Source organism: Lactuca sativa, chromosome 3 (genome assembly GCF_002870075.4).
Source record: "Lactuca sativa cultivar Salinas chromosome 3, Lsat_Salinas_v11, whole genome shotgun sequence".
NCBI classification, from domain to species: domain Eukaryota; kingdom Viridiplantae; phylum Streptophyta; class Magnoliopsida; order Asterales; family Asteraceae; genus Lactuca; species Lactuca sativa.
Window position 1 is genome coordinate 237,022,611 of NC_056625.2, and position 72,089 is coordinate 237,094,699.

The 72,089-nt window shown below is 35.1% G+C and overlaps 2 protein-coding genes across 2 annotated transcripts; one reads left to right on the plus strand and one right to left on the minus strand.

Moving 5' to 3' along the window:
- Positions 1-29,808: 29,808 nt before the first annotated feature.
- LOC111902441 (uncharacterized) lies at positions 29,809-36,440 on the minus strand. The gene is made up of 5 exons (XM_042900720.2): positions 36,156-36,440; positions 34,291-34,338; positions 34,074-34,134; positions 32,722-32,830; positions 29,809-29,974 (listed from the first exon to the last, which is right to left on the minus strand). Exons 1-5 carry the CDS (start codon positions 36,438-36,440, stop codon positions 29,941-29,943), a joined length of 537 nt encoding a protein of 178 aa, XP_042756654.2. The 3' UTR covers positions 29,809-29,940.
- A 1,568-nt stretch (positions 36,441-38,008) lies between these two features.
- On the plus strand, positions 38,009-55,814 carry LOC111902442 (putative receptor-like protein kinase At5g39000). Its single transcript, XM_023898271.3, has 4 exons — positions 38,009-38,162; positions 39,210-39,400; positions 52,654-53,565; positions 53,708-55,814. Exons 2-4 carry the CDS (start codon positions 39,212-39,214, stop codon positions 53,720-53,722), a joined length of 1,116 nt encoding a protein of 371 aa, XP_023754039.1. The 5' UTR covers positions 38,009-38,162; positions 39,210-39,211; the 3' UTR covers positions 53,723-55,814.
- The last annotated feature ends 16,275 nt before the right edge of the window (positions 55,815-72,089 follow it).

A 72,089-nucleotide genomic window follows, 5' to 3' on the forward strand; every position in this document is an offset into this window, starting at 1 on the left:
GGCTAGTATGTTTCTATCCTTTATCTTATTTATTATACCTGTTTTATTCTTATGTGTTTGTACGTATGTTAGGTACGTTCTTAGTGAACTCCTTACCTGCGGTGGTATTATTTGACTCAAGGTCGAGTCGGTCTTTTGTCTCTCGATCTTTTAGCAGGGAGTTCGGTTTGCCCTTAGAAGAGCTAGAGTGTCCATTACAAGTCTCCATCCCCAATGAACACGAGATTTCTGCTTCTTTAGTCTATCGGATTGTGTTCTGGAGATCTTCGGGGTATCCTTCCCGATTAACTTGATTCTGATTCCCATGGGGGATGTGTGTGTGATAGTGGGTATGGATTGGCTAAGTTGTTTCGATGTCATGATCGACAGCGAGGGTCAGCGTGTAGTAGTTTGAACCCTAAGTGGGGGAGACTTTGTTATCTATGGAGAGGGCACCAAGTTTGGTTCAAAGTTCTGTTCATCCGCCAGGGCTCGACAGTATATTCAGCATGGGTGTGTAGATTAACTGGCATATTGTTGGATAAGGTGTCTAAGTCCATAACTATTTCGGGCTTGTACTTGACCCGACCCGGCATGGTCCATTTGGGTTGCATGGCACCATGCAATTGGATAGACTAAATGAGAGAAATAACACTTGGAGATTATTAATATATTATAAGTTCTAATATATTAATAATATTATTTGATTAGTTGATCAAAGAATTAATTTGGAATTAATTAAGTGATCAAAGGATAACTAATTAAATATATGGGTTGATTGTGTAAATCATCCATATCTTGTATAGTGGGCTAAGAGGCTCCATGGATTATCAAGTTGGGTTCTACCCATAGGATGCTCCATGGATGCTCCATGGGAGTTACAAACCCATGGGTCATGGAAATGAAGAGTCATGACACATTAGGGTTTACATGGTGTAACCCTAGATGTGTCAACACTATATAAGAAGCATATTCTCCACCAAAAATCGGCACTACTAAGGAAACAAGAGGGCTTGGCCGATTTTGAGAAGTGTGTGTTATCTCAAGAGTCTTTCCAAGAGCATTTGGTGTTGTGTGAAGCATTTGAGGCATCACACTTGGGGTGCTAGGCTCACAAGGTTTCAAGGAACACAAACAACAACAAGGTAAGTTATTCTATCTATGATTCAAGTTAAAATTGTTCCCCATGTATGCTAGATAGGAATATAATCTTGGAATTCAACTTTGCATGATAATTAGACAAACATAGATCCAAGGTTATTAGGGTTGCATGTACACTTAGGAAGTGTTAGAATGCTCAAAACCCATCAGTGGTATCAGAGCCTAGGCTTGTTTGTTTGTTATTTGTGCTTAAAAGTTGAAGAAAGTCGAAAATCTTGCTGTTTGACTGATGGACTCGGCGAGTCCATGGGGAGGACTCGACGAGTTCACGTGTATCTTCAACCTACTCGGCGAGTAGGTTTATGCACTCGGCGAGTAGGGTCGACAGAGTGCAGAATTTCGACTTGTGTTGCTGGAAATGGATTAGAATCATTACCCTAAAATGTTTTGGTACTTGAAAAATTATTTTAGAAGGTGTAATGTCTTTTCTAACTCATTTACAACAACTAGTTATCAAAATTACAAAGATTAAATGTGATTTTGATTCTTGAAAGTGTTCATATTCATGTTCTTGTTCTTATGATGTTTAGATGATCATAGGAATTATTTGTAACCTATGTGGTAGATTAATTCATGATCATAATGTGTTTTAATGGAGTCCATAACTTGTCCTCAAGTTATGGAAAACCAAAAGTCTCTTGGATTAAAAAAACCATTAAAAGAACACAAGAGTTAGAAAAATGAAAAGTCCTCATTTTATTACTCTATTAAACTCATAAGTTACAAGAAATGAAAAGTTTTGAAAGTTTACAAAACTTGCCCTCAAGTTTTGGAACAAGTAAAGTTAAGTTAAAACTTTAGTTCCAACCCCTAGAATTTTAAAAGTTAAAATTCAACCCTTATACTTATATTATTATGATTTAATAATTATATATATATGTATAAGAACAAAGTCGTCTTACCGCTAGTACGCCTCATTCACGAAGCCGGTCTATAAGGTGGGTATAAGGTTGTTGCCTATAAAATGGTGACTTAATGGGTGTCCACTCTCACCCACCGCTTGCTTGATCGGTGGAGGGTCGTTAGCCGAACGGGTAAGACAAGGACTTATTAATTCTCATTCAAAGTATGATGAATATTATAAAGTAACTAAATGTTTTATTAAATTCCCTATCTTAGTTACTTTAGGAAAAATGTGAATAAGGTGCTATTCCATGAAATTACACTTTACACTTTGATTAAGTCGTTGGTGGAGCGTGTGTGGTTAACCGGCACACTAACTTGGACTTAACAAGGTAGGTAAAGGGTGACTTAGGGTTTATTATAGTATCGATGGAGCGTGTGTGGTTAACCGGCACATCGATTGAGTAATAAACTTTAAGGGTACCAAGTGATTTGCATGGTTACTTCACACCTCGTTTTGTGATCCTCGGTATCCCAGTCACAAAACTTGGAGGGCACACTCGAGATTGAAACATGCCTTTGAAAAGTTCATTGAATCTCAAAGAATCTAGGAATTTCTAAGAACCATTCAAAAAACCTAATAGTAAAATATTGCGGTTTTCGTGGTGGAAATTGGTGAATCGTCATTCACCTACCTTTCAAATATGATATAGCTTAGATTACGGCATACCTCTTCTAAGTTATATTATATTGTGATTGGATCCTAGCCTTAATATTACATTTGGGTGTTTTATTAAGGACTCTCTTATATCTAAACTAATCTTGTCCTAATTCCTTCAGATGTCTTTCAACAATGCTTCTGGCTCTAATCCTAATGGCTCCTTTTCCCTTATGAACTTGTGTGGGAAAGTCACCTTTGATGGATCCAACTTCAATGAGTGGATCAGAAACATCAGGATGATTACCCGCTACGAGGACAAAGAATATGTCCTTGACAAGGAGCTTAAGGAGATTAATGAGTCCACTGCAACTCCTCAGGAGATCGCTGAATTTCGGGCACATGAAAGGGATGCTACGAAAGTGGCTTGCATCATGACGGCCACGATGACAGCGGAACTCCAAAAGTCTTATGAAGATTTCTACCCTTATGACATGCACCAAGATTTGATGGAAAGATACCATCAAAGTGCAAGACAAGAGAGGTATGAGATCATCTGCTCCATGATAACAACCATGATGAAGGACGGGGAATCCGTCACGAGCCACATGCAGAAAATGCAAAGGTATGTGGATCGTTTGCTGAAGCTTAATGTGAACTTCCCGGAGGATCTTGCAATAGATATTATTTTGCATTCCTTACCATCGTGCTATGATCAATTCCGCATGACATATCACATGAACAAGGAAGAAGTCACCCTCAGCAAACTTCAGGGACTTCTCAAGACCGCAGAAACAGGTCTTAAGGGGAAGTCGGTTGCTATCACTCCTACTCAAAACTCTACTCCGGTTTTGGCAATCGGGAAAAGTCGAGGGAGGAAGAGAAAGAGCTCTTCTAAGGGTACCAAGGTTCGGACCCTTGATGGCTCTTCTTCAAGTGGAACCAAGAAAGGTTTCGTTACTCCTTCTTCTGACCCAAAAGAGGCTGAATGCTTCTATTGCCATGAAAAAGCTCATTGGAAGCGGAACTGCCCAAAATACCAGCAAGATGTGAAGGATGGGAAAGTTAAACCCAACCACGCAGGTATTTACACTATCATTTCTAATAACTCACCCCATTCTAATTCTTGGGTCCTTGATACCGGGTGTGGTATTCACATTTGTTGTGACTTGCAGGGACTAAGAAGAAGTGAGGATGTGGAGCAAGGAAGGATAAACTTGATCATGGGGAATAGGAAAGCTATACCTGTTACCAAGATTGGAGTTTATACTTTATCGCTAAGTAGTGGGTTTAGTTTAGATTTGAATAAGTGTTGTTATTCGCCAGGAATGGCAAGAAATATTATTTCCTTTCATGCTTTGTACAAACAAGGGTTTACCTTTTCATTTAATAATGAAGTTGGTTCTATAGAAGTTTTCTATAATAATGTCTTTTATTTTAAAGCATTACCTTGTGATGGTGTGTATGAAGCTGTATCTGTTGTAGATAACTTGGGAAATAATGTTTTGTGTATTGATTCTACTAATAATAACCTGGATAAAGCATCTTTATGGCATTGTCGTCTTGGACATATAAGCAAGAAACGCATAGGCCAACTCCAAAAGGATGGAGTCTTGGAGTCGTTTGACCTAAAGTCAGATGATAGTTGCGAATCATGCTTACTTGGAAAAATGACAAAGTCACCCTTCACAGGTTCATGTGAGAGGGGTGAAGGTTTGTTGGACCTTATACACACGGATGTGTGTGGACCATTCAAACATGCCACAAGGGATGCTAATCGTTATTATTTGACTTTTACTGATGATTATAGTAGATATGGATATGTCTACTTGATCAAGCATAAGTCAGAGACTTTCGAGAGGTTTAAGGAATTTAAACAGGAAGTCGAGAATCAATTGGGCAGGAACATTAAGATGCTTCGATCCGATCGTGGTGGTGAGTATCTTAGTTCAGAGTTCCTCGACTATCTAAGGGAATGTGGGATAGTCTCACAATTGACACCTCCCAGGACACCACAGTTGAATGGTGTGGCTGAGAGGCGTAATCGAACCTTGTTGGATATGGTTCGTTCCATGATGAGTCGAGCTACGCTACCAATCTCATTCTGGGGGTATGCCTTAGAGACTGCCGCCCATATCCTCAATCTAGTCCCTACAAAGAAAGTTGCCAAAACTCCTCACGAGATGTGGACTGGTAAAGTACCTAAACTAGACCACATTAAGATTTGGGGTTGCGAGGCTTTCGTGAGACGCGAGACTCATGATAAGCTCGAACCTCGAAGCGAGAGGTGTATTTTCATCGGCTACCCACAGCATTCCTTTGGTTACCTCTTCTACAGACCTAGTGACAATGTGGTCTTTGTAGCAAGAAGAGGAGTCTTTCGAGAAAGAGAGTTTATAAGCCAAGGAGACAGTGGGAGGCAAATTGATCTTGAAGAAATTCAAGAATCAAGCGGTGAAGGAACTTCAAACTCTAGCCCTCAACTTGAGGAGGAAACTCCTGTTGAGCCAATTGACAAATCTGTACCTCTGAGACGTTCCACGAGAGTTAGGAGTGCACCTGAGCATTACTATGGATTCCATATTACTGCAGAAGGTGAGACACTTATTAGTGATGAGACACTAGTAAGTCAAGATGACCCTAACAGCTACGAGGAAGCCATGGCAGGCCCCGAGTCTGCTAAATGGAAAGAGGCTATGGATAGCGAGATACAATCCATGCATGACAATCAAGTTTGGAACTTGGTTGAAAATGTACCAGGTCGTAAGACAGTAGGGTGCAAATGGGTCTTCAAGAAGAAGACCGACATGGATGGTAAAGTACACACTTATAAGGCTAGACTGGTTGCAAAGGGCTTCTCTCAAATTCCTGGAGTGGACTATGATGAGACCTTTTCTCCGGTAGCCAAGATTAAGTCTATTCGGGTTCTGTTAGCCATAGCTGCGTTTCATGATTATGAAATATGGCAGATGGATGTCAAAACCGCTTTCCTTAATGGGAAGTTGGCTGAAGATGTTTACATGAGTCAGCCAGAGGGTTTTGTCAGCAACGAGTACCCTAATAGAGTGTGTAAGCTTGAGAAATCCATTTATGGATTGAAGCAAGCACCTCGCAGATGGAATCTTTGCTTTGATGAAAAGGTCAAGGAATTTGGCTTTTCTAGGAGTGAAGATGAATCTTGTGTGTATGTCAAGGCTAGTGGGAGTATAGTTAGCTTTTTGGTACTGTATGTGGATGACATACTACTCATAGGAAACGACATTCCAACCCTGCAGGAAGTAAAGTCTGTTGGATTAATGTCTAAGTCCATAACTATATTTGGTATGTACTTGACCCGACCCGGCATGGTCCATTTGGGTTGCACTTCACCGACACAATTTATATGGATAATCTTTTGAGAATAGTATGTTTATGATTAATATTAATATATTATAAGTTCTAATATATTAATATGGAATCATATTATTTAATTAGTATTGATCAAGAATTAATTTATAATTAATTAAGTGATCAAAAGGAACTAATTAAATATGGACTCTTATATATATGAAATGGGCCAAGTTCATTTAGGTTGGGCTAAGCTTTCATGGATAGTCCATGGAGTGTTTAACCCATGGATCCTAGGAAATGAAAGGTCATGGGTATTAGGGTTTAACCCTAATCCTCCACACTATATAAAGATGTCCTTGGTTGGTGAAATTGGCACTAGTGTGGATACACTAAAGAAGGGCTAGCCAATTTCACTAGAGAGAACCAAGTAATCATATTCTCTAAAGTATTCCAAGGTGTCTTGGTGATTTGTGATTCCACTTGAGGCTTCCACACTATTGGGGCTAAGCTCTTAAAGCTTGAAGACATCAAGCTACATCAAGAGGTATGTATTCTATCTTGTTACATTCATAGTTTTTGTATGCTAGATTAGGATAATACCTTGGATGTTCTTATTTGCATGTATAATAGAGAAAACATAGATCCAAGGTATTTAGGGTTGCATGTACACTTAGGAAGTGTTAGAATGCTCAAAACCCAACAGTGGTATCAGAGCCACGGGTTGTTTTCTGTTATATTGATGCAAATATTTTATTTTCAAAGTTGAAAAAAAAAGAAAAAAAAAACATGAAGTTTGTCAAATTTTAGGATAATTATTTGTTCTTGTGAAAAACTAATTATTTATAAAATTTGAATAATTTGCTTTATGAGTTGAATAAGGTCGAATTTAATAAAAGATAAAATAATATGATTATTTTATTAGTTTTAAAAGTTTGATCTAAAAAGTTTTATTTTTTTGAAACCTCCATAAGTTATGGATTTGAAAAGGTTTTAAAAAAAAAAAAATGATTTAAAGTTTTTTTTTTTGGAGTTACAAAATTTGGTGTTAATGTTTTAAAGGATTCCATAACTTAAGAATAAGTTATGGATCACCAAAAGTTTTTTGTTATCTTGTTTTATGAGTGAATTTAGATTAATGATGAAAATTATGTGATAGTTGGTTTTAATCCAAATTAATCTAAAAGAAGTTCATAAAATGTGTTTATGTAACTTAAAAATCACATTTATGAATCTTAAAACTCATAAAGTTGGCAATGGTTACAAAATGAAGAGTCTTGTGTCATTGAATAATTTTTTTTTATGACTCCATAACTTGTCCTCAAGTTATGGAAGTTCAAGAGTCACTTCATTAAAGAAAAATATGTAACCATAATTAAATCCATAAGTTATAAAATAAAGAAAAGTTAATTCTTTTATTAGTTTAAAGTCTTCCATAACTTGTCCTCAAGTTATGGAACTTGAAGAGTTTTTGGATTAAAACTACTTTAAACACATAAGTTATGGAATTAATTAGTTTTGAATAGTTTCAAAACTTGCCCTCAAGTTTTGGAATTTGTAAAGTTTTCACTTATGAATACTTTAATTCCAAGTTAGCCCTTAGAATTTTAAAAGTTAAAATTCAACCCTTATACTTTATAATATTATAAGTTAATAATATATATATGTATAAGAGTAAAGTCAGTCTTACCGTTAGTACGCCTCATTCACGAAGCCGGTCTATAAGGTGGGTATAAGGTTGTTGCCTATAAAATGGCAACTTAATGGGTGTCCACTCTCACCCACCGCTTGCTTGACTGGTGGAGGGTCGTTAGCCGAACGGGTTTGACAGGACTATAATTCTCCCTTCATTAAAAGTATTAATGAAAAATACTAAGTAACTAAACTCTTAATAATACCCAATCTTAGTTACTTAGGAAAAATGTGAATAAGGTGCTAATCCATGAAATTACACTTTACACTTTGTCTAAGTCGTTAGTGGAGCGTGTGTGGTTAACCGGCACACTAACTTGGACTTAACAAGGTAGGTAAAGGGTGACTTAATATTTATCATAGTATCGATGGAGCGTGTGTGGTTAACCGGCACATCGATTGAGGGGTAATTTATTAAGGGTACCAAGTGATTTGCATGGTTACTTCACACCTTGTTTTGTGATCCTCGGCATCCCAGTCACAAAACCTGAAGGGCACACTCGAGATTGAAACATGCCTTTGAAAAGTTCAATGAATCTCAAAGATCTAGGAGTTTCAAAACCAATTAAAACCTAATAATTCATTTCATTTATCTTGGTGGAAATTGGTGAATCGTCATTCACCTACCTTCAAATATTTTATAGCTTGGATTACGGCATACCTCTCCTAAGTTATAAAATAGTTTGTTGGGTCCTAGCCTTAATATTTCATATTGGGTGTCATATTAAGGACTTTAAATCAACTATCTTGAATATCTCCCAAAAGATGTCTGGTTTAGACACCTATGATCTTCCCAAATCTCTTGAAACAAGGTTTCCTAATGAAGATGATGTCCTATGGATATCATACTTCTTCACCTCTTCAAATTATTCTCCCTAACCCACAAGTTCTTGAAAAGTTTAAGGTCACTCAGGCCCTATTGGCAAGGCAAGGTCTAGGTGTGGTCACATCTTGGAGATGTTGTCACATATTGACAAGCCGGGAGAGTTGGGTGTCAAAGTCTTGAGAAAGTTGGTGGTTCAATCACTTTCTAAGTCACATAGTGAGTTCCTTTGGGACACCTATGAAACAGACTATGACAAGACCCTTAATGATCTTATCTATTTGCTAAGATCAACTTCCTAAATCTTTATGGACATTGACAATGATGACATTGGATATCTAGTAAAGCTCTCTCTTCCCAGTGGAAAGGGATCGGCCATAGTCAACTCGGTTGACCAAATGATAAAGAGAAAAGCTAAGTCTGTGATAGTCCCGTGTAACTTTATCAAAGGGTCCATATGTTTATATTGCCAAAGAAAGGGGCATTGGTTGCGAAGCTGCCAAAATTTACCTAAGGATGTTAAAGTCAATAAGTTTGACTCTACTTCAGGTAAAGTCCACTATCTAACTCTGTTAAGTTTCTATTCTGAGATTCTTGATACATGATGTGACTGGGTCACATGGTGATGTTTTAAGAATGAAAGAAAAATGAAGAAACTTAAAGAAAGAATATGTTGAATCTGATGGCGTAGATGGATTTCTATCGCGTAGTTTGAAGATCGGATTCTTGAGCTACTTCTTAGGAGTTATGAGATATTGCTTAAGGAATAGATAACAACAAGTTTTCATATGGATTGTAAGGATAAGTTTTTCCGCAAAGTTTTAAAATAAAAGAAAATTTTTTATTTTATTTATTTTAAAATATCCTTACAATGGCATTTGAGGAAAAATTGTTGCTTATATGATTCCATTAAGAGCAAGAGTGGAAATATGAAATTGATTCTTTCATCTGTGGTAATGTCTAAATTCACCAAATAAGGAAAGATTCTCATCACCCAAATTTCAATTGGACCGAAACTTGGAATCATGCAAGTTGTATAGCATGATGAATGAGAACTTTCAAGTTTTGGAAAATTAAGACTAATTACTTCTTCACATGGATGTGTGAGTCAAGTAAAGGACTTAGGGATCGAGTACACATTCTTGTGCACTGATTAAGTCCACCACTAAAGATCGATAAGAAGAATCAAATAAGGCAGAAGGATAAAAGTTTCTCAAATCTGAAAAGATGGGAGGGTACTTTAGTATCAGTTTTGTGATCATCTTAATGATTAAGAAACCATATCACAATTAGTTCTCTAAGGAAATCTTAGTGCATTCTTATGACTAAGAAGAGGAACTTGAATTGTTGAAATGGTTAAATCAAGAAGATGAGTCATACTTCGTTCCAATACAAGTCTTAGAGTCATACTCCAAGATTGTCATTTGAGTGATATGTCTTAAAGAAGGTTTAAAACACTTGTCAAATGTAAGAGTAAAAGTTTTCTACTCTTGTACATTTGAAATTGGTAAGTTGTGATGTTTTGGATAAAACAAAGACCAACTTAGGCCAATTGGGTAAAGTGTTTTTCTTGATTAGAATCCGCACTATCTCTTGGATGTTTGACAAGGGAGTCTTATATGTCAAGAGGACAGTGGGAGTCTTAAAGGTCTTGAAAGTCTCAAGAAATAATCAAGAATAGAACCTGAAATTCTTCACTAGCACACGGCTTGAGGTTTATAACCTATCGTGTTGACATATCTGTGCCCATTCCAGTTAAAGTTGGCTTTGCATATGAGTTCTTAGAGTTCTCAGTTTGTTGCACAACAACTTGGAAGCAATGGCAGGCCCTTGAGCTGCCAGGTGGCAAGAAGTTAAGATTGAGTTCAATCCCTATGAGTTTGGATTTGTCATTATCCTTGTCTTGTGACTATGGTTTTGACAATTCACATGGATAAGAACACATACGCCATTAAATCTAAGTGTCATAAGGTTTCTCTCTGATTCATGAAAATGATGGTGAGGAAACACTTTCACTAAGTAGATTTTAGCTAGATAGCAATTGTGATATTTGCATTCTCAAAGTCGTTAGTGGAGCGCGTGTGGTTAACCGGCACACTAATATGGACTTGTGAGAAGTGGCAAAAAAGGTCTAAACATTATGATTACGGCATCCCTCTTCATAATTGTTTAGATACACAAGTGTGCTATCTAAGGGAAGGTGTATGATTTTGATACAGCCTTATCAAAACAATCTAGTATCAGAAATCTGAACTTTGGTAAGAAAGTCAGCTGATTTCTGAGTACATGTCAAAGCTAGTGGGAGCATAAGTGTTATGCTGATAATCATCATGTTAGTGGGAGCATGATAATTATGATAAGTATTGCAAGTTAGCAATGTTAATTATAGAAAACAAAAAAATTTCAATTGGGAAAAAGTTGTTTTGCTATAATTAAGGGAGAGGAAATTATACTTCATATCAAATCTATAAGGTTTAGATCTGAGGTTTTAATCATTTAGTCAAGGATATATATATGAATTTCATGTTGGAATGGCTCAACATAAGGAAATTCTGTATATGAGTCCATTATTTGCGTTCTAAAATTCGATTATGATTACGGCATCCCTTTTCATAATCTGAATTATGAGAACTTGGCAAATTGAAATGGAAATGTTATAGCAAAAGACTGGTTTAGTCTTTATGTGAGACATCATGAATCGTGTCCCATATGCTTCGGATATAGGATCGATTACATGTGCTATAATCATCCGTTCTAAAATTTTCCAAATGCCTGGGGCATTAAGAAGGGAAAAGGTTTAGAACTGGATATGACTAAAAGGATTAAACAATTGTCGAGGACAATCTAAGGTTTACCAAAGATTGGTTGCTCAAGGACAGTTGGAAGTATAGTGATAATTCTGGAAGGACCATATTGACATAATCTGTAAGGAGGCAACTCTTGTTCAGAAGTGATAGTCAAAATGGAATCTGGAAATGTTTCAAAGTTAGAATTTTCAATCTGTTTAAGATTAGGAAACTTAATGCAAGAAGGATGTTTCCAAGGAGCTGATCTCCTTTGGAATACTCTGTAATGATTGTTGCCAAGTCTTTATGACTTTGTGCATAATCATTACGAGAGGATCAATGCATATAAGTTTAGAATCTAACAGATTTTAGTAAATGGCATGAATTTGGAATTCTTGCATTTGCGGTAAGGATTTGGGAGTGTGAAAAGAGAATCATTGAAGTTATGTTCAATTGATCTAGTTCACAAAGTAAGGATCATAGACAAACATAGTATGCATACTTGGTGTGTGGCATGACTAGTGTTTAAGAAAACATAGTGTACATGCTTGGAGCATGGGACAACTATTGTTTTAAATTCAAGAATAAAGTTGATAGCTGAAACAGTATACAATGAATAATGTGTAATCATATGGTGATAAATAAAAGGTGTTTTATTTATGTTCAAAGAGTTGATACCATATTGGATTCAATTATTATTGTGTTTCACTTTGCATGTTTTGACTTCCCGAATAAACTAGGTTATTCTTCCGGAATGACTAAGTTATTCAAACCATCCACAGTCGGTCATATGTTGGAAGTAGATATGAATTAAGACTGTCATGGGTTGGCTTGTAGAGGTCTAAGGTGTTGGACAAAGGGCTACAACACTCATGAGTGCTCATAAGTTCTGAGTATTGGATTCAACCCGCGCTCATTGGAATCACTTCATGGATTTTATCACGAGTGATCATGAGACGATAATATCTTATATTCTTCAAACCTAGAGATATGAGTTGTTACTATGAGTTGGTTGTACATTGATTGCACGAAAACGCATTTGGTAACTCGGTGCTATAAAACGTGCCTTTGTGTATGATTCAACAAGTAGTAGAACAAGCCATATGAGTCGAAGTTTATCCATTCCTTTTACCTTCGGGATAAAAGCGATATCTGTGGGCCCCTCGATGATTTGATGATGACAAATGGAAGTGCTCGGCCGGGCCAGGACTGATTTGATTCGTTCAATTAGTCAGTCGTCATAAATCGGAAATCGGGAAACAACAAATGGACAGAGAGAATGATTATAATCCGTGTCTCAGTCCATATGATATCTAGAATGGAGGAATATATGATCCCTTATCTAATGGACAAGTACGTTGACAAGATCAGAGTTCGACAGCAGCTTTAAGAGCTACGATTGCCAGTTAGGTTTGAAGTCATACGCAATAATAGTTTTAGACTTATCCAAGTGGGAGACTGTTGGATTAATGTCTAAGTCCATAACTATATTTGGTATGTACTTGACCCGACCCGGCATGGTCCATTTGGGTTGCACTTCACCGACACAATTTATATGGATAATCTTTTGAGAATAGTATGTTTATGATTAATATTAATATATTATAAGTTCTAATATATTAATATGGAATCATATTATTTAATTAGTATTGATCAAGAATTAATTTATAATTAATTAAGTGATCAAAAGGAACTAATTAAATATGGACTCTTATATATATGGAATGGGCCAAGTTCATTTAGGTTGGGCTAAGCTTTCATGGATAGTCCATGGAGTGTTTAACCCATGGATCCTAGGAAATGAAAGGTCATGGGTATTAGGGTTTAACCCTAATCCTCCACACTATATAAAGATGTCCTTGGTTGGTGAAATTGGCACTAGTGTGGATACACTAAAGAAGGGCTAGCCAATTTCACTAGAGAGAACCAAGTAATCATATTCTCTAAAGTATTCCAAGGTGTCTTGGTGATTTGTGATTCCACTTGAGGCTTCCACACTATTGGGGCTAAGCTCTTAAAGCTTGAAGACATCAAGCTACATCAAGAGGTATGTATTCTATCTTGTTACATTCATAGTTTTTGTATGCTAGATTAGGATAATACCTTGGATGTTCTTATTTGCATGTATAATAGAGAAAACATAGATCCAAGGTATTTAGGGTTGCATGTACACTTAGGAAGTGTTAGAATGCTCAAAACCCAACAAAGTCCTGGCTTGGGAAGTGTTTCGCTATGAAGGACCTTGGTGAAGCTGCCTATATTCTAGGGATAAGAATCTTGAGAGATCGGAGTAAAAGACTAATTGGACTTAGTCAGAGTACCTACTTGGATAAGGTGCTGAAGAGATTCAGCATGCATGACTCCAAGAAAGGAGAGTTACCCATCCAGAGTAACACCAGGTTGAGTAAGACACAAAGCCCTAGCACTGAGGCTGAGATAGCAGAAATGAGTCGAACACCTTACGCTTCGGCTGTAGGATCGATCATGTATGCTATGACGTGTACTCGACCCGATGTAGCTTTTGCCTTGAGCATGGTTAGCAGGTATCAGGCGAACCCTGGCAAGGCACACTGGACTGCGGTAAAGAATATCCTCAAGTACCTACGGAGGACTAAGGACTGGGTCCTTACCCTCGGTGGGAGTGATGACTTGAGAGTTGTTGGGTATAGTGATGCTAGCTTCCAGACTGATAGGGATAATTTCCGCTCTCAGTCGGGCTGGGTCTTTACCCTAAACGGAGGAGCAATTTCTTGGAAGAGTTCCAAGCAAGAGACAGTGGCTGATTCTACTTGTGAATCAGAGTATATTGCAGCTAGTGAAGCAGCAAAGGAAGCGATATGGCTGAAGAACTTCATTGGAGACCTTGGAGTTGTACCAGCTATTAAAGAGCCAATGGAAATTTTCTGTGATAGTGAAAGTGCTGTTGCCTTAGCCAAGGAACCAAGGGATCATGGGAGATCCAGACACATCGACAGAAAATACCATTTCATTAGACATCGGATCGAAGAAGGACTCCTCGTGGCAAAGAGGGTATCATCGGATGAGAACCCAGCAGATCCCCTCACGAAGGGACTGAGTAGGGTTAAGCATCTCCAGCATGCTCGGAGCATAGGGCTGAAGGATGATATAAGTTTTAGTAGTTAGATAACCCAGAAATTTGTAAAGTGTGATTGACATTTGATGATGAATAAAAGGTGTTTTATTTATGAGTAAAGTGTTGCTATCTCTTGTCAATCGTTTACTATATTTCTTTTGCATGTTTTGACTTCCAGAATAATTTTGTTTCGTGTAACATATTATTCAAACCTCCACAGTCGGTCATATGTCGGAAGTAGGTATGAATCAAGACTGTCATGATGGGTTGTAGAGGTCCAAGGTGTTGGACAAGGCTACAACAATCATGAGTGCTCATAAGTTCTGAGCATTGGACTCAACCCACGCTCACTGGAATCACTTCATGGAATTCTATCTCGAGTGATCGTGAGACGGTAATATCATATAAGTCTTCAAACCTAGAGATATGATTTGTTACTTACAAGTTGGTTATGCATTGACTGTACGAAACCGCATTGGTAACTCGATGTTATAAAACGAACTTTTGTGTGTAATTCAATGAGTGGTAGAACAAACATATGAGTCGAAGTTTATCTGTTCCTTCTTGGATTAGAAGCTGATATCTGGGCCCCTCGATGATTTTGTTTTGACCCATGTACCGGGCCCGGTCAGAACTAAGTTGATGTGTTCAATTAAGTTCTATGTCAAACAAATCGGAAATCGAGAAACAAATGCTGGACAATAAGCAAGACTATGTTCCATGTATTTGTCCGGCTGATATCTAGAACGGAGGATTATATGATCACTTATCTTAAATGGCGTACCATCATCTTCTCAAGTTTCGAGAAACCTTGTAAAGAGCTACGATTGCCGGTCGGTTCCTGAAGTACTAGAGATATAGTTATTAGACTTATCCAAGTGGGAGACTGTTGGATAAGGTGTCTAAGTCCATAACTATTTCGGGCTTGTACTTGACCCGACCCGGCATGGTCCATTTGGGTTGCATGGCACCATGCAATTGGATAGACTAAATGAGAGAAATAACACTTGGAGATTATTAATATATTATAAGTTCTAATATATTAATAATATTATTTGATTAGTTGATCAAAGAATTAATTTGGAATTAATTAAGTGATCAAAGGATAACTAATTAAATATATGGGTTGATTGTGTAAATCATCCATATCTTGTATAGTGGGCTAAGAGGCTCCATGGATTATCAAGTTGGGTTCTACCCATAGGATGCTCCATGGATGCTCCATGGGAGTTACAAACCCATGGGTCATGGAAATGAAGAGTCATGACACATTAGGGTTTACATGGTGTAACCCTAGATGTGTCAACACTATATAAGAAGCATATTCTCCACCAAAAATCGGCACTACTAAGGAAACAAGAGGGCTTGGCCGATTTTGAGAAGTGTGTGTTATCTCAAGAGTCTTTCCAAGAGCATTTGGTGTTGTGTGAAGCATTTGAGGCATCACACTTGGGGTGCTAGGCTCACAAGGTTTCAAGGAACACAAGCAACAACAAGGTAAGTTATTCTATCTATGATTCAAGTTAAAATTGTTCCCCATGTATGCTAGATAGGAATATAATCTTGGAATTCAACTTTGCATGATAATTAGACAAACATAGATCCAAGGTTATTAGGGTTGCATGTACACTTAGGAAGTGTTAGAATGCTCAAAACCCATCACATATGTGTTGGATACGCGAGTCGTGGATTAGGTCTCGGTTTCAGAGGTTACAGTCGTTAGAGAGTTCGCTGATGTGTTCTCGGAGAAGTTACCCGAAGCGACACCGGAGAGGTAGGTCGAGTTCAGGATCGACCTTGTACCAGGTGTGGCCCCTATTGCCAAGGCGTCGTACCGATTAGCACCACCAGAGATGATGGAGCTGTCATCTTAGCTGCAGGAACTGCTAGGCAAGCAGTTCATCCGTTCGAGTAGTTCTCCATGGAGAGCGTCGATTCTATTCGTCAAGAAGAAGGTTCGTTCACACCGGATGTGCATTGATTACAAGGAGTTGAACAAATTAACGGTGAAGAACCGTTATCCACTTCCACAGATTGATGACCTCTTTGATTAGCTAGAGGAAGCATCTTGGTTCTCCAAGATAGACTTAAGGTTCAGGTACCATCAAGTCAAGGTGAGGGAGGAGGATGTGGAGAAGACCGCGTTCTAGACTCGTTACGGACATTCCGAGTTCGTGGTGATGCCATTTGGGCTCACTAACGTACTGATAGTATTCATGGATCTGATGAGTTGGGAATGTAGGCTGATGCTCGATCGCTCAGTCATCATGTTCATAGATGATATCTTGGTATATTCCAGGACCAGAGAGCGGCATGAGGAGCATCTCCGCGAGCTATCGGGAGTTTTGAGGTGAGAACAGTTGTATGCCAAGTTCTCGAAATGCGAGTTTTGGTTGCGAGGGGTTTAGTTCCTTGGACATCTCGTTAACCATGAGGGGATTTTGGTCGATCCCGCCAAGATCGAGGCAGTTATGCAGTGGGGGGTTTTGAAATCTCCCTGAGATATCAGGAGCTTTTTGGGATTTGCGTCGGAGATTCATAAAGGATTTCTCCAAGATTGCAGTACTCCTCATGTAACATCCTAAAAATCATGACAAAAAATTTCATTTTTGATATAACAACTTGTAAAAACAATTTAAAGAAAACATCAAGTTATTTCATTTCATTAAAGCCATAGATCATATGTCTCAGTAGCATGTCATAATATAGTGACAATGTTAGAGTACAATCCCAAGAACATCATACTGCAGAAAATAGTGGTGTGATGTGTTGCTACCATGCCGGCTCCTTTCCCTTCGAAGAAGAAGGACCTGAAACAAAAACTGTAAACCATAAGCACAAAACTTAGTGAGTTCTCCCATCATACCACATACCATACTATAAACATAATGCTAGGCATATCTGGGTGCCCGACCTACCTTGCTGAGCATACCGGGGTGCTTAACCTACCCCTGATAGGTATATCAGGGTGCCTAACCTACTCCTGTCAGACATATCGGGGTGTCCGACCTACCCCTCCGATTTATCTCAATAGGTTACGGGGACTGACTCACCCCTACCACTATTACATAACAACATAACATAAACATACTATCAGGCATAACGGGGTAACCGACCTACCCCTTTGGTCTTTTCGTCCTGATACGGGGACTATGCCCCCTACTACCACTATCACATGACATCATACCATACTAGCACATAAGACATATCATATAGTGGCATATCAGACAATTATCACAAAGACAATCATCTAACAAACAACTCCTACTAGTGGGCCGTCGTTGTGGCCTTAGACCCACTTCTACTGGAAGGTAAATCACCTCAATGTCGTGAAGTAGCTGAACTGTCGTCGACTCCTAGATCAACTCTTCTCAAACTCGTACACATAATTATCTCCTTTAGTTACCCTTTTCATACTCATAATCACTCTAAGGGTCAACTCTGGTCAATGGTCAAGGTGAAAGTCAAAATCCTGGTCGACTCAACTCGCCGAGTCGGCCCATCAACTCGTCAAGTTCCATAATCCATAAAACCCTGAAATCCTAATCTTACTCGTCGAGTTCTTTCATGGACTCATCAAGTTCATCCTTAAAACATAATTGGGACCTTTTACCCACAACTCGCTGAGTACCTCCTTACACTCGCCGAGTTCCCCAATCTTCATAATCCAAACCCTGGCCAACTCGCTGAGTCATCTTCTGGACTCACCAAGTTTACTCAGTAACAGAAAACATTGGGGGACCACGAACAAACTCGTCGAGTCGTATGAGCAACTCGTCAACTCCCCCATGGTCTAAATCTATACAGTCGATTTCAGTCGGCTTAATGCATCCAAAACGTAGATCTGGCCTCCTAGGGTCGATATAACACATAAAGTTACAGACTTTACATTCATGCATGGGTTATCTAGCTTAAGAGGCTCTAAACAGTGGTTTATATGATGCATGGGACTCCCATGGCCATAAAGTTGGCACCTTTATGCCATGGAGTCCCTCAAATACTCTGGATCCGAATTTATTACCCCAAAATATGCTTGCGTTCATGAATGGTTCCGTATTATGCTCCAAAAAGCCCTAAACTACCTCATGAAAAGATCTACCAAATGAATAGTCAAGGTATTAACTTTATGCCTCAAAAGAACTGGAAATGAAGTCCAAACGCTGGCTCTATTTGCTTCCTCTTGAACCACTAAGCTTCCGCTTCCTTTTCAAGCTTCAAAACCACCAAGAACACACAACAATGTCTCAAGAACGCTCACAATGGGTTAGGGTTTCGTGACTAAGGTATGGAGGTGATGGAGGTTGTAGTTGAGGCTAGATAAGGTGTTTAAATAGAGTGCAAACCCTAAAAATTAGGGTTTCAATCTAGCAGACCTACTCGTCGAGTCGAGGCTTCTCGACTCGTCTAGTAGACTTCAAGTCCTGCGTCCAAACTTCTCCCATTGCTACTCAACAAGTTTGGGGCCTCTAACTCGTTGAGTCCCTTTGCAAAAATGAATAATTCTTTATTAAAATACATACCATGAACTAGGAACTGGGCATTACAAATCTCCCCCGCCTATTTTAAAATTCGTCCTTGAAGTCTGCTCCATCTGGAAATAGCTCGGGGTAGTGCTCCCTCATTTCATCATCCGGCTCCCAAGTCCATTTCGAGCTCTTGCGTTGCTGCCATTGCATCATCACCAACTTGACCTTCTTGTTCCTTAGATCCTTCGTCTTCCTGTTTCTTGTTGAGGATGGCTACCAGCTGCTCGTTGTAGTTCAAGCTGTCGTCCACCTAAATATCCTCTAGGGGTACCACCGCGGAGTCTTCATCCAAGCATTTCCACAGCTGGAAGACATGAAAGGTGTTGTGGATCAGACTAAGCTTGACTGGCAGATCCAGCCTATATGCCACCTTGCCCACCTGGGCTGCAACCCTGTAAGGACCAATGTATCTGGGGCCTAACTTGTCCCGCTTTCTGAATCAGATGACACCTTTCCAAGGCGACACCTTCAGGAGAACCATATCCCTGACCAGGAACTCTAGGTCCGATCGGTGTTTGTCGGTGTAGCTTTTCTGCCGACTCTGAACAATCTAAAGCTTGCTCCGGACCTGTTGGATCCTCTCAGTCGTCTTAAATACCACTTTGGTACTCCCCATGACCCTCTGTCCAAGCTCACCCCAACATATCGGGGTTCTGCATTTCCTCCCATATAATTTTTAGGGTTTGCATATCTCGAAAGGGAGGGAGATCGATGCTCGTGTGGTAGCTATTATTATAGGAAAACTCTACCAAGGGAAGGTAGGTATCCCAGCTACCAATAAAGTCTAATACGCATTCTCGCAGGATGTCCACCAATTTTTGGATGGTCCGCTCACTCTGACCATCCGTTTGAGGGTGATAAGTTGTTCTAAAGTGCAGATGAGTACCCAACTTGTAATGAAATTTCTTATAGAATATGGAAGTAAATTGCACATCTCGGTCAAAAATCACGGAAACTGGCATTCTGTGACGGGCTACTACCTCTCTAATGTAGATGTCGGCCAACTTCTCGACCAAAATTCTCCCCTGAACCGAGATGAAATGAGCACTCTTGGTCAACCGATCCACGATGACCCAAATCGAATCCACTGCTTATGCGGTCCTGGGAATCTTTATGATGAAATCCATAGTAATATCTTCCCATTTCCACATAGGAATATCCAACAGTTGTATCTTGCCGTGAGGCCTTTGGTACTCGACCTTGACCATCCTGCTGGTCAGGCATCTCTCGACGTACCAGGTTAAATCCCGCTTCATGAAGGGCCACCAGTAATCAGGACGAAGATCTCTGTACATCTTCATTGGAGTTGGCAAAAATCGACCCAACGCATCAACCTAACCCAAAATTATCAGGTTGGGTTGAAATTTTCAACCAATTTAAGATAAATGGGTCAACACGCCTAACCCATTTATTTAAATAGGTTGGGTTGGGTAAATGTTGTCAACCCGTTTTCAACCCACCAACCCATTTAACTTTAATATATATTTTATTTAATAATTATTTAAATAGTAGCATGTACTAATCTAAGTATTAATTTATAAATTACAATGTTGTATTATGATTTATGTTTTAAAAAATGCAATCCTAATTGCTATCTTTTTTTCTTTACGCGGACAACATTAGTCACTCTTCAAAATCATTTCGAAATTACATATCTTTAATTTTATTTGTATTTGTGAATTGGGATTGTTCTTTTATTATACTTTGAAAGTTTATTTAAGTTTTAAACTAACTTAAATGGTGTAATATTTAGTTAATTTATTTACTTTTTAGTTTTAAGTGGGTTAAACCAGGTTTAAACCCATTTATTTAATAGGTTAGATTGAGAACTACATAAACAGGTCAACCCGATGACAACCTATTTATCCGAAAGGTTGGGTCGGGTTGGAAATATCTACCCATTTAAATAAAAAGGTTTGGTTGGGTTGAAATCTTCAACCCAATTAATAAATGGGTTAAACTCGAACCCGAACCCAACCCAGGTCGGCCATTACCAGCTCTAATCTTTGTTGCTCCGGGATGGATAGAAAACCTGGATTTTTGCGCCTCCTCCATCAAAACCTGGCACACACCTCCATGATATGAAACCCACACTCTACGGTGTAGTGTCAACAACCTACGACTATCATAGTCGAAGTAGGAAACCTGACCCACAATACGCTCGCTCTTCCGATGTTCCTGTTGGATTAGTGTATAAGTCCATAACTATAATTAGTATGTACTTGACCCGATTGGCATGGTCCATTTGGGTTGCGTGGCATCGGAACAATTTGGATAGACTTTTGTGAGAAAAAAGATATTTATTATTTATTAATATATTATAAGTTTTAATATATTAATAATCATATTATTTAATTAGCATTGATCAAAAAATTAATTTGGAATTGATTTTGTAATCAAAAGGGGACTAATTAAATATATGAGGATTGATTGTGTAAATCATTCATTCTTATATATGTGGGCTTATTATCCATAGTTCTTCATGTTGGGCTAAACTCATGGATACTCCATGGGGGTTTTAATTTATGGAGCATGAAGAATATGCAAAGACATCAGTTACATAATGTAACCCTAATAGCCACAATATATAAGGAACCCATGGCTTAAGAAATCAGATCTTAGGGGTTTCATATGAGACGGCTAACCGATTTGAGCATAAGAACTTCTCACTCAAGTTATTCCAAGTTGTTGGTGGTGTTGTGTGAACCATTTGAGGTGTCACACTTGAGGCACTAGGCTCTTAAGCTCCATGAAATCAAGCTACTCCATCTTAAAGGTATGTCATTCTACTAGTTTCTTGTAGTATAGTTACTTCTTATTATGCTAGTTAGGATGAAACCTTGGAATATAGAATATTTGCATGTATAATAGAGAAAACATAGATCCAAGTTTTATAGGGTTGCATGTACACCATAGGATGTTGTATAATGCTCATAACCTATCAATGGTATCAGAGCCTAGGCTTGTTTTCATTTATACTTCATGCAAACTTGTTTTTGAAAACGAAAATCTGCCCAGACTGGAAAACTCAACGAGTTTTGGCCAAAAACACGCAGAGTTCATGAGTTAATACATGAACTCGACGAGTTGGTCTTCTAGTTTGCATATTTCGAGTTTTTTGGCTGGAATTGGACTAGGAACATTACCCTAAGTTGTTTTTGAACTTGTAAACCTATTTTGATGTTGTAATGTTCATGCTAATCCAATTTCATAGATAATTGTCAATAGATTCATGTTTTGTATTAATTTAATGGTTAGGCTAATTACATGAAAATTGTTTGATTTGAGTTATCTTGTTCTTATAAGTTGATTTTGATTAATAGGAAAGTCATGTGATAATATGTTTTCAATCCAAATTGATCTAAAAGTTGTTCATAATTTGTTTTTTTGTAACTTGTCATCAAGTTATATGAAAAGTCACATTTATGATTATTAAAACTCATAAGATTTTCATAAGTTATGAAAATGAAGAGTCTCATTTTTAAATGTTTTAAAGTCTTCCATAAATTGTCCTCAAGTTATGGAATTTTAAGAGTTTTTCATTAAAACTACTTTAAATTCATAAGTTATGGAATTGAATAGTTTTTGAATTGTTCAAAACTTGCCCTCAAATTTTGGAATTTGTAAAGTTTCACACACTTTAATTCCAAACCATAGAGTTTTAAAAGTTAAAACTCAACCCTTATACTTTATAGTATTATAAGTTTATATATATATATATATATATATATATATATATATATATATATATATATATATATATATATATATATATATATATATATGCATAAGAACAAAGTCAGTCTTACCGTTAGTAGGCCTCATTCACAAAGTCGATCTATAAGGGGGGTATAAAGTTACTGCCTATAAAATGACAGTTTAATGGGTGTCCACTCTCACCCACCACATCCTTGACTGGTGGAGGGTCGTTAGCCGAACAGGTAGTGTCACACCCCAAAACCAAGAACGGCGGAAACGTTTTGGGGCGGAGGACGTCATGTAAAGTATCATAACACAGTATAACAGTAAATAAGCAAACAACATCATCCATTGCATTAAATATATAATTTTAATACAAGTGTTTTGTACAGTTATAGACACCAAAAGTAAATCAAAATAATAAGATGAGTCTTGTATGCGCTCCATCTTCACAAAAGCTGGTCTCGGTACCTGTCTACTGTCGACCTGACAATTATTTTGAAAGAGTTTATCAGCATTAAGCTGGTGAGTTCATAAGTATTTTAGTGTCGGTGTTTGTTATCAAAACGTTTAAACATGGTTTTAAGTATGAGTTTATAGAAGGTATGTAGATGTTTGTAAGTGTTTGAAAAAGTTTGAATCTCCTAGAAAAACCTATATTTTCTATTAAAGTAGCCTTCTACCAAGGCTTAACTGTTCCGTATGTTCGTTTGTTGTAAAAGTGTGTAATTTCCCAAGTGTAACTATCATTAACAAAATATATTTTGTACATTAATGTTTAAGTGAAAAGATCACTAAATGTATATAAAGGGTAAATTACTATAGTACTGTAGTGTTGTATTATAGGAACTACCGTTGTACTAACTACCTTAAACCGAATTTATATTAAGGTATCATGTGATTAACTAAACCATACTATCGACTGGATAAACGACAAATGTAGGTCATAAAAAGAAATGACGTTTGGCACCAGCAGACCTGCAGGTCCGGCTGTAGCTAGCAGCAAGGTGTAGGATAGTCAATCCAGTATAGATCTATACGCAAACTCACGCTCTCCCTCCAAGTGACTCTGGCTACAACTCGGGCCATTACATTTAAGGCATGCTCCGATACAGTGGATCACAATTCTGTCAATGTATATATGTATATGTAATGTATTGTTACTCATTCTAGTATCGTTGTATATGTTCTCTTTCTAGTATAGTTGTATTTGTTCTCTTTCTAGTATAGCTGTATATGTTCTTCCTCTAGTATAGTTGTATATGTTCTTCCTCTAGTATAGTTGTATATGTTCTCTTTCTAGTATAGTTGTATATGTTCTCTTTCTAATATAGTTGTATATGTTCTCTTTCTAGTATAGTTGTATATGTTCTTCCTCTAGTATAGTTGTATAAGTTCTTCCTCTAGTATAGTTGTATATGTTCTCTTTCTAGTATAGTTGTATATGTTCTCTTTCTAGTATAGTTGTATATGTTCTTCCTCTAGTATAGTTGTATATGTTCTTCATAGTAATAAGTATTGATTCATGAATGAACTGATTCATTGATCTAGCAATAGTATAAGTATGATCATGTGCTACCCCGATGGTAGCTTACTAATGATGTAACTAGTACGCATGAATATGGAAGCACTTTTATGTCTATATAAGTACACATGATATATAATCAATATTGAAACGACCTTCGGACGACTACCCGATATCCCACCAGACCACATCCAAATCGAGGAAAAGGAAACAGGGCGGACGGCCTTCCTAAGCCTTTTAAACATTGCTTATATAACTATACATATATGGGCATGCAATTTATAATAAGTGTAACAAAGTTTAAGTAAAAGTATTTGATAAGTAAAAGAGTTTGTAAAGCAGTGTGAAGTAAAACAATTTGATAAACAGATTGAACAGTAATAAATTCATTGGTTTTATAGTTATTAATCACATGTGATTGATGTAATAATTATAAATATTCAACTTGTATTCCCCCTATAAAAGCATTTAAAACATTTAAAAGTATTTCAAAGGTTACTTAAAGGGGTATGAACTCACTTGTGGTGTGTGGATTGGATTGAAGTGTCGGCTACGGTGTTAGGTGACAAATGAAGACTTGTACACACGCACGAGTCTAGTTATCATATAATGAAAATATATATAACTAATTATCCAAATTATAACTAATACAATAAGTTGGGACACTCTAGAACATGAAAACACTTTGTTTCAAGTGTTAAAGATCACAAGGATTGCATCCAAGTGTTAGCAAAGCAAAGCTAGGGTGTTTAGGGTTCAATGGTAAACTCCTTTCGAGTTTACGGTTTTGGTGGTCATGACTTAAAGAGTTTACGGCAGTAAACTCTAGAGTTTATAGTCGTAAATTCTAGTCCTAATGAATAGGTGTTGTTTTGTGGTTTAGCAAGCCTTTTGAAGCAGTTCTACTAAGTGGTTTGGCCTTTGGAAGCGACTAGGGCAACAAAACACCTCCTTTGAGGAGTTTACGGCCTCATGGCATTTTCCTTTGGGTTTACTACCGTAAACACTTATGGAGAAGGGTATTGCCATGTTTTCAAGTCCCTAACATAATTAGATAAGTGTATGTGCTAGTTTCTAAGCCTAAGGAAGGAAAATGACCAACTTAAACCCATTTTAGGGTGTTTACGGTTTTGGGAGATCCCCAAACCGTAAACACCTAAGATTGTTGGTTTTTGATGTTTTTCAAGGTTTAAACACAATAAGGAAAGGTTTAAACATGTCAAGGATGGCTTAAACATCAACTAGGACTTAGATTTGAGGCTTAGACACACTTTGGTGTCATTTATGGTGTTTACGGTCCAAGCATCTCCTTGGACTGTGAACACCTATAACTTTGTGTTCTTGACAAATTTCCTTGATATACAAATGTAATACTAGCTTAAAATCACTCAAGGATGGAAGTACTTACTATTAGAAGGCTTGATTTGAGCTAAAAGGCCAAGAACACTTAGTGTGCGTTCTTGGTGTTCTTGGTGTTTTGGAAAATCTAGATAAAATACATAAATGAATGGATGAATAGATGCACAAACACTAGATTAAATGTTTTACTAACTTGAAAAGGTTAGAACACTTACAACTTTGAAGATTTGGAATTAAATCTTGGATGATACTTGAGAGAGTTTTTGGAGTTTACTTTTTTGACTATTGGGGAGTAAACACAAATGACTAACTTTTTGGGGAGTAAACTCATACATAGGCATGAGTTCACGGTTTTGGGTGATTTCTAAACCCAAAACATAAAAGTTTGGTCGGGTGTTTCTAATACGCGAAGTGTTTGCGGTTTTCAAAAATCAAAACCCGAGACGACACTTTCTTTCACCCGTTCGTTTAAAAATAATATTAAAATAATCAAATGGACTTTATATTTCATAAAAAAAAAAGAAATAATGATATTAATTTATGATAAGAAGTGGTTGACTTTTAGGGTTTGACCGAATGGAAATTTCGGGTTGTCACATCATCCCCCTGTTAAAGGGAATTTCGTCCCGAAATTAAAGTCTAAACAAATAAGGTAGTTACACATAACTAAGCAAAAAGATGAGGGTATTTCAGTTTCATCTGATCCTCATGCTCCCAAGTGAATTCTGGTCCTCGCTTGGCGTTCCAGCGAACCTTCACAATCGGGATACGGTTTAGCTTCGTCTACTTGACTTCTCGGTCCATGATCTCTACTGGTTCTTCCACGAAGTGGAGGCTCTCGTTGATCTCGATCTCGTCGAGTGGGATTACAAGATTCTCGTCGGGCAAACACTTTTTCAAGTTAGATACGTGGAATGTAGAATGTACATTACGAAGTTCGTCGGGTAGATTGAGTTTGTAAGCTACAGGGCCGATTCTTGCGAGAATCTCAAAGGGTCCTATATGTCCTTCGATTCGCGTTTCTTGTCTACTACGTGGGCTAGAAAGGCATGATAGTCCTTGCGAATATATTTTTGGGCTTTGACGCAGGAGATGATTTGTAAATTTGTACTAGGTTTGTCACCATAGATGACAAGAGTTTCGCCGTTTGGCTGATTGAGGCGAACGACGTTTTCGTGACAAAGTATATTGGCATGGTGAAGGCTTAACCAGTCCATACCGATGATGACATCAAAACTTCTTATTGAAATGGGCATAAGATTGATTTGAAACAAGTACTCATTTAAATTTAATGTGCACCCTACGTACATATCGCTTGCGCTTTCCGTTTTACCGTTTGCCATTTCTACAGTGAATATTTTATCGAGTGATTGGGGTTTTTGATTAAGTAGGTGTTTGAATTTATGACTCACAAAACGTCTCTCCGCATCGCAGTCAAAGAGTATGCATGCATAAATATTGTCGAGGAGAAACGTACCCGTAACCACCGTGGGGTCAGCTATTGCTTCATTCTGTCCTATCGCCAGCACTCTTCCTACACCGCCGGTATTCCTTGCCTTGGGTCAATCCCTCTTGAAATGCCCCATTTCTCCACACCCATAACATGCCTGGCTTACTCCAGCACCAGAAACTTGAGTGATTGGTCGCGCCGGTGCCTTACAGAAACGGGCAGTGTGCTCTTTTCTGTCGCAGTTTTTTTAGTGCATTTCACGGCAATTACCGTGGTGATGGTAATTGCATTTGTTGCACTTTGGCAGGTTCCCAGCATATTGTTTCATTGGTGTCGGGGGTAGCAGGAGTTGTAGTAGGGGTAGTAGCGGCATGAACCGCCACCATCTGTTTCTTGGAAGGTTCTTGCGAAGTTTGACCTTTTCTCTTGTTCCAGAACTTCTTTTTGTTGTTGTTGCTGGAATTGTTGTCATTGTTGTTGCTTCCTTTGGCTGGTTCGGTGACGACGGTTGTGACACTTTGACAGACTCCATGATCAACGAGAGATTGCGCCAGTTCCTTGGCGTTGTCGAACGTTGTGGGTTTGGAGGCTAACACACTCCCTTGAAGTTGGGGTGATAGTCCCCAAATATACCTTTCCACCTTTTGGTTTTCCAGAATCATCATTCCTGGGCACAGTATTATCAGCTCGCTGAATCTGTTTGTATAGCCTGCGATGTCTGAGCCTACCATCGTAAGGCCCCGCAGTTCCTGTTCGAGCTTTTGGATCTCGCCTCTTGGGCAGTACTCTCGTAGAAGCATTCGTTTCAGGTTTTCCCAACCCATGGAGTTTGCCACTACCAAGGTTAGTGTCTTGACGTGGCCGTTCCACCACGTTAGGGCTTGTTCGGAGAAAGTAAAGGCGGAAAATTTTACTTTGCTTTCTTCAGGGCATGCGCATATTTCGAACACAACTTCCGTTTTCTCTATCCATTGGGATAGAGTCAGTACTCCCTCAGTCCCACTAAAGGGAATGGGTTTGCCATTGGTGAAGTCTTTGTAAGTACATTCTCCAGAACGGCCTTGGCTTTGGCCATTTGTAAAGCTGTTCGTTCCTCTTCCTGACCCGTTGTTACTCATTTGTGCCATCGCTGCGGTTACAGCGGCCGTTACAGCAGCTTGGAACATAGTTGTATCCATAATTGGAGGGGGTGGTGGAGGTGGTGTTGGAGCTGAGTTTCTGCGTGACGATCTGCGAGGAGGCATGTTCTGGTAGAAATAATAATGAAGATTATAAGTTTCTAATGTTTTGATAATTGTGCACTCGAGGGTTGGTTATATCTTGTAATTTGTTTTGCCTTTAGTTAATGGTTTCGAAGTAGACATAGCAATTTAGATAATCCTATAAGTTTGGAGAGGGATGTAAAGAAATACTTCATATATATATATATATATATATATATATATATATATATATATATATATATATATATATATATATATATATATGTCACACCTACGGTGCGTTACATTATGCTTCGCGTTTAGGAAAATTTTGACCTATCTAAAGGTCTCCGATTACAAGTTCAAGAAGGTAAGAAAAACTTTATCCAAGTTCCTATTCTATATCAAAATTGTTGGGGTTGGGCAAGTCCTACTTGCGGCGTGTTGTGCGTTTGGAGCTGGACTCTGCATCCGATTGTTTGACTCCCATTAAACGCCTCTCAAGGACCGCTTGTTGTTCCTTCATCTCTCTTATTTCTGCAAGTGTTGCCTCCATTTGGTTTTGAAGCGTCCCTGTGTGGAGTTGGGTATCTTTGTGTAGTCCGTCCAGATGACAGATGTCTGTGGCGTTACCCTGTGTAGTAGCATTGATCTCTCGAATTCTTGCCGCTTGCATGTCTGAATGGTAGTTCTGGGTGGCTATCGTGCCCACAAGAATGGGAAGCGCTCGATCGGCTGAGCCTCCTCCACTGACATTGTAAAACTCCCGATACATGCCGAAGGGAGGGCGTACACCTAATTGACGGCTCTAATGGTAGAGATGGCTTCCCCAAATGGGGATGGGACCTTGGTAACCCATTCTAACTTCGGGAGGACGAGGAACGGGAGGGTTGATTATTTCCGGCTCGTAGTCTGTTCCATCTGTAACTTCCTCTTCCTCCTCTATAGGCTCTTCATCCTCTTCGACTTCCTCGTCGACTTCGAACTCCTCTTCGACTTCCTCTTCGATTTCCTCGGAGTCTTCTTCCAGATCTTCTTCTATCCATCCACCGTTACCTTGGTTTGGGTAGTAGGGATCTCCTGGTATATGGAATCCGGCCATTTTGTCTGTACTAGGATAGAAGTATAAGAATTTTATAAGAAAATAAATTTCTATTTGACGGCATCCTAAGTTTAACCATATCTTGAAGCGTGCATGATTTTTATCATCCTATATATTTTATAAAATACTCCTATAGTGTTTCGAATTTGCAAGTTCAGAAATTTTATTTGGTAAGTTTTTGACTTGTTGCCCACTACGACCATTCCTCGACGTACGTTGGTCAAATCCAGGATAAATATAGTTGATCAGGCTATATTTATTCTCGATTCGATTACATACCTCGAGGCCCAATCATAGTGTCACAACTTGCCTTAATACTTTTTAGAAAACTATGTTTATGATACAAGACCGATGCATGCGTGTAAAAATGTATATTTTTAAAAGAAAATATATTGTTTATGAAAACGTTTTGTCAGAGGGTTTTTGGTCCTTCTTGCATTTATAGTTTGTATATCTTATGTGGTTCAATATACTTAGTTCACTATAAGCAATGTTCTGATACCAATCTGCCACACCCCCAAACTAGAATGGCGGAAACATTCGGGGGTGGATGACTTCACATAGTACCATAACAATTGAATATTGTAAAGAAAGTAACACAACCATCATATATATATAATAAAAACGTACATTGTTGCGTTATGCATGTTTCGAAAAGAATATTACAATATGATGATTTAAAATGTTGATAATAAACGCCTTAGTGTTCCTTCTTCAAAAGCTGGTAGTTACCTGTATTACTGATTCCCTGAGAAATACAAGTGGTTTCGAAAAAGTGTCAACAGTAAAGTTGATGAGTTCATAAGTGTTTTTGTACTGAAAAAGTATGACTTTTTGGAAGAAAATAGATGAACATAGTTTCTAGAAAATCCAATATTTTCCACATATAGTTTGAAAAGTTCCCATAGTTGGAGGGTGTTAGTATCTTTCGTATTTAAATGTTAAAGATAAATATTGCACTCACAATAATCTAAATACTGAATGCATATATGAGTCTCGTAAATCAAGCTTGTTTTTATACTTTCGTGTGAGTCTTATAACCATACTATTGACACAGACTGCCTGCAACAACATTCTTCAAGTGTTGTAGTGTTATGACATTTGTCACCCCAGACCTGCCGGTCTAACTGTAGCTAACAGTTTAGGTGCGGGATTGTCAATCTCGTATAAATCTATACACAAGTATCACGCTCTCCCTCTAAGAGATTATGGCTTATAACACAGGACTTGAAATGCATACTTAAGAGTACGTTGAATTTGAATATCTCACATCACATAGTATAAATAGATTTACGATAAGAAAGTCTTTGTTACACTTTAGGTGAAAGTATTTCGTTTTCAATATGTATATGTAAGAATGTATGAATAACTCGCACACTATACCCATTATAGTTTTTTAGAAAATATGTTCCGTTTGGTGAAAATAACATGGTGAAATACTAAACTTTATACGTAAAGTAAGATGTTGGTATCGAATAATAATAAGATAGATGTTGCATTTATATTTATATAAAACGATACGTTTTCTCGTATTGTACTTGTATCCCCCCCCCCTAAAACATGAAAAGACTTGAAAAATAGGGGTATGAACTCACTTGTTCGGTTTGAAGAGAGTGAGACTAGAGTTGAGCAGAACTTCAACTGCGAAAAGCTGCGTCTTCGAGCTTCTCGGGGATCTCGGTAGCGTAGAACCTTCGTCGGGGGCTCGGGGGTGGAACCGAGGGTGTCGGGATGGCCTCTGGTGCTTAAAGTGTGTGAAAGTGAGTGAGAGTTTGAGAGAAGTGTGCCAAGATCCGGAGTTCATGCCCTCTATTTATAGGGCTAAAAATGTGAGTACGCTGGGCGTACCACCGGAGTACGCTGGCGTACGCGTTACGCTGGGCGTAACTTTGCATCATGGCTTACGACTCGGGTCTAGCTAGGCGTAGCGCCTGCAGCCGATGGGACTCGACCCTGCACCTGAGTACGCTGGGCGTACTCTTGAATTACGTTGGGCGTAATTCCGGCTTCAATTTTTTAAATTCTGTAACTTTCGCGTACGGGCTCCGTTTTTCGCGTTCTTTATATCCCCGCATAGGTGAGACTATGCTCTACAACTTTCATTTAGACTCCGCCGGCTAGTTTTGACTTTATTTTTAATACTATGTTTTTAAAAGGCCGGGACTGTTAAAGTCCGTTAAAAATTCGTAACTTCTTCATACGAGGTCCAATCTGGGCGATCTTTTTATGGACGTTTACAGTTTAATGAACTCTATGACTTTCGTTTAGATACCTAAGGCTATAATGCATTTTATTGGAATTTCACTTTTTACGTTAAATAATGCTTTACCGGTGTGTCGTGAATACTCGTGTGGTCGTAATTGCTTCATTATAACTCGGTTTCAAATGTTCTTTATGTTTTTAGAAATCTTTGCACGATATCTAACATTTGATGCATCCCAAATTTAGATTTTTGAATACTTTATTTTTGAGGTTAAATCCGTTGATTGCAAATAGTTTCGTTGTATTTGACTTTTAAGTGTTACAAAGCGTTGGAAAAATATAGGGTTGTCACAAATACACAGGGACCAGTTATGTGAATTTTGAAAAATAGAAAAGCACAATGGTTGTTTCTATCATATTTGCAAACCAAAAAAACAGGGACCATTTCTGTCATTTGTCCACACTATTACAAAGGGACCATTCATTTAATTCTACAAAGTAAAACATAGGGACCATTTTATAATTAATACATAGGGACCAATTCTGTGAATTTTGAAAAATAAAAAAGCACAAGGGTTGTTTCTATCATATTTGCAAACCAAAAAACAGGGACCATTTCTCTCATTTGTCCACACTATTACACATGGACCATTCCTTTAATTCTACAAAGTAAAACATAGGGACCATTTCTATACATTTTGAAAAATAAAAAACACAATGCTTAATAAGACAATGCAATCATGTAAAAGAATGAACAATTGTAAATCTTATGGTTGAATATATTTGTGTGCTATAGCCTATAAGTCTATAACATCTTACTTTTTTTTTCTATTACAACATTGTACTTTCAGTTGTTTCTTGTTAAGGCATTGTAGTTTGATTCTTTAAAAATATACCCAATAATACCAATGTTAACCAAATACAAAGCAAACTTTTATTAGAAGAAATGAGAGTATGATGCTATAATAAAGAAAGTAAAAAAAGTATATTGCTATTTCTTGCATGTTAAAGAAACTAAACTTCATCAGTGTTTTAATGTTTTACTAGAACTAAATTTAATAGATGATTAAAACATGGTTAAATAAACACGTTTGTTATTAATATCATCATTTTGTGGAAAATAATTAGGCTTCTCATAACATAATGGTAATCCAAAGGTCTGCATTTATCCATAACAATACTTTACATGGAATGTATGAATAAAATTACCATTTTACCCTTAAGAGTTACATTTAATTTAATTGTCTATCTTACATGGAAAGTTATATGAGAGAAGTTAGGTAAATTTGTTACCTATTTTGACTGAGTATGTTGCTAGTAGGCGGCACAGCTTGTCCTGTTCGCGTTCGAACAGATACAAATGCTCTACCAGATAATGTTTTAGGAGTCATTTTCGACCTAACTGCATAGGAGAATAAGAATGTATGAATAAAATTACCATTTTTCCCTTAAAAGTTACCAGTCATTTCCGTTCGTTAAAATTGTTATGTGATACAATTTTAACTAAAACCGAGGCCCAGCCTCCTTTAGATCAATCGATTTAGGACCTCCACTTTGCTTTTTATTTATTTTTGAAGAATTACATTTAATTTAATTTAATTTGATTAAAATCATGAAAGAGTTGCTTTGTCATTTGACAATACCACAAAATTGGTCTTGTTGACAGGTGACATTGTCTAAAGATCTTTGTCATTTGACAGTACTATGTTCTGGGGAACTTCAATTTCCAAGGCATGATTTGCATGGTTTCCATTGCTTAACACTCGAGACCTCAATATTCTTTAAAAGGTTACTTTCAAATTTACTGATTCACTTATCAATATACTACAAAAAACACATATACTAAGAAGCATGTTAGTGATTTATAAAGAAGAAAGTATTTGTATGAAACTGATTCTTAATTGTTGTAGGAGAAATGAGCTTCACCGGGTTGCTAAACAAGCTTCAAATATTGAGGATTTAACAGAAGTCATTAGAGCCTCATTGTCTGTCATGTCTAAGAAATGGTCTGATGCCATGCACACATTTCATGACAAATTTGATTCCCTCTCTAGTCTCATTTATGACCATGGTAACTACTAATAACCCTAAAATCAATCACAATTGACAATTCCATTCAGATGATTGTTTACTTTTTCTTGCTTATCAAACACAGGACTGGACTTAACGCCATAAGAGGAGTTTCTTAGCCTTTAAGGTGGGGCCCGCACCAGTCCAGTTGTTCACCAATTTCTAAGGCATTTACAAAATCAAATTTTGGGATAAAGCTTTCATTGATGAAAGGTTATTATTATCAGGGTCTTAAGCGAATAATGAAATGTGGGGCTGGAAAGGATCTTCAGGTTATTGTTCTTGAACATTTACAGGTAAGAATAAGATTGAGATTGTTTAATGTTTGTAGTTTTTTATTCAGAAATCAGATAGGACTGGCAGGATAATTTTTTATTAAAATATAAATATGAGGTCAATCCTTTTCATAAAATTAACAAAATGGTTACTTACATTGACAATTCATGGCCAAAAAACGTTGAGAAACAGTAAATAGGAATGAAAAATGCAAGAAGACTTTTTTTTGAAGTGATAAAACTATAATTTCTAGAGTAAGGTTAGGGATAGTTTTCATAGTTACTTTAGGGATAGCTTACCTAATGCCTTAATGTACCTCCCAAGAGCTATAGGAATAAGATCTTCAAGGCACAATGAGAACTGCATGTATATGTAACAAGCTACTGATTAGTTTTAACGATAAGATAATAGATAGAAATATGTAGTCATCACTGAGATGAAAAAAATGAAATCAATCTAAAGTTCAAATCAATACATACTTATTATTATCTTTTTATCACACAAATAAAAGGTTACCTTTTCACTAGAGACAATCTTCTTTCGACTGATGCAACTCTGAAGATGCTACAAGAACAAATACATAAATAAATTAGTGAATAAATGTGTTTAATCATACATCATCAAGGTATGAAGAAAGAAGATAAAGAAATGAAATCAAACTAAAGATCAAATAAATACATACTTATATTGTAGATAGATTGCATTAATAAGAAAAGGGAAGTACATTGTCGTTATTCTAATCTTGAAAACAGCACAAAGGCTGAACTTTTATTCTGTACTTGAAAAACAATAAAAAGGTGAACTTTTATTTTGAACTTGAAAAACAACATAAAGATTGAACTATCATCATCATCATTGGATTCATAGAATTAGGAAAGATATATATCTGTTAACTTATAAAATAAGATCCATGAATTGCAATTACTTGAAAGTTGATCTTAATTTTTGAATTGATATCACGAAATAAGCCCAAGTGTAGACAAACAGAAAAACATGCAGGTGCTTGCTTAATCCAGTTGTGTACATTGACTAACGGTTTTACAGATGTATAATTTTTTTTTTAAATAATTTACAAAAAATGGTACAACTAGTTTTATTGTTAATTTATACATAAAAAAACACAAATTTAATTAGTTTTTGGCTTTTGCACACCCTTCTTGATATAACCTAGAACACTTTGTTCACAAAATACCCTTCCTAACTTTTTTTAATAATAATTAATGATGTTATGTAAAAACAATAATAAATAAAAAAATATTTTGTGTAAAAGGGTCATTGGAGATTTCCAGTGCAAAGGAGATGCAATGGTATGCATACATCTTGACTCATCCTGGAACACCATCAGTTTTCTATGATCATATTTTCTCTCACTACAACTCCCAAATATCTACACTTATCTATATCAGGAATCGCAACAAAATTCATTGTCGTAGCATGGTTAGTATCATAATATTTGTTTCTTGTTAGATTAGACGTAGGTGTTGTTTGGGATGACTGGAATAGAATGGTTGATTCCATTGGAATGAATAATAAAAACTGTTTGTTTTTGTTTTGTTATGCCTGGTGGAATGGAATGAAATTTTGTAGTATTTGTGATGTAGGTTGAAATTAGCAAGGCAGAAGGAGACGTTTATGCAGCAATTATTGATGAAAAAATAGCATTATAAACTCATGGTTATTAATATGTAAACACATGTTTTTGCTTAAGTATATATGACATATGTGACAAAAATATAAATTAAGGAGATTCTGGGTATAGGACGCTAGTGTTATTACAAGAAAGGAGAATATGTATTTATACATTTCTATATACTAATAATTGTAGTTACTTATCTAATGGTCAACACAGGTTCTAGATTTATAGCATGTCCAATCCATTAAACATTTTAAAGTTTAATGAATAATTAATCATATCAATATCTAAAATATTATTATTTATTTATTTTGTATTTGTATATCATTTCATAAATATTTAAATACTATGATACCAAATAAATACGATAATTAGTATACTCTCATACTAAAAAATACATTCTGAATGAATGGCATTCTTTCTTCTCTAGTCCAAAGGAAAATTATGTTACAGGTTCAAGAGTTACTTATCTTAATAGACTAGATGATCATACTATGGAATACAGATGTATAAATGAGAAGGTGATTCAACTTGATTCAATGTGATTGTCAAACTCAGTTAAACCTAGAAAACGAAGTTGATAGTCACTCAATCAATTGGCTTATCAGATGATGCGTTCGACTTCAAATGGAGAGCAGATGTGCGTCAACGGGAGGATGTGGAGGACGATGGAACGACGACGATGGAACGCCGACCTAGAAAACGAATTTGATAGTCACTTAATCCAGATCATGCGAGTATGGAGTACCTGTTTGACTTCGACTTTGACTTCGAGTGGAGAACAGAGGTGCGTCAATGGAACCTGAGTGTGTGGAGTGACGATGGACTGACGATGATTAGGGGTGTTCAAAAATATCCGTATCCGAAATTCCGATCCGAAATTCCGAAATTCCGAATCCAAATTATCCGAAAAATCGGATATCCGAAATTTCGGATATCCAATTTTTCGGAATCGGAATTGGATAATGCTTTTCAGATTTTTCGGATAATTCGGATATCCGATATCCGAAAATTTTGGTTTTATTTTATACATTATTTGTTATTTTAATCGCATATGTCTTATGATATGAATTTTAGTAACTAAAACATATTGATAACACCCTTAATTAAATACCTATATTACTTCATATGCCTTTCTAATTTAAAAATATGTATTTTTAACTTAAAAACTTCATATGTTTTTCAAATTTTAACAAAATTTCAATTTTTCGGATATCCGATTTGGTATCCGATTCCGTATCCGAAATTTCAGATATCCGAAATTCGGATATCCGAAATTTCGGATACGGAATCGGATACCAAAAATCAACTATCCGAAATTTCGGATATCCGAAATTCGGATATCCGAATTTTCGGATATCCGGTTATGAACACCCCTAACGATGATGGTCCAGGGACGATGGGCCGGGGCGATGCTATCAAACTGGAGATTGTTGGTGTATCGATTTAGGGCAAAACAGATGTGTTGAATCGATTTAGGGCATAGTACTCTTTATCGGCCTTGTTTATCCTCCTTACGAAACCAATTAATCGTCTTTACAAAAAATTATCTGTATAATTAACTTGGAAAAAATTAGTCAACTATAGTCAAATTATTCAAGTCTCATTATTTAGTCAAAATATAAATACAACTAGAACTTTTTCTAACGTGTTTATTTTTTTTTTTCAACTTTTTCTAAATATTATTATGGTAAACATGTTTGATAAGGATCTGTCAATAATGTAACGAGTCATTACAAAATTATGTATAAAAAGAAAACAAAACTGTAGTTATTTTCAAAAATAAAAAATATTAATTAAAAATATTTTAGTTTTTATTAACTGAAAATTATTTATATATATATATATATATATATATATACCATTACTTTATAGTCACTAATTATTTTTTTCTTATAATTCATCATGACCACTATTGAGTGGTCACTAATTGTTTTATCCCATTTAAAGAGTAGGCGTGTGTAGTTCTGAATAAGTAACCACTATTTTTGTTCACTAAACCTCTAATAGAATAATGACTACTTTTTTTTGTCATTAAGCTTCTTACATATTGATCATTATTCTTAGTCACTACATAGTTAATATAGTAACAATTATTTTTAGTCACTAAATAGTTCTTATGATATGAAACAAAAACAATTTAATTTTTTTTTTTTTTGCATTTTAGTGATTGAGTCAGTGACCACCACATATAATTCGTCATTAAATTTGTAGGATTATCAAAATTCAATGACCAATTAATTTCTAGTAGTGACTAAAAGATTCTTTCAATGACCTAATGTTAGGTCGTCACTAATAAGGGCTTTTGTTGTAATAACCTATATTCATCGATCTATGAAACCATTTCGTATTAAAATGTCATTGCCTAAAAGTAGTAGATAAGTATATATGCCGGTTCACTTTTTTTTATTAAATTATATAGATAACGAATCTGATACTCATCACTTAGTAATGGATTAATATTAAACGAATAAATTGTTGAGCCGTTGCATGTGACTTGTGAGAGGGATAGCCACCAGGTTAAAAACGAATCAATTAGCAAGAATCAGGTGCCTCCCCCATTGTTAGAGATTCTATATCAACTTTGTATTTTCTATATCAACTTTGTATTCTGAGTAATGGATATTAACGGAAAGCTGTTTCTTCTGCCTAATATCTCTCTCTATTCCTTGTTCTCCACTACTATTTAGTTCAGTGAATTAATCTTTTTTTGAGATTAAGTGGCGTTCATCCTATTAATAATTTCTTCAGTTTGGTACTTTCTCGTTAATTTCCCCTTTAACTTTTTTGTTGTTGACTCGGGATATATATATATATATATATATATATATATATATATATATATATATATATATATATATATATATATATATATATATATATATATATATCCCGAGTATATATATAAGTTTAGGTATTCAAATCCATCGTAATACATCGTTTTGTTTGATATATATCTATTATAACGTTCTTTAACTTCAACCCAAACTTGATTACTTTTAAGATATTTTAAATTTCACTATTATCTTCATCTTACATCACATCTTTTTACCAAACATCTAGTAGGCTATATATATTATAACTGAAAACGAAAATTATGTAAGATGAAGATAATTGTGAAATTTATAAAAATCTTGAAAATAAAACAAGTTAGAAATTGAATTATAAGAATATTGGACGATTACAACGTATATATGATATAAAATAACATACTATGGTAAGTTTAAGTACCTCAGCTTATATATATATATATATATATATATATATATATATATATATATAAGTGTTGTAAAAATCCTAATTAGGTCCCGATTAATCCCTTGGCGCCACTCGACCGATTAGAGAGCGCTTAGCGATTAATCCATGCATACAATGACTGAAACAGTAGAACCTGAAGATATTTTAACACTTTGAAAAAGTTATATCTCAATAGAAACTATTTGAGGTATTATTAGTGTTGTATTTATCATATCAACCTATTTTGTTATGATATTAGTGGTATTTATGAACTTTTATATGATATTAGTCATATTTAATTTTTTAAAATCTAACAAATTAGCAATTAATGGTCCCTGATTAATCCCTCAATTAATCTCCGCCTAGGCGATTAATCCCTTAACCCAAGTCCACCGACTAGCTAACGTCGAACGATTTTTATAACCTTGATATATATATATATATATATATATATATATATATATATATATATATATAGATAGATATAGATATATATATATATATATATATATATATATATACTATTGGTCCAAGAATCATTATTTGATTATTTAGTGTTTTATAGGGATGTTGAATTATAATTTTCACAAGAATTTGGAGGAAGTGCAGCAGAAGCATGATTCTGGAGCGGCGTTACACAGATGGGGAAATAATATCAGGGAAATTGTCATAAAGGAGCCTAAACGAAGGGTTCGTTTCGCTACTAACCTCCCCAAGCTCAACGATGATGCTGCTGCCATGCCCCGGACGAAACAGGTCAATCGTCTTATTTTACAGCATCTCTTTCACTCTTTGTGACATTTTAGGATCCTCATCGAAGCATACCCCCGACGAACAATTAATCATTAATTCTATTATTTCTTTAGTTTATCAATGTGTGTGGACTTAAAGCTTTCCATGTTAAATCTAAATACAAAAATAAACCAAGTTTGCATCTTAAAATACAAAATTATGTCATACATAAATACTAGCTACCTACACTACACTTTTTTTCAACAGAATAATCAATGTATATCTAAATTAGCTATAGCTTATGTATATATATTAAAAAAAGAATAAAAAAATAGAAAATAAGAAAGATAAGATTCATATCCTTACGACAATCGTGTGTTTTGATTTAGTGGGTTTTTTAATGAACAATTTCAATCTTTCAATGTAGTTTTTTATATTAAATTTCAATTTTGAGACCTACAAGTAGTTGCTAAAATATTCTTATACATGTTTTGTGGTGCAAAATTAAACTTATAAAATTCCATAAAAATATGTACAAAGCTTAGCATAAGCTCTAATAGTGGATGCAAGAAAGATGGTAGAGAGATTTTATTGCATTTTGTTAAAACTATGTAGTTTTGTATGGTTCTTTATCTAACGTTAGGTACATGACAGCCACATATTTTCTAAGCCTATATATATATATATATATATATATATATATATATATATATATATATATATATATATATATATATATATATATATATATATATATATATTCAAATGGGAATAATTATATAGTTCAGAACGCGAGAACAAATCAGGCAAATATCTTTCTTTTTGCCGTAAAATCCTCCAACGTACTGACACAATGGATGAATGTAATATTTATATGTGAAAAAATATATTCGTATATAAATATATAAAGTATATTAATATATGAATAAGTACATGCATATTCTCAAGCAATTATTCATATATGAATATGATCTGTTTCGTCATCCGGGTACACTGAAACGCTTAAGCGATAGATTTGCTATATGGGAGAATATACTTATCTTTATATTCACATATCAATGTTGTGTTGATCTGTCGCGCCTGTATGTTGGAGGTTTTTGCGGTAAATAGAAATATGTGGCTAAGATTTGTTCTCCTGTTTTCGATTTCATAATTGTTCTTATTTGAACTTTCTCACATACATATATATATATATATATATATATATATATATATATATATATATATATATATATATATATATATATATATTAGTTAAATAGAGAACCACTATAAATAGTTTTCCAAGGAACTAAACATATTTTCAAGTTATAAAATTTATTTTCTATTGAAAAAAAAACCTAAAATTATCCAAATTCTAACTTCACATTGTGAATGCAAATATATTTTTCGGATTCACCGTGTGAACAGATTCATATTGTGGATCTACACAGATTCACATTTTGAATTTGAAGAAAAAAAATTATTTTTTTCAACAAATTTGATATCATTGGAAAAAAGGATTAAAAGTTATCAATTTATGTATTATTAGTTTTTTTATTGAAAACAAGTAAGCTTTAAAAGTTGAAAAAAAAAATTGGTTCATTGGTTCCATGATTAATAATGGTTCTTTATTGAACCTCACCATACATATATATATATATATATATATATATATATATATATATATATATATATATATATATATACACAAATATATGTCTTATTGGTGGAATGACATGGAATAAAACACTCATGAAGTGTTGTTCAACAATATAATCTTGCATAATTCAAAGCTTGGTAGGCCATATAACTTCATATGAAGATAGTTTTCCTTGTTAAATCTAGATATATGAAAGATCTTGTTAACTTTAAGTCATTATATAAATACCCAATAAGCTAGTATTTATGCTCACTTGGGGTTTTATTAAGAAACTATATGCTTAAGCATACATCATGATTTCCTAAACTATATATATAATTTTCATGTTGTATATCTCATTTCATACATACATACATACAAATCAAGCGAATCTGATAGATCACATTCAATCATTTTTTTATTCTAGGGTCCTTTATCCTCTCTCGTGATACAATATCATATTCCTTGTCAAAGTATGAATACCATATTCTTAAACAGTTAATGTATACATCATGAAACTCCACATATAGTCATTCATCATTACCTTGTGTCAAAATGACAAACATATATATCTTTATTACTTAGATATAACATAATTTAAGAATCCCTTGATGAGTTGTAATTTTATGTGAAAATGTGTACACATGAAGACACATATACACTCACTCTGACATTGATCCCATTTCCTTAATTTATGTTAATCACTATCCTTATCTGTAGCTAGAACATTTTTTTATCAAGTAGGCATAAAATAGAAACAAAATCTAGACAATGGCTAGGTGTGTACAAAGCATATAAGCAAAAGAGAGATTATACAAAACATATAAAAGCAACATAATAGGATAAAGCTATAACCTTCTATAACGTTGCAAAATAGGATCACAACACCATTCAAACCAACTCAGATTCTACCATTTTCGTTTCCTTAGCATTGATCCATAAGAGTGAGAGGGTTTGTACCTCATAAGCCAATGGCCCAACACCGTATATGGTTTTATTTTGATCTTGAATTTGGAGAGTGAGCTTTTGGATTTGTGTAATTCCAAACCACCCAAATAAACACCAATATTATAGCTTCATGAATACTTGATGGCCTTTGATGTCCTCCAAGATTTGTTTTGCAATTTAACAAATCTCTAACCGAGTTGAGTGGATAATCCAACAAACCCCACCATTTGCAAACATGTTGCCAGACTTCATGTGGTATATATATATATATATATATATATATATATATATATATATATATATATATATATATATATATACCCTACATAAGTTAGATTAGCAGTTTCCCAATTTGGAAAGATTTACCATTAAAGGGACTTTGCCATGACAAATTCTCCAGGCAAAAATATTCATTTTTCCTAGGATTAGCAAGTTCATATATATATATATATATATATATATATATATATATATATATATATATATATATATATATATATATATATATATATATATATATCCTACATAAGTTAGATTAGTAGATTCCCAATTTGGAAAGATTTACCATTAAAGGGACTTTGCCATGACAGATTCTCCAGGCAAGAATATTCATTTTTCCTAGGATTAGCAAGTTCCAGGGCCATCTATCATCACTTGATGGAAGGATTGAGTTATCAATATGAAATCTAAGTGATGCAACCGAGTATTATTCTCTTGATGAGTCAAGTAACCAATCCCATAGACCCATTTAGCTGATCCTTTAGCATTAGTTGACAGTTAGAACTGGTCCACAAATGTCACATTCCCCCCTCTAAAATTTTAGGTATCTTGGCAATCATTCCTCAACACCGCTTCATGTCTTTGCTATCAAGGGTCTAGAGATTCCATCATCTGCCCCATAGCGTGAACATTCTTTTATTTGTTATTTTATACACTTTATTTTCATTTAGATAAAAAATATATATACATAAACTCATGAATTTTTATTTTCTACATATATAATAAATATATACATTCATATCAAAATTTTTATATATAATATAGGTATATTATATTTTTCATAATCTCTTTTGTCATCTTTAATATTCATAAATGAAGAACAATGTATCCAATTTTAAATACAGCTTACACGTCATTCATTTCTAAATAACATAACTCCTTCATATCTGAATAACACAACTCCTGGGCTTTCATATATAAACGACTAAATGATAATGTCTAGTAACGACCAAATGTTTTTTTTTAAATATATAATACTTAAAAAGAAGTCGTTACCTTTTTAAAATTACTAATAAAATTTTTCAAAAACATTAAATCATACTTCAAAAAGAAACATTAGCGGAAGCAAAAACATCACAGGTTTAAAACATAACATCTTTTTTTCATAAAAGTCTTCAAGAAAATGTCATCTGTTGTCATACCGGTCTCTTTCCATTAGTAGTACCTAACGATCCTGATAATGTTAAATAACAACAAAGATGCATAACACTTAGTGAACGTACATGTTACTCTACCATTATATAGATCACTTATATACACATAACATAACATTTTTCACAAAGCATAAGACATAAATGTTCCTAGCACATATTATTGGTACCAACCATAACCTTGTCCCCCTTCCGGGAGCTCCCCCCCCCCCCCCACCCACACACCCACCCACCTTACTCCCTAATAGGAAAATAAGAGATAAAAGTGCAACTTGCCTCACTAGAGGGCAAACCACATTCTTCATTTCCTTGTTCACTCTACCCGATTACGGTATCAGTGAACAATAACATAAAATAAGTAATGCATACATAATAGACGAGTTAGTGTAACTCACCTCCTTGAACTTTAAAACTTACCTCGTGGGAGCTATATGGATCTTTTCCTTTCCGAGAACCTACACAACAATTATAACATTACTCAACATGTGCTTTATTACATTACCCTTACAGTACTTGTATTTTAATTCTGTAACTTCTCTTTAATTATAGTGTTCTGTTTGGGATCTGATTTCTTACCTTTAAACTCATACATAAGTTCTTATTAAATTATACTCATAAAGTTCTGTCTCTTACCTTTTTAGGAATATAAAGATCTTGTGCTAGCGATTTTATTTTATATTAATTTACAAGTTAACAACTTTGAGCAATTATTTTCAAGACCCACTTGTAAAGGTGGTAGCCTTTACTTTAGTAAGGTTTAAGTTAATTCTTAGGAAAAGTTCATGGTATACTAGACATTATATCCTAACCATACCATCTGAATATTCATGAATTGGAGTTTTATAGAATTAATTATGCATGTCACAAGTTAATGTTTAATTTCAGTCGTTTACCGCACCACTTTGTACTCTTTTAATAAATTGTACAAATCTACAAGAATTACATCAACCACTTGATATGGAAGAAACTAGACATCCATATCTAACTATAGGCTTTGGAATTTTGGCATTTGGACTTTTAATGAATTTATTATTTAGTAATTTTTAAAAGACAATGCATGAAATATATGATAGCATAGACTAGAGAAGCTTGACTATTTTACCCTTCAAGGATTTGGAATGACTAAAAGCAACTCAAAGTTTGCAAAAAGAAGACACTAAGATTTTCAGAAAACGAATTCTCATGATTTTTAGGTATTCTGTTTTCCTGTACGAATTTTAAAATTTGAATGACAAAATTGAAAAGATTGGTCATAATCATTTTTAATTCACTTTTGGTGTCTCATTAGGGACTTAATGGTTAAGATTTAGTCTTAGCACTTTAGACATAATAATTGGCTGCATATAAGGTTTCCAAATTGTGTTAATCATCTTTACTCCAAAGTCCAAAGTCTTAATGCATGACTTAATAAAAATATGAAATTAAAGCGTAACTCCAAAGTTCATGGTATACTAGACATTATATCCTAACCATAACCATAGCATCTGAATATTCAAGAATTGGAGTTTTGTAGAATTAATTATGCATGTCACAAGTTAATGTTTAATTTCAGTCCTTTACCGCACCACTTTGTACTCTTTTAATAAATTGTACAAATCTATAAGAATTACATCAACCCCTTGATATGGAAGAAACTAGACATCCATATCTAACAATAGGCTTTGGAATTTTGGCATTTGGACTTTTAATGAATTTATTATACTAGTAATTTTTAGAAGACAATGCATGAAATATATGATAGCATAGACCAGAGAAGATTGACTATTTTACCCTTCAAGGATTTGGAACTACTAAAAGCAACTCAAAGTTTGCAAAAAGAAGACACTAAGATTTCCAGAAAACGAATTCTCATGATTTTTAGGTATTCTGGTTTTCTGTACTAATTTTAAAATTTGAATGACAAAATTGAAAAGATTGGTCATAATCATTTTTAATTCACTTTTGGTGTCTCATTAGGGACTTAATGGTTAAGATTTAGTCTTAGCACTTTAGACATAATAATTGGCTGCATATAAGGTTTCCAAATTGTGTTAATCATCTTTACTCCAAAGCCCAAAGTCTTAATGCATGACTTAATAAAAATATGAAATTAAAGCGTAACTACCCATTTAAATGTTTACAAACTTTAGGGTTAAGCTTTCATCTTAACTCACTGAGCCCTTTATATCACCATAACTAGAAATTAAGACCTTATATAGAACCACCACTTATTGGTGGTCTAATGGTGGTTTTAACTACACATGCCAAGGAAACGAAAACAAAGAGAAGAATTGATAGGAATGAAAAAAACACAACATGGTAACCACAAACTTAAACGCCCCTGCTCTTTTTTTTTCTCCGGCGAGAATTTCAGAAACATGGATCTCCGATGGAAGCCTCTATTTTAGGGTTTAACGCAAGGGGTAAATATATATGGGGCTGTATACAATGTGATCTTAAGTTTGGGCTTCAAGAAAAACTCTCACGGATCTTTAATCCCGTCAAATACATGGCTGATTTAAGACTTTTCAATTTGTCCCCCTCAACTTGTCCACAATGTAAGATTTAACCCTTAAAGCAAATATCTTTGTGTCACAATATTTATAAGTTGACAACTTCAGCCCTTTCTCATAAAACAATTACAAGTCCCTTAATTATATATTTCTTAATTAATTATTGTTATTTATTTATTTACATATTTATTTATTTTATTATCTTTATTTATTATATAACTCTTTAAAATTTATCTAATGCCTTTTATGTATTTTATTCACCGATATACCTTCGTAGAATATTTATCCCTAATTATGTGATTATTCTTATTAATTTATAAAAACGCTTCCTAAATTAGTAACGAAAAAAATAGGACGTTACAACTCTTCCCCACTTAATAAAGTTTGTTCCTCGAAATTTCTATCTTCGAACGATTCTAAATAATGTGTTCACATTTCATCTTTGGCTCCCCTGTTAATTATAATATGCGACGATGTTACCATAATGTCTTTAGAATCCTAGTTGCACCCTCCTTACGCCTTCCTGATCATATCTAACTGCATATTAACTTCAGGTATCCTTGAACATACAACACAAAATGACGTTTCATGGTAATTTCTACAAAGCACAACAGCTGCCACTTAGCTTTACTTGGGTGGTAAAGCATTTCACAAGCATAATCTCTTAGTACAAGTAAGCCTCTATGATGCTATAAGTTCAAATCCTGCTAATTCCATAAGGCACTTTAACTTTTGTGATCAACATAAATCCTACACTTTAACCCATATAGATAATGTCTCCATATCGTAGAGAAAAGACTATGATTCTAAATTTGAAATTGTGAGTCAAACGCCTTAACTAATGTAGCTTCAATTATCTTGAAACATTACTGATAACCCCCCCCCCCCCCCCCCCCCCCCGCATGAGTACCGCCCATCTCTTTCCATTAGGATTGACCAGTTCTCTGCCATTTAGGATTCAAACTTGCACTAACTGTTGCTCACAATCGATTAGGGAACAACATCACCTCAACACATCCATACCTACCTTTATACTAGTTGGTTACCTCACTCTTCTATCTTGAAGTTTGGCAGTGATTTGTTCTGCTTCATAAACAGAAACTCCTTCACCGTCCTGTTCATCTCCACCAACGATATCTACTCCTTTTGAATATTCCTTTGAATTCCTCCTATGTTATGGCTGTCACTTCTTCATTGGTACAAAACTTTGTCAACAAGTCTCATCAGTCACTCGTTTCATCGTGCATCATGATCGTAACCGAAGATACCTTCATCTCAACAGTACGTAAACTGGTACAAAAGGCACCCTTAATGTCAGATAGTCGTTCACTGCTCACCAACGAGCCTTTCTTCCTATGAAAAAAGTGGTGATTTATACAACAAAAGATTCAATACTCTATCCACCAGACAACCTCCAACCTAGGACTCTTGTATTTTGCATCATAGTAGCAATCTTTCTATCAAGAAATTCTTCCATCTCAACTTTGAGTTGTGCGAACAACCCTAGAAACATCTCTTGAATGGCTTCGTGAACCTAACTCAAAATAAATTCTGAATAGTAGGTATCTCAGAACCCCCGGATATGTCTGATAGTCTACCCATAGTACTCACTATTTTCTAAAACATAATTCAGGGGTATTATAACATCAATACTTGATCATTTATACATTACTTTTATATTAACTTATCAATCCTTTATGCCTTTTCGTGATTCTTCCCGACTTAAATGTCGATCATGTCCTTTAGATAGTACATACCCTTACTACCTTTCATATTGACATATATTTGTTCTGAGAGATCACACGAAACTTCCTTATATACATGATGGGTCTAATACTTGTCTACTTATTCATCGATTTATTATTCCTTTCTCATCATGAGTATGCATTCCTACTTTAGCATTTCATGTTATCTTAACTTTCTCCGATAGGCAAGCCTACACCATGGATGCATGACAATGCATCCCTCAGAACCAAAATAGGCCTTTACAAATTGATTCAAACCTAAGACCATAACCCAAAAAGGAACATGAAGTAAGGCCAAATCAGTTCTCTAAACCTATGTAATACTAGATGTATACAATCATTGCATTCAAGATACATGCTGCCTGTAGGATCTAACTGAACATCACAAAAGCATGTACTTTACATAACACACATATAAGGCATGTAACCACATAAACATCATAAGCACATAAGCAACATAAACACATAAACACATAAACATCCTGATAAGTAATTTTAGCATGAAAAGCATAAGCATTACATATGTCATACCACTTTTACATGAAGACTTATTATGAGTAAGTGGCTCACTACTCGTTGACTTTTGGATGACTGCACGCTTCACACTCTCTTCTTTTTCTCAAACTTTAACATTCAAACTTCATTTATTTATTTAGTTATTTTTCTCACATTCTTATTTTGAAACTATTTTTTTTGAAAAAGTTTGAGCACTGGTTTGAGCTTAAACACCAAAGTGTATGTCTAAATCCCTCAAACCAACATGCTCTGATACCAACTTGTAACGACCCAATTTTTTTTATTAAATATATAAAACATAAAAAATTATAATTAAAGTTTTCAAAAACATTTAACCATACTTTTAAAATAATACCTTAAAAAGAAACATTAGCAGAAGGAAAAACATCTTAGGTTTAAAACATAATTTTTTTTTTCATAAAAGTTTCAAGAGAATGTCGCCAACAGTCACACCTGTCTCTTTCCTTTATTAGTACTTCATGATCCTGAAAAATGTTAAATAACAACAGATAAGCATCACGCTTAGTGAGCATACACCTTACTCTACCATTATAAAGATCACTTACTTACGCATAGCACAACATTTCACATAAAGTATAAGAAATTAACGTTCCTAGCACATATTGTTGGTACCAACCATAACCTTGTTCCCCCTTCTAGGAACTACCCCTTACTTCATAATAGGGAGATAAGAGATAAGATTGCAGCTCGCCTCAATGGAGAACAAACTACATTCTACATTTCATTGTTCACTTTACTAGATTAGGCTATCCATGAACCATAACATAAAACAAGTAATGCCTACATAATAGTAGAGTTAGTGTAACTCACCTCCTTGAACTTGAAAATTTAGCTTGCAGAAGCTAGAGGGATCTTTTCCTTTCTGAGAACCTACACAACAATTATAACATGACTCAACATGTGCTTTATTGCATTACCCTTACAATACTTGTATTTATACTTTTTTATCTTCTCTTTAGTTGTAGTGTTCTGTTTGGGATCTGATTTCTTAACTTTAAACTCATAATTATGTTCAGATTAAATTATATTTGTATAGTTCTCTCTCTTACCTTTTCGGGAATATAAAGATCTTGTTCTAATGATTTGTTGATTTTATATTAATTTTACAAGTTATCAAGTTTGAGATGTTACTTTCTGGACCTACTTGTAAAGGTGGTAGCCTTTAATCTAGTAACATATAAGTTAATTCTTACGAAAAATTCATGGTATACTAGACATTATACCCTAACCATAGCCTCTAAATTTTCATGAATTGGAGTTTTGTAGAATTAATTATGCATGTCACAAGTTAATGTATAATTTCAATCGTTTACCGCACCACTCTGTACTGTACAAATATACAAAGAAGTACATCAAGCCCTTGATATGGAAGAAACTATACATCCATATCTAACTAGGATTTATAATTTTGGAATTTGGACTTTTAATGAATTTATTATAATTTTTAGAAGACAATGCATGAAATATGTGACCACACAGACCAATGTGAGAAGATTAACCATTTTACGCTTCAAGGATTTGGAATGATGAAAAACAATTCAAATTTTGCAAAACGAAGACACACTAAGTTTTCAAGAAACTAATTCTCATGATTTTTAGGTAATCTGATTGCCTTGTATGAATTTTTGAAGTTGAATGGAAGAATTGGAAAGATTGGTCATAATAATTTTTATGTCACTTTTGGAGTCTCATTAGGGACTTAATGGTTAAGATTCAGTTTTAGCACTGCAGGCATCATAATTAGTTACATATAAGGTTTCCAAATTGTATTAATCTTCTTAACTCCAAGGTCTTAATTGAAACAACCCAAAATACGACCCAAAAATTTCAATTTTTATTATAACAAAACCATGTAACTAAGTATCTCATACTAAAAACATACGTTGCGTGTTTCAAAAACCATGATAAAATATTGTGAGAAAACTGTATCACAACTGTATCCAAACATATCAAGAAACTGAATCAACTCCCAGGACAAAAATTGAAGCTGTGGTGTGTGCGATGCCATCATCCCGAGCTCTTCCCTTTGCTTGCGGAAGTACCTGAAACCAAAACTGAAACTGTAAGCACGAAGCTTAGTGAGCTCCCCCGAACTACCACATACCACACAATAACAAATAAAGCACATGCTGGGCCTTGCCCACTGCATCGGACCGAAGTCCAGAACTAGCTGCATCGGACCGAAGTCCGGAACTGACTGCATTGGACCGAAGTCCGGAACTAACTGCATCGGACCAAAGTCTGGAACTAACTGCATCGGACCGAAGTCCGGAACTGACTGGGACCTCGTCCCCTGCATCGGACCGGAGTCCAGAACTGACTGATCATAGCATAGCATAACACATATCAACTAATATAGACACATATACTGCATACTGCATCGGACCGAAGTCCAGAAACACATAGCACATAATACATAAATCCTGTCTGAGACACGAAGGCATCAAACATACTAACTACTGCATCGGACCGAAGTCCGGAAACTACTGCTAACTGATCGGGCCGGCATTGTGGCCTTAGACCCGTTCCTACTGGAAGGAAACTCACCTCGTGAACTGGCTGCTGTGTGTATGGATCTGGAAGCTAACCGCTGCTGCTCCGGTATCTTCCCGGCTACAAACCCATAAACACATTCAATCAAATACTAATCACTGCATTGGGTAAAATGACTCTTTTACCCCTGGTCAAAGTCAACTCTCCTGGTCAAAGTCAACCTACAGTTGACCTGACTCGCCGAGTTGGGCCGTCAACTCGCCGAGTCCCTATTCTCATTTTTCAACCCTACTCGTGGCTACTCGTCGAGTATGGCATCGACTCGACGAGTACCCAATCGATTTGAGAACTCAGGCAATCTGCATCCGACTCGCTGAGTCATATGAACAACTCGACGAGTTGTTCTTGAGCTATGAAGATTGTCTTGGACTCGCCGAGTTGTATGAACAACTCGTCGAGTCCATCCATCACTGAGTCTGCCCTCCAACTCACTGAGTCCACTCTACTACTCACAGGTTCCCACTCGACATCACTCAAAAAGGGGAAAAAATCGGGACTCGCGGCTTGACTCGCCGAGTCGCTCTTCCGACTCGCCGAGTCGCATCCATGCAGCTACTCTAAACTCGATTCTGCTTGAATCCAACGTCTAAAACTTATAGATCTGGGCTTCCTTAGTTTGATTAACACGTAAAGATTCTATCTTTACGTGTCCATAAGCATCCAAGAAGATAATAAGGCTCAAAAAGCATGATAAAGGCTAGATCTAGGGTTCTCATGCAAAGCAACTTCAAAAAGGCAATAGATCTGGGCTCTACAACTCCCAAATGAACAGATCTAAGGATATCTCGACCTATTAAGGCATCCATACAACTATAAGGTTGGAAAATACATCAAACTAGCCCTAGAAATGTTCTAATGGAGGTTTTAAGCATAAAACAGGAGGATTTTGAGAAATACCTCAAAGAACTCTGATTCTGACCTTGGATCTTTGCTCTACACCTCTTCTTTTTGTTCCTTTCTTCTTCTTCTTCTTCTTCTTCAAGCCTTCAAGAATCCACACAAAAACACTTAAATCAATCAAGGGATGGGCTATGGGTTTCTCACAGCTCTCTGAGGGTGAAGGAGGCGAGTTTGGGGCACATAACACTGCTTAAATAGGGAGCAACCCAGGGATTTAGGGTTTCTTCCTGGCAGGCAGACTCGCCGAGTCCCGAATATGGACTCGCCGACTAACACGTGCTCGAAATCCCGCCCCTACTCGACGAGTTGGGCTATAGACTCGTCGAGTCCCTCTCGAAAACTTCTAACCAAATGTTATGGAAGCAACATACCAGAGACGGGTCGTTACATTAATGCATGAATTTATAGAAATATGAAATTAAGTCTTTACTATCCATTTAAATATTTACATACTTCAAGGTCAAGCTTCCATCTTAACCCATTGAGCCCTTTATGACACCATAACTAGAAATTAAGGCCTTATACAGAACCACCAATTATTTGTTATCTAATGGTGGTGTTGTGGTGGTTAATGGTAGTCTTATCGTTGTTTTAACAACATATACCAAGGAAAAGAAAACAAAGAGAAGAATTGATAGGAATGAAAGTAACACAACATGGTTACCTCAAACTCATATGACAACGTTGGAGTTACCTCCTCCCATTCTCCCTTTTCCTCCCTTGTTCTTCTTCTCATTTTGCTAAATCTCCCACTCAAATTGTGTGTTTAGGGTTGAACGTTTATCCCTAATTATGTGATTATTCTTATTAATTTATAAATCAGCTTCCTGAATTAGTAACGAAAAAATGCGACATTACATGTACCCAACATAGAAGAGTGTATAATGTTGAAGTGAATAGTTAATAAAATTCCTCGGTATTTATCGTAATATATGTATATATATATATATATATATATATATATATATGATATATATATATATATATATATATATATATATATATATTGTGTTGAATATTAATTATTTTATATTATTATGTTCCATTGCAGCAACTAATTGACCTCAAAATACCCTTCCATGTCATAAAAGATTGTACCCAAGACTTTAGTGAAAGAAACTTCATTAGGAAGGGTGGTTATGGAAAGGTATATATTGGGATCCTCACATGGGCAAGTCATGTAAATCAATTGGTTGCTGTAAAGAGGCTAGATGTGACCGGATTTCAGGGTAACAAGGAGTTCCGTACAGAGGTTACAATGCTTTCAGAGTATCAACACAAAAATATTATAACACTTCTAGGGTTTTGTGATGATAACAATGAAATGATCCTTGTTTATGAATATGCATTCAATGGAAGCCTTGACAAATATTTAAGTGATAGTACCATGTCATATACACTGCCATGGAACCTAATTCTTAAAATATGTGTTGGTGTTGCTTCTGCATTAGACTATCTTCATAACCAAGTGGCCGAAAAACATAGAATAATCCATCGTGATGTGAAAAGTGCGAATATTTTGTTGGATGCAAATTGGAATGCAAAACTTTCCGATTTTGGATTAGCTAGAATAGGTTTAGCAAATCAACAAAATACCTTTGTGATCACTAACCCTGCCGGCACATATGGTTATATTGACCCACAATATGAAAGAACAGGGTTTTTAACAAAAGAGTCGGACATTTATTCGTTTGGTGTGGTTTTGTTTGAAGTTATGTGTGGAAGGTTGGCATGTGTTTTTAACTACCATGATGAGCGTCGGTTCCTACATCATTTGGCTCAAATCCGGTACAAAAATGGAGAGTTGGATAAGATTATTAATCACAACATAAAGATACACAGCAACACAAGATCATTAAGCAAGTTCTCAGCTATTGCATACCAATGCTTGCATAAAACTCGAGAAAAACGACCTACAAGTGCTGAGATTGTAATCCAACTTAAGGATGCCTTGAAAATTGAAGTAAGTTTTAATATTATTTTTATGTTTCTTTGATTTAAATTGTAAGGAGATGATGTTATATCTATTGTTCAATTTGATTAGATCCTAGATGTTCATATTTGTGTGAACTAAGTTGAGCTCCTTTTATCCTTGAATTTTGCAGATAAATGATCTATAAGCAACCAAATCATCAAAGCTAGGGAGGAATCGACGAATAAGTAAAACTTAATTTTATGGTTATCTAGGGAAATAGCGAGGTAACACAATACTATAGTTTGGTCTTCTACAAAGTGAAAAAACGTTGTAAAGACTAACAACTATATATTTCATTCTATATATATAATATGTCCTTACATATAAACCTTCATTAACTCATAATCCTCAATAGCAGCACACGATGCTACCGCATAAGGTAGTTCACCCAATTAACTTGTTTTAGGACAAAAGGTGTGATATTAATCACTAGAAGTTGAGTATTAGACTTTATATGGAATGGAACTTTCATCGTATCATGATAATTACAATTGAAAAAACATAACACATTGGATAAAATTAGTTCTTATATGATATTCCTCATAGTTAATGGATAAAAAGATATCACCAAAATTTTCACTTAAACAAGGCGATTTATATCTAGATATAAATTAATGAAAAGTCATACATATGCTCTCCGTTATGTGCCAAATTTAGTTTGCAAATGTAATCTTGTTTCTTTTCAACTACTTTCAAATGTTGTAAAAATTGTCATAGGTGGTTGGCTAGGTAGAACCTGTTGGAGTAATTCAAAATCTAGGACAAAAATAATCCAGAGGTATTTTGGGAAATTTTAGGAAATCCTTCCTAATTTAAAGTTTTAGAATTCAGTTATGTCTAGTGTAAGTAGGGTTATGTTTTTAATGTTTTAGTATTTTTTATTATGATTTCCTCTATAAAGCTTAGAAACAAAGCAATTTTCCTAGAAATTTATTTGTTCGTTGTTCTTCTTCCATTATCCTGTGTTCTTTTGTTTTAGTTCTTATTGTGTACCTTGGATCAAGGTAATTTCTAGATTGTTTGATTACATTTGGTATCAGATCAAACCGTATTCACCCGTTATTATTGATATGGAAGGACAAAAGAAAAATGGCTTGTTTTCTCCCTAATATCCTTTGTTAACCAGAAGCAATTACGTTATCTTAGCAATAAAGATGAAGGCTCGATGCAGGCTCTAGAAGTGTAGGAAACAATTAAACGAAAACACCCTCATAATCTGGTTGGTTTCAAGAATGATAGGGTTGTGATGGCTGTCACATTCCAAGCAATACCTGGTTATATTTTGTTGACTTTAGCGGAGAAGAAGACAACAAAAGACGCTTGTGACATACTCAAAACTATCTACATGGGTGTTTTCACAACCCCCGATCGAGGCGGTGGAACAAGTCGGGCTGTGCGACTTAGTTCATGGATCACAAGTAAACTGAATATATAGCACAAGTACAATAATAAACAAACAATAGTTGTATTCCATCTTCAGGTTTGAATACAAGGTACTTATAGATAATAATATAGTACATAAATTGCCTTAAATAGTTAAGCGGATATAAAAAAATCTAGAAAACTTGTTTGCCTAAAATCCATGACTAATCCATCATTGAAATGCTTGTTCAGTGATTTTCAAAGAATACACATGGTTTTGAGGGTCAACACAAGGTTGGTGAGAGTTACATGTTTTCCACTAGAGCAATACTGATACTTTTAAAATGATCGAAAAGTATTTTCATTGTAAGTAAAACAATACTTAAAAATGAGTTTGTAAATAGCCTTTAAAGAATCTTTGAAAAACCAAAAGGTGTTTTTCCACAAGTAAAACCATACTTGTAACTGTTTTGAAGTGAGAAAAACCAAGTGCATGGTTTGTAGAGAGAGAGAGAGAGAGAGAGAGAGAGAGACCCAATTAATATTTATAGTGAGTCCTATCACCGAGCTATGTGACTAGATATAACCCCCTACGATGCTTCATTGGACATTGTGGATAAAGACTAAAGATACTTATCACTCGCTTCAATTGATCCATCAAGGCTGTAGCTAACAACCGCAGGTGGAGGTGTTAACCTATATAGATCTATACATATGTATCTCGCTCCAAGGATTAACGGATACAGTTGAGTTGAGTGGGTATACTAAATGTTTATACTTAGGTAATGATTAACATCTCAGTGTAAAAGTTATTAACTAATGTACACAAATAAAGTTTTACTATAGAAGCCGAGTATGTTCGATAAGTATATATGTAATAGTGTATAGTACTCGCTTAAATATGTTGTAAACATTACAAGGACATGCATAACTTCCAAGTTATAATATTTATAACTTATATATATATATATATATATATATATATATATATATATATATATATATATATATATATATAATACATTATAAAGGAAATCTCACTGTTTCTAAAAATAACATCAATATAATAATATTATTTTTTTAAGACGTCCAAACGATTTAGCCGATAGTACAAGTAACAACCAATAAAATAATATTAAATTTATAACTTAACCCTATTTAGGTGGAAAAGATAGGCAATGATTCAAACTAAAAATATATTATGCCTAAAATAAAGGTAATAAATCTTTATCTATTATACCAAATAAAAAACGTGTCCCATATATTGTGGAAAATTGGAAATCCTAGACGGCGATTCAAATTTTAAAATTGAAGGTTACAATTCCGCTTTTATTATTGAGGTTAATACGTGGATAATAAATTAAAATATGTCAAATAATATTGATTATAATATTTATCTTTATTATACAAAATACACAAAGATACAAGTTAGTTATTAATATAGATTCTTAATATAAAGTGAAAATGACCGACAAAGTTATTTATTGTTTTTTTATTTGAAATTTAAAACTTATATTTTTAAATAAAGTGGTAATAAGAATTATTATACATATATACACGTCGTTTATATCAAATCTAAAAATAAGAATTAGCAAAAATAATTTCAATATAAAAAAATAAAACTATGCATTTTACATTGTTTATTATTATTATTTTTATATTTGAAAATATTTGACAAAACAAGAAAGTAAGTCTTAAATAAAAACAAACTGGATGATTAATAATTCTTGACAATAAAATCAAACACGTTTAATTTAAATTGACCCGAAAGCAACTATTTTAATAATACTATACTGATTAATACCCAATAAATTATTAAATACAAAGACTTCATATTATAACTTAATATGTATACCACAAAAAACAGTAGAAAAATGTGGATAATATAAAAAAAATCTTGTAAAAGGACTAGATGTGTAATTTGTAAAAAAAACTCAAAAAAATATGAACATATTTTGATTTTTAATATTTTATCCAAAACAATAATATAATTTTATTTTTAACACAAAATAATAATGCAACTTATATGTTAAAAGAAAACAACATACAAAATACTTTGAAACTAAAGATCGTACCTTTATTTTTGACGAAAGATAAAAATAAATTTTTAATTTTAACCCAACAATGCACAATCATCGTCTACTTCATTGTGTTATTTATGAATTTTTACATGTTTCCGCAATGAAACAAATCGTCGCAAGAAATCTATTTATTGAAGTTTTTAACTTTCGTTTAAAAACTATTCACCGAAATGAGACTAATTGCTGAAACAAAGTTATTCCCGCTCGTCGCATTGCGCGGGTAGATGGCTAGTATATATATATATATATATATATATATATATATATATATATATATATATATATATATATATATATATATATATATATATATATATATATATATATATATATATATAGTTGAATACTAAAAAGGTGGTAAACTTTTATGACATACAATTTACAACATGCTTTTTACAACATAAAATCATAACGTTGTTGAAGGTAAAATAATATATTATCTTGATTAGTTGTTATATTTTAAACAAACATATGTAATATCAAGTTTAGTGACTAGTTTATGTGTAAACATATGTTATTTGCCAAAATAATAATTATAAACAGATATGATCTTTGCATGCGTTTTTCATAATCAATTTAAAATTTTTAATATGTATTCTCCTTCAAATATTAAAATGCTTAAAAGAGGGGCCCGCTCATCTTTGATATGTGATTTCGGTTTAGATGTGAGAATGTGATCGTTTTTGAGAAGCACATCGAGATAACATGTGGCATCCTAGAGTTTAGGTTAAAGACTGTGAACGGTCAATTTACAGTAAATCTCTTTTTAATTTGACTCATTGAGTTTTAGTGCATCTTATGTAAAATAAATTAGTTCATTTCAATTATTATAAGATAACAGATGATATCTTACTTCCAGATGGGTAAACAGACAAACGAATCAAACAGTTCAAACTGTGACCCTAGTTAGTGCGTTCGAAAAACTGAAATTTCGTATTAAGCAGTTGTGAGCGAAACAAACACTCTAGTCTCGTAGTAGATGTTCCCCTATCGCAGAAAATTAGATAGAACGTCCAAAACGGAGTTCGTATGAAAAAGATACGACCATTTTAAGAATCCATACCAATATAATATTGATTTTCTTAAAACTACAAAAACCGTTTCTATCCGTTGAGGCACTTGCACATCTCAGATGGAAATTTTGAAAGTATCTTTGGACTCAGGATATGGTCTAATATTTAATTTCATAATCAAAATATTTTTAGAAAAAATATTTGCAAAAGTCGTAAAATCGAACGTGTCAAGTTAATTAAACGCGCGAATCTTTAAACGCTATTTCACGAAGTTCTGTGTATCATATTTGAATCCTGTCTGCATTTTTGGAATCACCACGAACCGGGAAAAAATAAGGCACTTTCAGAAAAATTTCATAAGACGATGTGGTGGCACGAGAATTGAGAAAACGGGATTTATATCACAAAACATATATTACAAATTTATTCCTAAAATATATTTTAAAAGTAAAAGATGTTTTTGATGATTTGCTTGTATTGAAAGCTACGAGAGGTACACCATTATCATTTGTTTTACTGCAACACTTCACCTCTCCTTCTCAATTATTGATCGCCGGCCAAAGAAGGAGAATTGGTGGATGTCGCCAGCCTTGACAACCCTCTCCTTACCTTTCCACCTTTTTCTCGTAGAGCACAGCAACCAAAAAACCCCTTGATGTTTTTGCTTTCCTTTTGTGTGTGTACCACCAAATCAGAAAGAAGAAAGAACAAGGGAGATGCCGAAGCATCCTCCCTCACCACCACAAACGACGATGATCGCCATATCAGCCTCCCCTTTTACTTCGCGAATCGCCATCTGTTACCCACTATCTTTTTTTTTTTCTTGCTAATCAGAGCTAACACCTTATAGATTACTACTGTTGGCAACATAACAAATGTAAAAAGAGGAGCTCGCCGGAAAGTGACGACTGCCCTCCTCACGACCTGCCTTGCCTCCACCGATTGACACTGAGATGCCTTCGATTTTCTCCATTAGTTTCTCAGTCGAACACCCCCAAACCATACTTATTGACTGATTGTTCGATCTCGATCCACACTACTTCCCTTTTTGCGTGTTTCTGCCGGATGGGATAAGTGGCGGCCAAGAGACCGCCGGAGCAGGCCTTGTCGCTTTTACTTTTTGATCCCGTTCATCTTCCTGATTTCTACCTTTTGTTCATTTAGTTCTTCAGCGATCTGATGAGGATGATAATCCTTCCTATCGTTTTTAATATTGGCTAAAACAAACCACATGGTGTGTTAATATCACTAACCAACCCATCACTTGTTTTATTTAAATCAAAATTAGCCCCCTAGATTGAAATCTTTACAAACCAGGTCCTACTTCATTTACCCATTGCAAAAATAGTCCCTTTAGTTTAAATTATTATTAAACTGTACCATAAGTTTTTCAAAGTTCAAGAGTTGTAAAGTTGCAGTTTCTCACGTTATGCTTCACAAGAATGAACCAACTCCGAACAAATCGAACTCACGCTTCAAGGTGAGTGCTTATAATCCCTTTTTATTAATTCTAATTATTTCAGGGGGAATACATGTACCTATATACTTTGTTTACGCAAACAAGTTATCATTTTATGTGAAAATGCAACAAGTATAGTTTATAAAAATGTTATTTGATAATGTAACATCTTGTTACAGATAAACAAGTATAAAATTTTCATATATATATATATATATATATATATATATATATATATATATATATATATATATATATATATATATATATATATATATATATATGGTAGTTATTTTATCATGAAATAACTAGTCCACACAACAAATTCTACATGATACAAAAACATGTGATTCTTACGTAAGTTTGCATGTCATAAAAATGTGTCATAATGATTCACCAAATTTGTTGTATTTCAACTTATACTATGCATGTATGTCTACGAAAATGTTTAAATACAAATAAGTTATAACCATTATAACTTAAAACTTATTGGTCACATATTCGAAATGCACTACCTTATAAAAGCGAGTATCTTATACTTTGCATATTTACCAATTACTTCGCTTGTATAATGGGAATTTCATTATGCCTAGTGACTTATTTACACATAAGTTAGGGTTGGGAGCTACTCACATACCTTAGTTAATGGCTTTTTAGCGAGATTATATTCATTAGCTAAGTCTAAACACTTCACATACCCACACTACTATAACCATTAATCTTTGGAGCGAGATAAATATATGTAGATCTATACGGGATTGACATCCACACCCATGGTTGCTAGCTACAACCGCAACCGATCAATTGAAGCAGGTGATAAGTGTCTACTATTGTTACTACAACGTCCAATGAAGCGTTTTAGGGGGTACATTCAGTCATATAGCTTGGTTATAAGACCCACTATAAACATTAACTAGAATCTCCCTCTCTCTCTCTCTCTCTCCCTCTCTTACTACAAACTATAGGCTTGGTTTCCTTCAAAACTATTTTAGGTAAGGATTTAATTATGCAAAGATACAGTGTGGTTTTCAAAGCTTATTCAAAGACTCTTTACAAACACTATTTTAAGTATGGTTATACTTATAGGAAAAATACTTTTTAGACTTTTTAAAAGTATTACTGTTGTTAGCAAAAAAACCTATAGCTCTTACCAACCTTGTGCTGACCCTCAAAACTACATTTATTCTCAGGAAAATCACTAAACAAACATTGAGGACAAAATGGATTATAGGCGACCTAGTTTAGTAGCTATTATATTATTTGCCTATCTGTTAAGACAATATATGTACTATTATTATCTGTAAGAACCTTGTATTCAAACATCAAGATGGAATACCAATGTTTTTTTATTTATTGTTGTACTTGTGCTATATATTCAATTTACCTATGATCCATGGACTTAGTCACACAACCTAGTATGTTCTGCCGCCTTGGCCTGGGGTGTGACATAACACCAATAGCAACAAACGTTTAACCAAGTTTTGGAATTGAAATAACCCACGAAAAAAAACTAGAGTATAAAACTAGGATAATACCACTAAAGATTGCAACAGTAGGTGGGAAAAGGTGGTGGTGGCCGAGTGGTGGTTTATCAGTGGCTGTAGGTTGCTCCAATAGCCTTGCTTCCTCGGTTTCTTTTTTGTCTCGAGGAGAATGATGAAGAGAAGAGGAGGGGGGGGGGGAAGTGGTAATGATCATGGGGTGTTTGGGAGGTATGATCACTGATGATCATCGAAACAGGAGGGGGCGGTGGCCTTGGTGGCTCTCAATTGCTGGTGGTCCAAGCCAACCTTAGTGGTGGTTCTAGTTAAAAGAATGAGCAAAGAAAGGAGAGATGAAACATCCCAAAAATATAGTCCAAAAATTTCATGTAAAATCATTTTGAAAACCATAGTCATCAAAAATCATTAGTCGTGTATCTCAAAATATCATCACATCTGTCAAATATATATCAGAGTATAAGCATGTCAGGCTAGACAAATGGTGTGTGCACTACAATCATCCCGAGCTCTTCTCCTTGCTACCAGAAGTACCTAGAACCAAAACTGAAAGCTGTAAGCATGAAGCTTAGTGAGTCGACCCAAACTATCACATACCATACACATACTCACATAATAACATAACATTTGGCCTTTCCCGCTACATCGGGCCCCACCCGACATCGAACAAGTCCGACATTGAACCGAAATCCGGTATACATATAAACATATCAAAAATGCATATAACATAAACATATATGTGACAACCCCAAAATCACGGCCAGAAAAGACCAGTTTAATTTATGCTTTTAAAATAATTTCAGAGTAATCCTTTGATTAAAAGAGTTACGGAATTTGTTCCCAAAACGAAATATGATAAAAATAAGATTTACCAAAGCATTTATTAAAAAAATGTATTTTTCATTATATTACAAGATTCGGGATGTCATGTTCCAATAAACAGACCAAAAGCATAAACATTTCAATATAGACCTTACAACAGTTAAATATAACAATAGGTCTATAATCCAAAAATAACTTGACATGTCATCCAACTTATGCTCTGGTGCCACTACCTGTAATACAAAGAAAACTGAGTGGGTCAGGCTTTGGAGGCTGGTGAGCATATAGGGTTTTCAACCCACAATAAATAATTAAATTAATTTTTATCAACCATCAATAACCCAATTACCCATTCCCGTTATTCTCACCTTACGTCCTTAAGACAACTAACATAACGGACCTAGTCTAAGAATATTTCATCAGGGTGACAACACATGCTTCAGGGCTTCCTCAGCAATATAAGTCAAATAAGGCAACCATGAGGAGGATGGAGTACAACGAATGAACACCCAAGTTCATTAACACCTACAGGTGGCGAACCTGCTAGCGTTCCACAAGACTGTCTAGAAAAGTTTGTAGTTGTCATCTAAACTCCGCTAGATAACTAAATCAAAAACATCGAGGCCTCTCATCTTTTTTATCACACGGAAACTATCTACCCATGTTCTACCCAACATTTTAGTAGATAAAATATACATTTTTAAACATAGTTTAAAACCTATATATAGTATGTTCATTCAAAACACATTCCAGATAAAAGATGAGGCACATAAACATAACACGTATTTCATAGAGAATAAATCATATCTATGAGATTAGAAGATAACATCGATACACTCACATAACACATATACTTAGTACGTTAAATCGATACTTGTATAAAATCGTGCATTTGAAATAGAGTATGTACCCCCTTCAAATCAACACCAATATATAAACACATAACACGTATTTCATAGTAAATACTTCGTATTTATGTATTAGACAAAAGTAACTACACACTCACTTGATCAAAAGATGATCGGACAACACTACGACTTGTAGAAGTAGTATTGTTCGGTAGATTTTGAAGATCTTCACAAACACCGGGCTTCTCGCGGGCAGAGATTCGGCTCAGGAATCTCACTTCTCGGGATTTCGGGGATTCGGGAGTTGCTTCGGGTCTCGGGATGAACATCGGGGCTTCGGGGGGGTTAAAATGGGGCTTAGAGAGAGTATCGAGAGCAGGAGAGTATGAGATGGGCAACCTAAATCGGCTGATCCCTGATTTCTATTTATAGGTTGAGATTTCAGGGTTCACGTCGTGAGTTTTTAATATTCACCTCGTAAGTTTCTAATATTCACCTTGTGAGCTCGATACGTCATTTCATTCGTCATGGCCACTTTCCCTGGAAGACGTCCATCATCTGTTCACCTCGTTAGTTTCTAATATTCACCTCGTGAACTGACTCACCTCGTGAGCTCTGACACAGCCTTGGGGTTCACGCCCCAAACTTCAGAAATTCATAACTTTCGCATACGAGCTCCGTTTTTGACATTCGTTATATCTACGCGTAGGTGAGATTATGCTCTACAACTCTCGTTTAGACTCTGTTGGCTAATTTTGAATTTATTTTTATTATATTATTTTTAGTAGGCCGGGACAGGAAAACTCCATTAGAAAATCATAACTTCTTCATCCGACGTCCGTTTTCGCCTATATTTTTATCGTTTCACTAATATCAATGAGATCTTCGATTCTCATTTAGATTGTTTCGACTAAAAATACTCGATCTCAAATCGAGGATTTGGGCTGCATACTGCTAAGTCGAAACTTCGGAAAATCATAACTTGCTCATACGAAGTAAGATTTGGGTGTTCTTTTTATGCACACTCTCGGTTTAAAGAACTGTATGACTTCGTTTAGATCAATAAGGCCGAATATCGCTCTAACGTAAATTTCACTTTTTACGTCATTCAGAGTTGTTGGTTCTGTCGCGAAACTTCAACAGGTCATAACTTCTTCGTTATAACTCGGATTTCAGCATTCTTTATATATTCGGAGACATCGTCACGACCACTACCACATTCTTCATAGATATCAGGATTATATAAAGTTTCATTTTGAAGCTTATTTTTATCCTTAATTTATTTAAGTCACACAACTAAGCACAAAACACATAATACTCAAATAATACACTTCTGTTATTTCAAAAAGGGTTACAAAGGTTAACCTAGACTATTATATCAACATTAATGCCTAGCCTGGAAACGCGGGCGTTACAATTCTCTCCCCCTTAGGATGATTCCGTCCTCGGAATCACACATCAACAACAAATGCGGATAGAGACTCAACATGTCACTCTTCATTTCCCATGTGAGATTTGGCCCATTTGAATGTTTCCAACGGACAAGCACTAATTCGACCATCTTGCGTCGAAACTTCTTAGTCTTTCGGTCAACTATTTCCTCTGGTTCTTCAATTAACCTTTTGTTTTCATCAATTCTCAATTCAGAAAATAGAATCATGTTGGGAACTTCTCCCGTGAACTTCCTCAGATAACACACATGGAACGTGTTATGAATTTCATTCAGTTCTTCAGGTAATTCGAGCTTGTAAGCTTTATTCCCAACCCTCTGAAGAACTTTAAACAGTCCAATAAACCTTGTAATCAACTTTCCCCTTTTACCAAATCTTATAAGTCCCTTCCACGGTGAGACTTTAAGTAAAACCGAATCCCCAACTTCAAAACTCATCGGTCTTTGCTTCTTGTCAGCATAGCTCTTTTGACGGTCCTGAGCTGCTAACATTCTTTCTCTAATTATTTTCAAATTTTCAGCGGTTTGATGGACCATCTCGGGCCCCATAAACTGCTTTTCCCCAGTCTCAAGCCAACAAGACGACGTACAACACTTCTGTCCGTACAAAGCTTGATAAGGTGCCATCTTTATGCTCGAGTGGAAACTACTATTGTAGGAAAATTCTGATGGGTTTTGGTCATAAGACATCCTATGTGCTCATACAAACCCTAAAGCTCGGATCTAGGTTTCTCTATTGTACATACTTTGAATCCAAGACTTTGAACCCTAATACTAGCATATGGAAATCAGAATTCACATGTAAATAGGTTTAAGAACATACCTTGATTGTTATATAGCAATAACAATCCAATTCCTCCTTGAATTGACCTTGGAAAGCAGAGAGTCACAAGTGTCACTCCTCTAATGGCTCACAAACACCATAAGCAAGTGGAGAAGGTATATAGAGAGAGGAGGGAGGTTAGAATTCGTGTTTAGGACCTCTTGGGAAGGGATACACGAATTCATAACCCTGGGGGTGTTTATATAGGTGTAAAGATAGGGTTTCAGTCATTATCCTTATCTAGTTGATTATCCATTAAGCAACCAATAAGATAATCCTTGAATCCTTATCATACTCAAATTCTAAGGCTTTCCAACCTTAAATTCGTTCACCACCCTTATAAGATAATCCTTACCTTATTTTGTAACTATCACATAATTACAATTCAGCCCCTCTAGTTTAATTAATTACACTTGATCACAAAATTAATTCCCAATTAATTATTGACCAATATTAATTAAACAAATATGATTTCTCCTTCAATATATTATCCTTATAACATATTAATAAATCATATTATCCTCTCTTTCTATTTATTTCTCCAATCAAGTTGCTTTGGTGAAGGCAACCCAAAAGGACCATGCACCATCGGGTCAAGTACATACCAAAATAGTTATGGACTTAGACACTAATCCAACAGTCTCCCACTTGGATAAGTCTAACAACTATTTTGCGTATGACTTCGGATCCCGATCTGCAATCGTAGCTTTCCAAAGCCGCTGTCAACTCTGATCATATCAAATACGCGTGTCCTTAGATAAGGGATCATATATTCCTCCATTCTAGATATCATATGAGATATGATTTCAATTCATTCTCTCTGTACTATATCTCGATTTCCGATTTATGACGACAGACTAATTGAACAAATCAAATTAGCCCTAGCCCGGCCGAGCATTTACGTTTGTCATCACTAAACCATCGAGGGGCCCAAAGATATCGCTTTTATCCTACTTTGGATAAAAGGAACGGATAAACTTTGATACAATGCTTGCTTGCACTCACCCACCGAATTACACACAACAATATGTTTTATAACACCAAGTTACTGGTGCGTTTACATATTATCAATGTGCAACCGATTTGCAAGATACAACTCACACATCTTGGTTTCAAGAATATAAGATGTTATCGTCTCACTAATCACTCGTGATACAATCCATGGAGTGATCCAAGTGAGCGTGGGTCTAATCCAATGCTCAAATCTCATTCATAAACACTCATGAACGTTGCAGCAAACATTTGCTTATGTCTAATACTCTTTTAGACAATCCACACACCAATTCACGACAGTCTTTATTCATATCTACTTCCAACATATGAACGACTGTGGCCCGTTTGAATAATTCGATTATTCTTAATAAATTCAATTATTCTGGAAGTCAAAACATGCAAATGTGAAACACAAGAATAATACTAATCCCATATGGCCTCAACCCTTTGAGCATAAATAAAACACCTTTTATTTATCACCATATTGATTACTCATTTTTTTGTAGTTTCAGGTAATCAACTTCTTACTTTAATTACAACACTTGTCCCATGCTCCTAGCATGCACACAATGTTTACCTATGGTTCTTACTTTGTGAAATAGATCACATTGAACACATTTCCAATCATTCTCATTTCACAACTCCAAATCCTTTTCATAAGTAAAAGAATATCAAATTCTTGCTACTTATAGAATATGCTAGATTCTAACATTCTTATGCAACTATCCTTTCGTAATATCACTTCCCCAAAGTCACTAAGACTATTGCCAATGATATTACAAAGTCTTCTTTCGGAGATTGTTACAAGACAATTCCAAAGATGTGATGTCTCTCACTCAAAGTACTCTCTTTGAACATCCTTTTGCATAGAAGCTTCTAATCTAGTCATAGATTTCTCAATATTCAATTCCCAATATGGACACACTTCCATATGTTCCATGTGACAACTCATTCTTAATAGAGTCTTATCTATTCGTAATGATGTCGATACGGTCCATCCAATATGGAAACATTTCCATATTTTCCAATACTATACTTCCAACTACTCACAAGCGACCAATCCTCGTCGAACTTGGATTGTCCTTTGATAGTTGTTTAATTATTTTAGTCAGAACCGATTCTAGTCCCTTTTCCCTCTAAATGCGCTCGTCATTTGGAAAATTTTAGAATGGTCAAACATTAAGCATTTGCAATCGATCCTATACCCGAAGCGTATGGGACACGACGCATAATGTTTTGTTTGCTATGTTCTCAAAATTCGAATTGTGAAGAGGGATGCCGTAATCATAATCGAAATTTTAAGAACACACTATGTACCTTTGACTAAATTTATTAACATTTCTCAACCTAATCCTTTAGATTTGAAATGAAGCATAATATTATCTCCCTTAATTATAGTAAAACAACCTTTCAACTCTTACAACTTTGCAAAGTATGACTCTTGTTTTCTATAATTAATATTGCTAACCTTGCAATACTTTCCTTAATAATCATACAATCATAACATTTATGCTCCCACTATCATGATGATTATTATAAAACATAACACTTATGCTCCCACTAGCTTCGACATGTATTCATAAACATCTTAACTTTCAGAAAACAATGCTTATTGAATTTCTTAAGTTCATGTTTCTAATACTTAGTGCTTTGATAATCCTTTATCAATGCTTCTTGAACTTATACACCTTTGCCTTCGATAGTTCATATGTGTGTCTAAACAATTAAGACTAATTGCCAAACCTCACAATTCAAATTATGGAAAGGGATGCCGTAACCATAATTGAATTCGAGAATGCAATTTTACAATCACTATCTTCTTAAAATCTGTCTTAGTGAAAGCATTTCCTCACAATCATTTTCATGAAGGAGGAAATCTTATGACACTTAGATTTAAACAGTGTATTTGTTCCTATCCATGTGAATTTGTCAAAACCAAAGTTTACGACAAATTCAAACTCTTATGGATCGAACTTTCTTGATCTCGATTTCTTGCCTTTATGGTAGCACAGCTGCCCACCATGTCTTCCAAGTAGTTAAGTAGCTCACCCTTTCCTATCAATGTACCTTTCATTGATTGAGGTGCTTTGCCTTTTATGCGTTCAAAATGAGAACTCATAGAACTCACATGCATAATTAACTCGATTGGATTGGCACAGAATCAAAATAATGTCAACACGATGGGTTGTAAACCTCAACTCGTGTGCTAGTGATGATCGATAAGGTTTATTTGATTTGTTCTTGAAACCTTTCAAGACCATTAAGACTCCCACTGACTCCTTGACATATACGATTCTCTTGTCAAAACATTTCTTGACAAACAAATATTCAAGAGTTAGTGTAGCTTTTATCATAACTCTTCATAAATTGGTCCTAGTTGGTCTTTGTCTTATCCAAGACATCACAACTTTCCACATTTGATGAATGTTTCAAACCTTCTTAAGACTTTTCACTCAATGTTACAATCTTAACTTTAAGACTTGTTATTGGAATGAAGTATGATTGACTTATTGATTTAACCATTTCTTCAATTCTTGATTCCTCTTCTTAGACATACAATTGTACTAAGACTCACTTAGAGGATCAATTGAGATATGGTTCTTAATCATTAAGACCTATCATAAAGCATAAAAGGTACTCTCCCATCTTCTTAGAATGGAGAAACTTTTATCTTTCTGCTTACTTGATTCTTCTCATTCGTTCTACTATTGATCTAAACCCATTAATCAATTTAGAATTGCACTTAATCTTGTAAGTATAATCATATTTACTAAGCCTTTTAGTAAATCATGACGAATATCTTTGTTACTCTTATGGTGAACTTGATCAACACACAACTTTGTGTACTCGATCTCCTAGTCCTTTACTTGACACTTTGTCAATGAATTTGTCTAATTTCCAAATATGAAATTTCTCATTCATCGTGCAACCAAGTTGCATGATTCCAAATTTCTGTCCAATTGAAACTTTGGGCGATGAGAAACTCTCCCTATTTGGTAAATTCTTGACATTTCCATAAATAACATAACTAAGAATCATATCCATTCGTTGTAGAAATATGCAAACACCAATTTTCATAACGATTTCATTGCAAGGAAATAAATAAATAAGTAAGTCAAACGAAAATTTATTTTATTTATAAAAGCAGCGGAAAACATTTGTCCTTACAATGCAAAATCCATTGAAAACTATGTATTTCAAAAGAAAATTTCTAACAACTCTATCATAACTTTCTAAGCTCAAAATCTAATCTTCAAGTCCATGCGATCGAGATCCATCTCTTGTGATCTTGCTCTCTTATCAAGCTTCCTTTCTTTTCACCGACCCTACAAAACACTCAAATGCAATCTTATTACATCATGTATTAAGAATCAATGAATAGGAACTTAATTGAGTTAGATAGTGGATATTTACCTAAAGCGCAGTCATACTTTTGACTCTCCCATCTCTTAGATCTCTTAGGTAATTAGGGCAACTTTGTCTCCAATGCCCCTTCTCTTGGCTATAAAAGCAAATTGACTCTTTCGGAACAACACATGGAACTACTTCAGACATCGCCTTTCTCTTATGATCAAACTTTTCGATCATTGCATGTCTTTTATTGCCATTGTCTATATCCATAGAGGTCTTGAAGGCAGATTCACCAATTAACTTTGCTTTTCTATTGCGCCAAACCATTGCTGATTCGGCAGCAATAAGCATAGAGGTGAGATCTATAAGGGTCACGTCATGGTTCATCATATAGTACTCTCTTACGAACTCACTATACGAGTTAGGAAGTGACTGAAGAACCCAATCAACAACCATCTCTTCACTAATAACGGATCCCATCATTCTTAGTCTATCAATGTGCGACTTCATCCCGAGGACGTGTGCACACACCGACTTACCTTCTTTATGTTTACTTGCCAAAAGGGCTTGAGTGATATTGAACCTTTCAATTTTACAATCTTGTGGGTTAGGGAGAATAATTGGAGGAGGAGGAGGAAGTGAAGCATGATTTCTTGATCCTCGATCGAATCGTGGAATATCATCTTTATGTGGAAAGCTTGTTCCACGGGATTTGGGAAAACCATAATTGTCGAACTTTGACATCTACAATACGGGAGAAAACGAATTCAAGTTAGTTGATTGATTGAGTCCTTGGTAAATCACCCAAACGAAATTCCAAGGCTAGGACCCAACACAATATTCTACAACTCGGGAGAGGGATGCCGTAACCCATATTGCAGAACATTTGAAGGTAAGTGAATGACGATTCACTAATTTCCACCATGAAAAACGAAAATTAAATTTAAGTTCTAAATCTATGGAAACTCCTAGATCCTTTTGAGATACATTGAACTTTCAATGGCATGTTTATATCTCGATATGCCCCTCTTGTTTGTGACTGGGATGCCGAGGATCACAAAGCGGGTGTGAATAACCATGCAAACTTACATGGTGCCCTCACATGTTACAGTCGCCTATTCGATGTGCCGGTAAACCACACACGCTCCACCGAACTATGACAAACATTGAGTCACCCTTTGCTACCTTTGCTTAGACCCATTTAGTGTGCCGGTTAACCACACACGCTCCACTAACGTCTTCGCAAGGGCACAAAGTGTAATTTCATGGAATTGCATCAATTCACTTTTGCCTAAGTAACTAAGATTGGGAATTTTATAAAAACATTTAGTTACTTTTATACTTCATTATACTTATAATGGAAGGTTTCGTCCTATCCTACCCGTTCGGCTAACGACCCTCCACTAGTCAAGAGTGCGGTGGGTAAGAGTGGATACCCATTCAATCGCCATTTTATAGGCAATTTCCTTAAACACCCCTTATAGACCAACTTCGTGAATGAGGCCTACTAACGGTAAGACTGACTTTTACTCATACATATATATAATGTTAGACTTTTAATGTTATATATAGTATAGGGTGTATTTTACACTTTTAAAATATTAGGTGGTTCAATTTAACAATTATACTTTTAATTTACTTAAATTGTAAACCTAAACTTTTATGGATTTATTAAACCTCTTTAATTAAGCACCTTAATTAGTTAATAAAACCATAAGGGTGTGATTTGAACTTTTTCAAAACTATACTTGAGTTTTAGAATTTAACATTCCTAATTAAACTTTTAATCAACTTTTAAATTCCAAAACTTGAGGGCAAGTTTTGAAACATTTCAACACATTAGGGATTAGAATTTAAATATGCATCAAAATTAAACTATTTAATCAAAATTTAAATTCCAAAACTTGAGGGCAAGTTTTGAAACCTTTTTCAAAACATTAGGGTTTCAACTATTTAAATTTCAAAACAACAAAACTTTTTGGGGTTCAAATTTTAAACTATAAAACCTAAAGGGCCAAATATGAAACTTTTCACAACAACAAGGATCAAATAACAAATAATTCAAATTAACATTTAATCACATAATTATCCATATTTGATGATTTCTTGCAAAACAATTTATCAATTTACTTAAAATAATTAATCAATTATCTTATAAGGAAACAATTATCTTATTAATTGATAAATATCTTCAATTAGATTAAAAATATAGTCAAATATATCATATAATCGGATTAATATTAATCTAACATGATAAGGTAATTATCCCAATGCAAAAACAACAAGAAATCCCGAGATAAGCACTGTCTGACGCACCGACTCGCCGAGTCACCCTCTGGAACTCGCCGAGTAGGGCTGACTCGCCGAGTCCAAGAGTGACTCGCCGAGTCAGGTTGAACAGTGAGGCCAAAACACGATTTTCAGTTACATCAAGCATCAATACAATAGAAACCAATCATGGCTCTGATACCACTGATGGGTTTTGGTCATAAGACATCCTATGTGCTCATACAAACCCTAAAGCTCGGATCTAGGTTTCTCTATTGTACATACTTTGAATCCAAGACTTTGAACCCTAATACTAGCATATGGAAATCAGAATTCACATGTAAATAGGTTTAAGAACATACCTTGATTGTTATATAGCAATAACAATCCAATTCCTCCTTGAATTGACCTTGGAAAGCAGAGAGTCACAAGTGTCACTCCTCTAATGGCTCACAAACACCATAAGCAAGTGGAGAAGGTATATAGAGAGAGGAGGGAGGTTAGAATTCGTGTTTAGGACCTCTTGGGAAGGGATACACGAAT

What these genes read in the sequence shown, in the direction of transcription:
- LOC111902441 (XM_042900720.2), bottom strand. Translation starts at nt 36,440, where the DNA reads ATGTATAAAATAAAACCAAAATTTTCGGATATCGGATATCCGAATTAT. An exon ending in TCAAAGTCGAAGTCAAACAG is followed by an intron (nt 34,339 to 36,155) that starts GTACTCCATACT and finishes TTGTTCTTGTAG; the next exon opens with CATCTTCAGAGTTGCATCAG. An exon ending in GAGGTACATTAAGGCATTAG is followed by an intron (nt 32,831 to 34,073) that starts GTAAGCTATCCC and finishes TCTCCTATGCAG; the next exon opens with TTAGGTCGAAAATGACTCCT.
- LOC111902442 (XM_023898271.3), top strand. Translation starts at nt 39,212, where the DNA reads ATGTTGAATTATAATTTTCACAAGAATTTGGAGGAAGTGCAGCAGAAG. An exon ending in CCATGCCCCGGACGAAACAG is followed by an intron (nt 39,401 to 52,653) that starts GTCAATCGTCTT and finishes GTTCCATTGCAG; the next exon opens with CAACTAATTGACCTCAAAAT.